Raw genomic sequence first — 67,510 nt, forward strand, 5'->3', positions numbered from 1 at the left:
CTTCTTTTATATTTGTAAACGGTATTGATGAATTATATATATATATATATGGCAATTGGGTAGGCCTGGGGAGCATATATAAAGTGGGTTTCATGAGTTCTAGACTCTTGGGTCGGACCCAACATTTTTTTTAATATTGTAGCCCAAAGTTGATTTACGAAACATCTGGATCCCATTTGATTGCCTAAATCTTGGATTGTTGTTTACAAGTCCTTTAATTTGTAAAAAAAAAAATTAGGTCTAGAAAATTGTGCATTTATTGCCTGTTTTTTAAGACCTGTGTTAGGATTGTTATATATAATCCTATATCATGTATGATAGTAAAAGGAGATGTGAAATTCATATATGCAAATGATTGTTATTTTGTAAAAATGTAAATAAAATTGTGATATACACACCTTGATTTTCGCTGGTTTATTGTTTTAGATTGATACATTATCGACTTATAACCCTTGAGTTATTACTCTGAATTGGTATAATATGTTTGTCTCTGATATTCTATATTGTCGAATATAAATTTTAGTTATTTTTTTTTTTGTGTAGTTTATTTCGACGTGAGACTGATATATAGTATCATATTAACATTTCTTATGAGAAAGTACTAAAATTGTAAAAAAAAATTGAATGACGTGTCTCAGAATAAAATTTGATAAAATAAATATCTAAAAATTATAAATAAACAAATGTATATGACTAAATTTGCTGTTTTCTTTTAGTTAAGTTATAAAACTTCATTCGACCATGGTTTTTGTTGAGTGTTGATCAAGATTCAAGATCGTGACAATTGTGAATGACAACATGTTTATGTATATTGAATTAAACAACTTAAATTATCATGAATTGAATTAATAATTACAACTGACGATTTCATAAAAAATATTAAAAACAGAAGAAGAATAAATCTACCAAGCTTTATTATTACAATTAATAATTAGTCAATGTGACAATATTGACTTTTAAGTTAACTTAAAATAACCAAAAATTTATGACAAAAAATGAATACAATTGGATCCCATGGAAGTCCTAGTCATCACACTCTTCCAACAACTCCGCATCTACGAGTCTACATACATACATACATATATATATATATATATGTGTGTGTGTGTGTGTATGTATATATAAATATCTTATGTTCGCATGCACTTTATATGTATATAGAAACATATCTGAGTTATAGATGTAATACGCTTATCACAAATACACATGGCACTGGAATCCGCAAGAATTTATAGTAGACACGCTTTTAATGGTACAATCAAACTCCTTCAATTCTCTTTTCATTTTCTTTGATTTCCTATTTCTTCGAGTCGTCGTGGGTTATTAATACGAACTAGAATTGAAGACCAAGATTTTACCTGCCAAGAGTGGCAGAGATTTGAAAGTAATGGGAAAAACAGTAAAGTTCGCGGGTGTGGATGAAGAGTTGCAGAAGATATTGGATGCTGACATGGACATGGTGGGACCCAGGCGCCGGGCTCGCGAGGCATTCAAGCACATTCAGCTCTCCATAGATCATATCTTATTCAAGGTATTCGATGATTTGCTGCTCGTGTTTTCATGGGATGGAATAGAATAATCTTGGTTGAATTGAAGTTTGCGTTTTTTCCTCCTTTTTTGTTCTTGAAAATTGAATGATAATGGTTGGTATTTGATATGTTATCGATTTGGATTGATTTGGGGTAGAGTCAGTTAAAGTTAAAGATGAAATTTTGACCATATGGGATTTATCACCACACTCAGATAAAAAATTAAATGAAATAATATGTAATTTGTCTAAAAATTCAAGTTTCAGCCTCTAATGCCGCCGAGTAGCCGAAGTTAGCCCCACCCTGGAAATCTTGGATCCACTCTGTCCTCAGGGGAAAGGCATAAGGGATTTATCTTTCCTCTTTAATATTAATGCCTCCTGCAAATGATTTCCTAGTTTAGCACGTTTTGAATGTGGTCATGCTAAGATTTAGCTGATGAATATTTTTGCACATGATAAAATTAGTGAGTTTAAGATTCTGATATGTTACTTTTAGGCCACTTTCTGTTGGTCAATTATGGCTAGGAGATTTATTTTACTGCCATAGTTAAACATACTTGAAGGTTATATTAGCCACCTGTGCTACTTGCGTATGTGTGGAGTGACTACACGGACTGATCTCATGGTTGTGTACGAGTCCAAACGGATATTTGTTACATTTAATATTTAATCTGTCATTTCTTTTGTATGGTATTTTTTCAGTTGTTTTAGAATGAATCCACACCATGTGTACAGTCGTGGTTTTCGTAAGAAGTGAAAATCTGGCAGAAAAGAGCGATAAAACGGGGGTAAGATTTTGTTATCACGAGTGAGTAAAAACGGCTGATACTGTAGTCTGGTTGTGAACACGGGAGGATAATTTTTGGTAAATTACTTGAAATTTGGTCTTATTTTGATGATTATATCACTAGAGGAACATAATCAGCTCCAAGTCGGTCCTCACTTGCTTTTTTTTGAATGTTTTTGAAAGAGAACTATGGCTAGTCCAATCTTTCTTGAATAATAGATTTTTATGGACGTGAAATTTAGATTTTGTGTGACGCTTGAGTTTACTTGTCTTGCAGATGCCACATGAAAGATTGAAGATGACTGAGGTAATCATTTTTCAATTTGTTTGTTCTCATTTCAAATATATTAAAGGAAATTCTAAGGTTTCAATTGTTTTATCGTCCAAACTCTCCACTTTTCCATGGAAAATATATCTGTAGATTTCCAACTTGGTGGGTTTCCATTTGCCTGATCTTGTACCTTCGGGAACATGCCTTTTTTCCCGTTGGCTAACTCTTAATCGGTATCATTGATTTATCCTGCATTGTCCATCATAATGGAGTTCAACTTTTGCCAACTTTTGCCTCCATTTGTCGAATATCTTGTTGACTTTTTGTACATCGTACTAAATAATTATTATTTTTTTCCAGTCATTTGAAGTGAACTCTAGGGGATTGGAGATATTTTCAAAATGTTGGCTTCCGGAAAATGGTTCCCCAAAAGCTGTGGTTTGTTTTTGTCATGGTTATGGAGATACTTGCACATTTTTCTTCGAAGGCACGAATCTTATATAACTGCTAAATTTCATACTTCTGAGAAAAGTTGAATTTATTGCTTTACACAATGTTCACAGGAATTGCTAGAAAGCTTGCATCTTCTGGTTATGGGGTATTCGCGCTGGACTACCCCGGATTTGGTCTTTCAGAAGGTCTACATGGCTACATTCCAAGCTTTGACAGGCTCGTGGATGATGTCATTGAGCATTTTGCAAAAGTGAAAGGTCTGTCATTCGGTGAACTAACTTATTTTGCTTGAGGATTTTAACAATCTCTACCGCTGTGTTATGCTTTAGCATGGAAAAGTGTGTGCGCAACCTAATGTGTATCTCATGACAAACAAAGAAAGGAAGGATGATTGGCTGGGGACCCAATGGCAGCAAGGATGTGTAAATGTTTTACTGAAAATATAAGTTTTGTCCAGGGGGAATCCATTAAACCTGTAATAACTTCCAACTCCCTTCCATCATTGTATATTAAAAATAATTCCAAAGTAACTATACTTTGTAAATGCACATAAATTCTGTAGCTGCATTTTGATCAAACATGTGATTTACTGGTTATGATACCATGTTAGTTACTACTTTTTCTAAAATCTAGAGTTGTTGAAACATAAAGCTATTGATTATGCCACCTCCTGTTATTTCGAGCTATTTTAAAAATTGGTAACTCACATATACCAAGTGCCATGAATGAGTTTTTAGGTGTACAGTATACTTTTCCATTGTATTAAGGTGATTGTGGGTGCAGAGAATCCAGACTTCCGTTCATTACCAAGTTTTCTTTTTGGACAATCTATGGGGGGAGCAGTTGCGCTTAAAGTGCACCTAAAACAGCACGATTTGTGGAGCGGCGCAGTTCTTGTTGCACCTATGTGTAAGGTACTCTATGCATTTTATTTCTTATAAAGCGTACCAACTGAACTTTATCTGTGCCTTATTGAAACGTATCTCTAGATTGCAGATGACATGGTTCCTCCGTGGCTAGTAACTCAAATTCTAATTGGAGTCTCAAAATTACTTCCAAAACAGAAGCTTGTTCCGCAGAAGGATTTGGCTGAGATGGCATTCCAAGATGTGAGGAAGCGAGAACAAGTAGGCCATAATCCTTAAACTAAGACACATGTTTATGATAAGTCAGGGAAATTGAAATTTGAATTGCCATATGAATTTGAACGAAAAATATAACCCCAATAGAATGGTAATTGATGAGATTAAATGAGTCGTGATTCTTTTTCGCTTTGGCTTAACTTTTTTTTACTTGAAGAGAATGTGATGACATGTTAAGTTCACAAGTTTAGATATTAGAATCAATTTTATCTTAGATATGAATATAAAGAATCTGTTAGGATTATCAAAATGGTGATTGTTTTATCAAGTTTGTTCTCTTTTCAATCTCTTGTCAGTTGCCTTCCAAAAATAATAAAATGAGTAAAATAAGTGACCTGAGTATACTCAAGAAAAAGAAATAAAAAATTTTATCCCGTACAAAGTGGAATTGAAGAGCCAACAATTTACGAACACGATGAGGTTCTTGTGTTTTGTCTTGAGTCAGGCAACATATAATGTCATCGCTTACAAGCATAAACCTCGGCTAGGAACAGCCGTGGAATTGCTGAGGACGACACAGGAGATAGAACACCAACTGGAGAAGGTACTTCATTACGTCAAAATCTTGTCTGATTCTATCAGTTAACTACCTGTAAGGCACAAGAAAGAGGGATGAACTTTAATGTTGAAGGATGTAAGAAAATGTGAAATATGAATTTTGTGGCTGACATTTTGCAGGTGTCGCTGCCACTATTGATTTTACATGGAAAAAACGACGTAGTAACTGATCCATCTGTGAGCGAAGCATTGTACAAAAAGGCAAGCAGTTCAGACAAGAAACTGAACCTATATGATGATGCCTTTCACTCTCTTCTTGAAGGCGAGCCAGATGAGATGGTACTTCGAGTTCTTGGCGATATCATATCTTGGCTCGACGAGCATTGCTAGAACATTCCTAACCTTTCCATACACTGTTTCCTGCACCTGTTTTTGAAGTTTTTTAGTTAAATCGTTGGGATGATATTAATACTTTTACTTACATGAAATAGGAAAAACTGTATCATTATGTCAGAAAAGCATGAAAAAAAAAAGATGTAATTTTATGGCATTATGTACGTGATATCAGTGCATGAAGGAAACAAATTTGCCTTGGTATAAAATTCTTACACTGTTTCTTGTAATTTATTTAGTTATGTATATCTATATTTTAGAACAAATTTGCCTTGGTATAGCATTCTTACACTGTTTCTTGTAATTTATTTAGTTGTCGTATATATCAGTATTTTAGAGCTGGACTCCTTGGTCGAGGTCACAGGGTGATAACAAATTTTCCTTGTCTTTATACTTTATGTGATATTTGATGTATTTATTGTCATCTTAATTTTTATCTTAAATATATATAAAATTCGCAGAAAAATTGTAAAGATTATAAAACTTGACAATTGAAAGCCATTTTAACACATTCATTTCTACTCAATGATACAAAGAATTAGCAATGTAACAGCATTAGTGGCTGATTTAACTCGAAAGTTACAAGTAAATACCACGAAACAAAACCACCTATTTTTCGTGTGACATACCAATTAAATTTTAAACAAGTAGTTAGACATGTTATAATAATCTAGATAGGTGGATTGGCAATCCTCATTTTCCGAACTTTTTCTCTTTTTTATTTTTATTTTTTTATTCTTAGAACACGCAACCGCTATTTTTGGTGTGCTACTGTGTATATCCTGCAACTCATGCTGATCAGGTAAATATAGGGGTGTAAACGAAACGAATCAAGCCGAATACTAGCAAAAAGTTCATGTTCAAATTCGACACAAATTAAATATATTCGAACTCGAGCTCGATTCGAAGTTCAAAAAATTTAAACTTTATTGCTCGAATTCGACTCGAAATGAAGTTCGAGTTCACGTTCGGCTTGAAATGTTCTAATATATTCACGAGCTATTTGAATTATTGTTCGGATATAAAGATTTAAAAATGAATGTTTGAAAGCTCGAAACGTCCAAAATGCTCAAAATATATATTTTAATATATAATTAAAAAATCTTAATAAAATATTAAGACTCGCGAGCGACTCGCAAACTATCGAATAAAATAATTTTGATTCTAGTTCGGCTTGAAAGAAAATTCAAACATGTTCAAATTTGACTCGAACTCGATAAATACGAATACAAACCAAATATTTACTCAAAAAACTCTCAAAACTACTCGATTTATTTACAACTCTGAGTAAATCAGATTAGATAAATCATGTTTGCCGTACTCGTAGCCATATACAAATATAATATAGAGCAGGACGTTTGATCCCTACTGTCTCAGTCTCCCTACACTCGCACTTGTAACACTTCATCTTTCCAATTTCTATCAACCAATGAGAATCCCAGAAACGCAATCCCTGCATGTGCGCCGCCACGTCTGTATATACACCTGGCCTGCTCAGATAGGCTAGAACAAAGTGAGGTTAACCATCTGAGTCAGATAACCTGAAAGCCCAAAGAGTGAAACTTTTACTGTTCCACTGCCATTCAGTCTACGGGTTTTGTTCTGTGAAAGTAAAATTTTTTTGGTGCACGTCATTGTGAGTGCCAATCACACAGACTTCCATTTCTTTCTTTCTCCAAATCGAGTCTCCGAGTGTTTTTCATGGGGGATTCAAGATTTTTCTTTTACTCGACCATTACTGTTTTCTGTTCTTGTATCGGTTGATTCATCTTGCATAAGCCGATGAACGCAAAAATTGTCCCTTTTTTGTCAAGTTGAAATCGATTAAAGTTTTTTTTTCCCGACGGATTCATTATGGTCACGTCTTTTTGTTTTCTCAGCTCTCAAGTCTCATTTAAGGTGTGGCTAATGAAATTCTCTTAGGATAGTTGCCTGTGCTAATCGTTCTATTATTAGTATAGCTTCTTTATTCTTCTAGGGATTGATTCTTGAGTTCAGCTGTAACTCCTTTTATGGTTGTGTATATTCCTGGGATCTTTACTATATTAATGGTCTGTTTGAAATTTATGAAGTAGATGTTTAATTTCCTGCACTGAGCAATAGTGGGCGTACCTGATTTTTAAATGTAATTACCTCCTGAGAATTTTTATACGTTTTGATAATTAATCCTAGTTTTTTGGACTGCCGTTTACTTTTCGGGACTATTTCTCCACGCGCAGTGTCATTTGTCCAGGATTTTGGTGTATTTAAGTTGGTTTGTTGTAGAATCTATAAGGGTTATTTATATACCTTTAGTCATTTGGTATTAAATTACCGAGATTACTTGTTGGTGTGCGCTGATAAGATTCAAATGGTGAATCAGAAGTCTACCGTGCTATGAAGGAGATTTTTTTATTTCCAGTGCTCGAATCTTCATAAAAGTTGGTCTTTTTTATTTGTTCGTTCTATCGTATTGAGTTTCAGGCAGATTGGATAAAGAAATAAATAAAGCATTGAATTGTTCGTGGTTTTGTAGTTTCATCTGTGAAATGTGCTGTATGATATAATCAGATGTGTGACAGGTTTGGAGTTGGTTTTTATAGATTGGCTGTTCAAGATTTTCAGCTAACTCCTTGCTTAGAAATCAAAGAAGCACAAAGAATGAAATACCATTTGATCAACTAGCAGTGGGGAAAAAAGCGAGTCCATATGTTGTCTGGAGTTTTATTGGAGGATCAAGAATCATCACTATACCTAATCTTGGAAGAATTATTATGTTCAGAAGGTCTTCTGTGTATGCTTCATGTAATTTTTTCATGTTTCTTCGCTCTGTTTTATAGTTTTCCTACATTGTTGAATTTATTTGTTTAGTTTTTCCCATTGTGTCTGATTAAAACGAAGTTCGTTCTTTGCACAACAAAAAGTGCTCCAAGCCAGTTTTGAACGTTTTTAGATTTTTTGAGTGTGAAAACATAAAATTAGAGAGAAAACAATGTTGGGTTTTGTTGATCACTTAGTGTTATTGAGCACTTGATAGTTAAACTTTACCGCATGCAAATGTATAAGGTTTAAAATGTTATATGTATGTTGCTTTCATTTCGTGTCTGAATAGGATCCAAGGTGTCTGGAGGTGTCTTTGAGCTTGCTTTCATCTGCCCTGTTGCTTAGTTAAGATTTCCCTTTTCCGCTTTCCACGGAAGTGAATAAAAAATCTTCCACGTGTAATGAAACTACATCTGAATCTAATCTCTATTTTTCTGCTCATTTGCAGGGCTCCCAAGTTCTCAGATTGCAAGTAGTGCTTTTACATTGGGAACGGCAGCAGTACTTCCATTTTATACATTTATGGTTGCAGCCCCTGAAGCGAAGCTTGTAAGTGTTGATAACATGATACCTTGTTAGGGATACCCATGCTTGGTAGAATTGAGATTTTGGGTCATTTAGTGAACTTATCTCTTATGAATACCTATTAATGTGTGCAAAGATCATGCGTATATGCTAATTAAATGTAGCCATAACACATCGCTGATACTTGTCTCAAATGAGGCAGGTGTAAGGTGGTATATCTTTTTTCAAGCCACTCACCAACGAGGAACATAAATTTAGAGTCTGGAGTCTCAAAGAATGTATTTCATGATCTTCATCTAATGTATAAACACATATCTTTTCTCAAGCCACTCATCAACGACGAACATAAATTTAGAATCTGAGTGCATGTGCACTTGTATCTTTTCTCAAGCCACATTCAAGGATTATCATCTAATGTACATAAACGTTGGCTTATTAGGCACCTAATCTAACATTCTATAAATCTGAAACTTGTCAGTCCTTTCAAATATAATCCATCAACATGATCATTGTGGTGAACTATAAATTGTTTGAGTTTGAAATAACAATGAACTTCTACAACTTCCCTTAACACAAGACGCAATGCTCAAGTTTGAAATGCGGAATTCTATATGTGTTTGTGTCTTAATTGCTTTGTTATCTGTTATGCAGACCAAAAAAATAATAGCAAGCAGCATACCTTATATAGTTCTCGGTCTATTATACGCTTATTTACTGTATCTGTCCTGGACACCTGATACAATTCGGCTGATGTTTGCAAGTAAATACTGGTTGCCAGAGGTGTGTTGTAAATTGGTTGAAAGTTTTACTCTCATTTCTAAAGAAAAATTTGAAGTTTGGACTGAAAAGTGCCTCTTTTTTCCTCAATATGATGATCGTCCAGTTAAATGGTATAGCTAAGATGTTTTCCAACGAGATGACGCTGGCTTCTGCTTGGATTCATTTATTGGCTGTCGATCTTTTTGCTGCAAGGTCATTCTCTCTACCTTTTCCGTGAACTGACACGCCAAATGGTTACACTGAAGTGTCAGATACTCTTTCAATAGACATACTATTCGAACAATGCCATGAGACATATCCAAACCAATAATTCTCATATCTTAATAAAAAAATTCAGGGTTCAAGTATTTTTTCTATGTTTTGAACGATGATTTTTATTTTGAGATTTGAGAAGATTTATGCTAAATTTGTTGATGTACTTATTATTTGTTGGATTATAATTTCGGTTTTAAAACATTATTAACTGGTTGATTACATTATGTAAAATTATGCATTTTTTCTTGAATTTTACCTTGTCTACTTGATGTTTTTTATTTCCAATGTTAGCAACTTATATAAACACGCTCACACATACACAGAATACAGAATGCATTCTGACTCCTGCTACTTGATTCAAACAGGCAAGTTTACTATGACGGATTGAAGAACAACATAGAGATGAGGCATTCAGTGTCCCTTTGCCTGCTGTTTTGTCCGCTCGGAATTCTTGTTCATTTCATCACAAGAGCTTTCACTGCAAGCAGAAAAAGAAGAGAACATGGAGACACTTCTCATCGATTTCAGTAAAAAACGGACTATTGCTCTAGGCTTCATAGTTTGCAGAAGTTCGTTTATCGGCATGCTTTGAAGCCAACAAACAGGAGCATGCTACTAGTAGTTCCAACTGTGGTATTTGTTCGGAAAATAGTAATTTCTTGTGATAACTTGTTTAGAAATGCAACTATAGTCTTTAATTTTTTAGATCACTTGTTAAGAAAATGATGCTAATGTAAGAATATGTGAGTTATTTTTTCATGTTCAAGTTTTCTACTCTTGTGATTCGATTCTCGCATGATATAGAAGTTTCAAACCCAAGAAAAACTAATAGCATAAACCCAGTATAAAAGGTCACATGACATTACGACAAAATAATAGAACAAAGTAAATAGCCAGACTAGGAAAATCTGCCACAAAGTAAAAATAAAAAAAATGGTTCTGTGGAGTTTCTTTACAAACTTGCAAACAGGACTGCAATTCAAAACATCAAGAACTGTGGCAGGCATGTTCCCATGATTCATAGTACAATCCTATTATCCACAGCAGTTTTTTTTGTGGTTACAACAACCAAGAATCATATTGCACAATCAAGAACCACTTGAATATATTTTTACAGCATTGCATCAGTAATGTCTTGCAGCCATTCGTAATCACACATCCACAATTGAAAACATGTTGCCGCTCCATCGAATATAAGATAACAGATGCCCGTCATGCTGTTAAAAAAGGGAAATAAATAATTTTTTCCCTTCACATCAATTTTTGCCTGTCGATTTCTCAGCAATACTCTTGCAAGAGCTTGCAGAACAGTCGCCTCCCAATTAAAGTGTCCAGTAACTCTAATTTCGTAAAGTTTCACAGTTTACATTCTAAGGATAAATTCTAGCATGAAGGTTTTTTCTGAGGACAATTGAATAGGTAGCAATTGAAATAAGAATTCAATGATGTAATGGTCATATGTGCAATAAATAACCCCTAATTTTATCGGCAAGGCCAAAGATAATAAGAGGGAACAGCCGCAAGTTGTTGATCATTCTGGCAACATGAACAAGATTCTATGATCCATCAGTACCTTAAGTTGGAAGTGATGCCATCTGAATTTGGTCCTCAAAACCCCCATTCAATGGATCTAAATTTTGTGAAGAATCTTTCTTCGTGCGATCCAAAGAAGTTGCTTCATGTATTCCTGCAAAATAGACATGCATCTTGTTAAATCACAAACACCATTTATGGTTTAGTAAATATGATTGAAAAGTATATTATAGTCTTACTATGATTTTGGTCCACGAAGAAAAGTGAACATTGAAGATAAATTTAATATCAGAAATAAGTAGAACATGTAAGCCAATACAAAGCTTTCGAGGTTTCACTCTTTTTACCACATGACGAGGTTTTACTCTGTTTACCCCATGAAAATCATGGCATCACCACCAGAGCTGTAAATGATGCCAAAATGCATTATGTCAATCTTAAGTTGCACTTGGAGGGCCCAAGCTGCTATCCAACTACCTTTTTTTAAAAAACTAGATGACTTTCGTAATCACCCAACTATAAAATTCTTGTTCATATGATCAATCAGACACAAAGGAAGGGAGTCCAAAAATACAACACTTGATTAGTCAAAAGAGCACGTTTAGATAGACAATTTGTGCTAAATTTTAGAAACTGAAGGATTCTATTAGTTCATACCGAAGCTCAAAATGGCAACGCAAAGTAAAAAACCAAGCAGGGAAAAGTCCCTTTTGTATACAATTTCCATAATAATGATGCATCCTCCTGCTACCATTAAATGCTTTGGGGATGAGAACACCATGAACAATCTGCAAATGCACAATTGCTATCAATGTAATGCCCTGATACATATTGGAAAACTTGCAAAATTTAATAAAATAAAACAATACAAAATAGAAGAATAGTACAAAAGCAACATGATGCTTCCTTTGTCTTTAGTGGAATAAGGCAATATAAGATGAAAAAAATTACTAATGCGAGTAGGTGATCTTTCCACGGGAAAAGGAGGGGGAGAGTGGGGGTTGGAGACAAGAACCATACCACAGTTCCATACTCTGCCCATAATCAACATAGGGCATAGATATATATGTGCACTCACATAACTGCACTAAAAGTTCCCAAACAATGATTAATGTATAGCCCAATAATACCAAAACAAAAGGACCATAAATTTGGATAAGAAATTATTAACGATAGGAGGCTTGGGATGAAAACGTCCACAGGATTCTTTAAGCCGATATTTGATACGTCAGATAGCAATGACAAAATCAACGGCATTTCCATTTTATAGTAAAAATTGCAGTAAGTATTAGAAGATATGAGGAACACCTCTCCTCCGCGATACTGTCCACGTAAAATATCAAGACAATTCCAAAAAGAATAGTGCTAGAAAAGGCCCAGGCAGAGAAAGGCAACTCTATGCTGGATGATCCCTGAAACATTTTCAACATGCACACACTTATAAGATGAAGTGTGAAGTATATAAGAATTAAGAAATAAAAGTAAAATAATGGTCGAGGGAAATGGATCAAAGAAAAGTACAATAGTGAAACTCACAAGTATCATATCCCACATGGCAATAGGGAACATAAAACAGGTGGCAGAAGTAATAGTTATGGCATGAAGCCGCCTTTTAAGTTGATTCTGAAATCAGAGAAAGGAAAATTCCAACATTAGCTCTTGTTCTTCTTCTTTCTTCGAATTGTATGAAGATTCGAAAGGGTCGTCTCCAAATATGTGGGAGGTTATATCAGGCGACAGAGAAACATCAGTACCTTAAGTGACACTCGTCTTGCAATCACCCTTCTCAATGTTGATAAAATTCCAGCAAAAATCGGAATTAGCATGTCCTTAAATCCTACAGCTACTTCTGATTCAACCTCTGCCTCTGAATTATTAAAGACTGGTATTTCTGGTTAAGTTCATTACTTATTTAACTGAGTTCAGAAGCATAAAAAGAAGTCAAAAAATTACTCAGCATTATTAAAAAATATGACACATTCACAATTAGTCATAGCTCAATGCTGAAAGGATATTCAAATGTGTATATGAGGCCGAGGTCCATCCTTGAGATATAAGATAGAATGACGCCAACATCATAAAGAGGCCGCCAATCTAACAAAGTAGAAGAAATTTCTATTGATTAGAATAAAATGCAAAGAAGTAACAGATTAATTCTTTTTGAAACATTGAAATCTTATAACATTTATTCCTCTATTTCTAAACGAATGCTGTTGAGCAATAAACGTCAGACGCTGACTATAATAATAGTGACATTTAGCCATGATCGTGTGGTAAATCAGACATGTATATTAATGATTGTTTCAAAATGCATCCACGAGGATATCTCCGTAATAGATTCCTTCATCCATATCAACTATTGGAATGTAGACTTGACACAAATCCCAAAGTCCGAAGCCAAATAAAAAACACCGAAGCTTCGATTACCAATGAGTTCATGAGCGGAGGAGACCAAGATATAATAGCCCATCAAGGCAGTACCTTTTTCCAGAGATGGCCTCTCCTCCCATACAACACCGCGGATAATACTCCAAGAACAGCACCAGCATACTCAGCCAATATGGCCCTGAATAATAAGCATATATTGATGTGATTGTGAAGCTAAATGAAAAGGGGAAGTAATTTCTTGAATCAAAAAATAAGGTGGAAGCTGGATCATATCCATTCAATCTTAAATCTTAAAACAAGAAAGTAGTGAGTGGTCCTCTTGCTAAGTCAAAGGGCATCTTCTAGGTCAAGCTTAGATTGCAAGCTTACATTGGGAAAGGGAAATCAAAAATTTTTTGTTTTTGAACCACTTCTACTTCGGAACCAATCACATGCCCCATACTCCCACACCAGTGAGGCTAACGGATTACAAGGTGAAATTTATGACAACCCAAAGTCACATAAAGAACAGCTTCTGTTTTCGGTGGTTTTGGCTCTCCCCGTGTTAATAATTGCAATAACGCAAATTAAAGAGCGTTATCCTATAAAAAGTTAATCATAGCGCAATTGTCAACATATGTCGTCAAAATTTTCAACTCACGTTGAGATACAAAACAAATGAGATAGCAATAAAATCTGTATTTGGAATGTTCACATATCTAAATCCATATCTAAACCATGTCATGTGTGTTGACACAAAATATTTGTCTTGTACTAGGATTTCTCACAACATGCACAATCCGTATCAAGTTTGACTCGGCTAGTTAATGTCAGAAGTTTTTTCCCCTAAATTGTGGCAGAAGTAAAGCATGTTTCACTCACACAGCAACAGAGTATGGTCTCTAATTTTTTTTATAAAAAAATAATAATAACAAATCAAAAGAAAATAAAATATATCTAAAATTTTCAAGTTCACTATTGCAAATCAACAAACAAAAAAGAAAAATAAAAATAAAGGCCAAAATAAAATCATACCCTTTATACACAAATCAAATTGTATAATATTCTTCGAAAACAAAACCAAACGCTAAAATGATTTGTTGAGAATCACAACAGCTCAGTCTAATTCCCTCTTGTTCACAAGCTACAGCTGGTCAGTTCTTCATTTCTAGCAGATCATGTTTCATTTAATATTTAAGAAAATAATAGAAGATGTAGAAAATCTTGATTTGTAAGTTACACCTGAGAGGACCACAAGATTTCAGACCCTTTCCCCATAAGATGAAGTATAGGGCTGTAACACCACCATTTATTACAGAAGGCACAACCTAGAAAAAAAATATTAATATGCAAAACCATGTTAGCCAAGAAATTTATACCAAATTTATTTCTTGTTCCAATTAACAGCAACGAGAAAAAAAAAGCACAAAAAAGAGAGCAGAATGCATGGCAAAGACCTGAGTATTAGAAAGTGGTCTGCCCTTCCAAGGTTTTTGCAACAGTAAAAACAGAAGGGACGATGGAACAAGACAGCTGAAGACAAACAACAAGACCGAAGCACCTGTTTGTGATAAATAGAGGTACAGAGTGTAGATTGACCATATTCTCATGAAGTTACCAAGAACATGTATGACCTGTAAGGGAGTTTGCCTGCATACAAACATCTTCAGATCAATAAAATGAGAGATTGAGACGTGTAAAAAAATTGATTCAGAATATCTATTTACAAATCGTGTTAATCATCTTTAATTTTTTATTATATCTTCCACAAGTCGAGATAACTTCGTCACCGGATTAGTTTCTCGGTCGATATCTTGGCAACAGAAACTCCAGTTTAACATAGTCAACTATGCGCAAACATCCATTTTGCAACCCATTCTCCCCATCAAACATCTAATTCAACTACTACTTCTACAAAATTAAGGAATCAAAATATCAAATACCCTAAATCAACATCCAGCAATTCTTTCCTGCAAATTGCAAAGATTAGCGTATAATTTCAGAGTTTAGATAGTCTGAAGCATATTTTTCTCAAATATGAGGACGGGACTAAAGCATGCCCGTTGAACCGCGCCAGTAAAGGCAATAGCAAAACAGCTAGGGTGCTAATCATTGAAGATGAAAAAACACTGGTTAGTGCATGAATAAAGCTTAACCTTTTCAGACCTCCAGGTCTATAGTATTTCCCAAACAAGTGAAACAAAAAAAGGGAAAAACCACGTGATTCGAATCCATATCATTCTGTAATTTCAAACAGCTGCTGAACTTAATTTCGTTGTAAAGAACTACCCATAATCAAAAAAAAGAAGAAAGAATGAAAATGCAGCATTGAAAATGAAAACACGATCAAAATTATCCAAACAATTAATCGCCAAATACTGGATACAGGATCGGTGGAACGAATATTGACTCACCTGAAAGTGGCGGCATTCGCAGGGCTCCTATTTTCTAGAATTTTATTTGGAGACATCATTTTTTCTGTTACTTTGAACTAGCATACAAAGATTTTATCAATATAAAGATTGAAACAAACAAACACCGATTTTACTGCTAGAGTTCAGTAGAAAAGTGATTTGAATCGAGGTCGGGGGAGAGAGGGCTGAGAGTAAATGGGCCTCTATATTGGGCTTTTTATGTGGGCTTCATATTTTTAAATAGGTCTGATTGGGTTTATGAGGTCCTGACTAATTTTTTCAAGAGGTAAACCCAACACGTCCACAATTAGGTTTCCGCCACCTTAAAGCGCTTCTTTACGCACAGCTTCGTCTTCTCTTGTGAAATTTCCGGCGCCGAGTCTTGGATTCTACATTTAGCCCGTCATTCCGGTCGGTAGAGGTACATTTGCTCCCTGAATTTCGTCTTAATTCATTTATTTACCGAAATATATGGAAACTAGTTAATTTGCGCTTATCTTGCATTGTAACCTGAACAACGATACAGTTTCACTGGTTCAGCATTTAATATGCTGTTTGGAATTTCTTACTTATTTGTATTTAATTACTCTGTCATACGTTGTGCAGCGTGTTGTTTGGGTCTATGTATCGTGTTCATGTGCGCTGATGCGTTACATTTGGTTATGTTGTTGAATGTACTTAGCAGATTGCTTCGTCGGTTGTTTTTTCGAATTTTTGAAACCATTGACTTGTTAATTTTGTATGAAGGAATGCTGGATCTTGTACCGTTATTGTGTTACTGCGCTTACAATCCAGTGAAAAGTTATTGTTATTTTCTGTCCGACAGCTCTGTGCAAGGATATAAGTGGGCCAAAATTCTCTTTTAAAACTCTGAGTTGGTTCCATGCCCTGTAGAGAAAATGAAACTAGTGTTGGTTTTAAATACAAAGTGTTTAAAATTCACATTGACTGCATATTTTGTTGAGCAGAGGTTCTGTCAAGATGTTCACTGCAGCACAAAAGATTCACAAAGACAGGGGCGCTGAGCCCACTGAATTTGAGGAGAATGTTGCTCAGGTCATTACCTGAAACATGCTTTTATGTCGTACTTTTGTTCCATTATGGCTTATTCGGCATTAAAGATATATTTCATCATGTTTGAGTTTTGTTATTGGGTAACCAGGCTTTGTTTGATTTGGAAAATACAAACCAAGATATTAAGAGTGACTTGAAAGACCTCTACATCAACTCTGCCTTGTAGGTGCTTCTAGGCCACCTTTTTACCTTTTTCCCTAGATGAGGTATACTTATATAGTTGAATTCATGTTCTGCAGGCAAATTGATGTTTCTGGAGGCAAGAAGGCTGTTGTGATCCATGTCCCTTATCGATTGCGGAAAGCTTTCCGCAAGATTCATCCCAGACTAGTGAGAGAACTTGAGAAGAAGTTCAGTGGAAAGGTAACTTGGTGCAGATGAATGATATGCTGTGTACACCAATAAGTATTCATAGAGTTCCATACGGTTTTTGTTCAATAAGACACATAAACAGAGCACATATTGATGGATGGTAGAGAAATAGTTTGTTCCTTACAAAGTTTTTTTGCTTGAAATTTAATATCTTGACATGCCAAAAACATCTGTGTCATTTTACTTGGCAAATGCTTGCACTTACTTCCTTTTTTTTAATGCATTTGCAGGAGGTTGTTCTCATTGCCACAAGGAGGATAGTGCGCCCACCTAAGAAGGGTTCTGCCGTTCAAAGGCCTCGTACCCGAACACTTACGAGTGTTCATGAGGCCATCCTTGAGGACATAGTTTATCCCGCTGAGATTGTTGGAAAGCGTGTCAGATACAGACTCGATGGATCTAAGATAATGAAGGTGACTACAGTTCTTTTTATTTTTCTATACATATGTACATATATATTTTATTATTTTCTGTTGGCATGTTACTGGTGTTACTCTGTTTCTGCTCATTGTAGGTTTTCTTGGATCCGAAAGCAAAGAATGACACAGAGAATAAGCTCGAAACATTTTCTGGGGTCTACAGGAAACTCTCAGGGAAAGATGTGGTCTTTGAATTTCCAATAACAGAGGCTTGACAAACCTTACCGTTTCCAGAAGCAATAATTTATCTTTGATTTCTACATGTTTGAAGTTTTGAGAGCAAGTCATTTCGATTTTATCTGAAATCTGAATCATACCCCTTTTTAATGTAACACATTCGTAACAATTCAGTCTTACGCAATTGGAGGAGGTCCATTAAGTAGAGACTTTAATACTTGTTGAATTACGGTTCAGTATTATTTTTCTGCATACTTGCTGTGATTATATGACAATTGGAATTGATGATGGTCTAAGACAATTTTGAAATGAAACTATTGATATATATGAAGATTGGGAATTTCAAATTTTAGCATGTTGATGACATGGATGGTGGATCTCAAGATTTGCTTAACTCGATATATTAGTTTCAAAAGCATTCTTCAGAAGGAAGCGCATGCTTCTTTACGTATAAATTATAATACATCAAATATATGTGTGTGTGTGCGCATAAGGCGTCATGAAAAATTTGGGAGAGTCAAATTTTAGATTTTTAAAACAAAGTCTGACCCATGTTCTAGACTCTAAATTTCGCAAGGATGGTTTACGAGAAATTTGATTCAACAGATTTTCTAAAGCGGACTCTAAAACAAGTGTAATCTTTTTCTGAACGCAACTTGCATCAAGCATCACAACAGATTAATTATTTCAGTCATCATGGCGCAGCTAGTGTTGCATCACATCAAGTCCAAAGCTAACTTGAACATTTACTGTTGTTAAAAAAATTTAACAAACGTGTCTCATGTCATTCAATGATGAGGCCATGAATGGTGCATAATGGCACGCCTGCAGGCCAAAAAATGAATCTGATCTATATTTTACATGAAACAATCACCTAAACAAATGGCACAAATAATAAGAGAAAACAAAATCCTCCGGCTCTGAGAATGTACCCTGAGAACATATGCAAAGTATTGTCAATGAAAGCAGCAAGAAGAATACAGCCTCGACAATCAATGAAAAGTCCATCATAACCTAACTTTGTATATAATGTGCATACGTGTGTGAGCTTCGCTACAAGGGAAAATGAAAAATCCAAGTTATGAATAGATGTTCATGTTTAGTTATGTTAAAATGGCATTTATGGAAGGTTTTGCTCAATGAAAGGGAAAATACACTCTACAAGTCCTTGTGGCCATTAAGTTAACTCGGTAGAAAATATGCTATAAAAGGAAAACACCGAAAGAAATATTATAATACCTCAAGACAAGATGACGAGTCCGAGATATATTGATCCACACAGAAATATAAAGGATATCATTCCCCTGCAATAGCATTCCGTTCGAGTATGAGATGTTTTTATTTTGTAGCATCATGTGAGAATATTTCAACATCAAAAGTCCCGATTTTTTTTCCTATTAGAATACATACCAAATCACCCCCCACGCAGCTCCATTACAAGGGCAGGGGCAAAGTTCTGCAAACTTCTCAGCATCACTTGAGTGAACCCTTCGAGATATCAAGTCATCATATATATCTGCATCATAAAATATGATCATTTTGCTTTCAGCTCAGTGTGTTTATCTTATTAACTTCCAATGAGAGTGGAGTTAGTACCATAAACTGAAAACAAACTATTCATAACACCTGCCATTCAGACAAAAAATGAATAACCAATGTGAGAATATAACTAAATTAAGTTGAATTGAACATTGGAAGTATAACAAGGACAAGCCTATACCAATGAAGAGTATAACGTAGCGTAGGATACGAGCTTTAGTTGTTTCTTGAAGAACCCAAATAATAGCAATAAATATAATAAATCCTGGCGAGGACATTATGCAGATGTTAGTTTTATTTTAATTATGTGTCAAATGCTATGAGATGGTGAAGAAACTCACCAACACAGAGTCCTCGGAGTGTCCACTGTTCACAATAAACTTGAAGTGAGAGAGTGAACATATAAAAGCTGAAGAATATATACACTAGACTCTATTTTTAAAAAAGAAAATCCATGTTTCAAAAATGCCTCCTGTAAAAAAAGGAACACTAAATATAAAATACTTCTAATTAAAGAATTCTTACATTTTTAGCAATGAAGAGCACAATAAGAAGAGAAAGAACAAGACAACCCGCAGCAATCCTTGCTGTGAGAAGATTTGTCGAAGCAAGTATAAGAAGCATACCCCAAAATGATGAACCAAGATCTACAACGTAGAAAAAAGAAACTTCACAAACAGAGAGAAGAAAATGAAAAACTAAAATCTCAAAGAAAAATGTCTTACATCCAGCAGGCAAGATCAACCAATATACACCACCACGTGTTTGAGTCACGCCACCTTCATTTGCATGAACTTGGATACCTTCGACCTGGGTGGAAGAGGAGATCGGAAAGAGAATATCAGAAATCTCATTTCATATCAATATCAATATGCACGAGAAAACTTGATAACGTTTTGGCCAAGATAAAGTCATATTGATATAAGTATATTAAAACATAAATGAACTTTGAGATATAGATACTCAGATTCTCAATATAAGAATACAAGATAAGCGAATCAAGTTATCATCCATCTGCATCAAAAATCAAATCTCCAGATTGGATATCCTTTAAAAAATTGAATCTGAAGATGGAGATGGAGTCCAAGTCAATCTAAACTCCCCTCAACACCTAAAAATAAACCCCCAAGTCATTACAAAATTACACCACTTCTTTCCCTCAATATTTTCAAAAATAAGCTAGAAGACTATAGGCAAAACGCTGCAAAATTCTCTCAAGAAAAAGGAAAAAAACAAGCAGAAGGAATGGAGAATTTTCGAGAAGAATCCTTGCACTTTTTACGTTTCTTTGAAGAATAATCAATAAGCGGTCTTTTCGTTTTAAATATATTTATATTTTTTAAATCGATCCACCAATGTTTTTAGTCCTATGATTTGTTTAAAAATAATATGTTTCAAGGAATGGTATGATGGGACTAGATAAGGGAAAGGATTTCCGAACTATCAACTATATAACATTTATACGGTGAGATTGTAAATGTTATATCTATATGGAATTGTGAACATTGTATGACCTCACCCCTTAGAGGACTAAGTATTAGGAACTGATATAAGTAAACAGAGGAAAGAAAATGAATCTTGGTGCTTCGAGTTTTTGATATGTTATGATATGCTTTGTTGTCTGGTAAGATATACCCATGTTTCGAAAGTATACATATATGAATTTGTTATATGTGCTCGATTGTTCCTCACTTGCTGAGTGTTCTTCAAACTCAAACTACTTACTCTATTTCCCCATATAAGAACGAGCAGTTACATGAAGATGAGCAAAATATTTTTTGGGATTGGTGAAGAAGATGCTTTTGAATTTAAGAACTTGATTTTAGTTATGATTATTTCCAGTTTTGATAAAGCTGTAAAACGCTTCCATAATTCTATTTTATTTTTGGAAATTTTCATGGTAAAGACGGGTTATTTATGAAATAGACTATTTTGGTTTATATCGTGCTTCGAGCCACGAGGCTTGCTGTTTTACGATTGTGTGATTGTTAAAAAATATCGGTGTCGACATACCTCGGGCTCGGGCGTGACATTTAAGTGGTACCAAAGCCACCAAATTCATAATCCGTTATGGAAAAAAATCGTGTAGAATTTACGCAAGACAGGGGCCTAGAATTCGGAGTCTCTGCGCCCATCTATCTGAGCATCAAGCATCTAAGCGCCGACGTCGGGCGTCTTAGCGCCTATTTTGTATTAAATAACATAGGAAAGGCGCCTTAGCGCCTCTTTTAGGCACCTCAAAGCCCTATGAGAAATTTGGGTTGCGCAGCAAGGTGCTTAAGCGCCGCCAAAAAGTGCCTCGGCGCCAGAAATTCGAGCGCCAGGCACCTCAGCTCATGCCATCCAAAAAAATTGTTTTTGGAAATTCTTCGCATAGGAAACTCGGAATTCGATTCCGTAAACTGTTCTATAAACCTCTTGGCGTAGGTTTTCCATCTATATCAAAATCTCCAAACATTCTATTTTCAGAGAATTTCTTGAAAAACCCATTCAACACGTTTATCGTTCTACTTGTCGAATTTTTATGAAATTGTATTACAGAAACAATTAGTATTGACTTATGTTATTGAGAATATATACCTATCAGAGATAAGTTCACCATAGTTGTCAAAAATGTGAGGCGCAAAAAGGCGCTGAAGTGTCTTGGGGCTTAAAGCGCAATGCGAATCGCGTGCTTTATGGAAAAAACACAATAAACAAAATATTATCAAAAAAATTAAAATAAAATAAAAAGTATTTGAAAATGTGATTGATGAAATATCAAATGTCATAATAATCGTCATCTACATCTTCCAAATCTACGTCATCAGCCTCATCGCTTGATTTGTATCCATCGGTATCATCTTCTTCAGTTTTATCATCAATGTGGATCTCTTCTTCATCCACAAGACTAGTTCGAGCTGAAGATTGCTTTCTTTTTGCTGAAATGGATGATGATACTCCTTTTGAAGTAGATGCATTTCGAGATCGAAAGTCATTTGCACTTTCATCATCCTCAGCCACTTGTGCTACACCACTCAAACGCGAATCATCATCTTCACAGACAAAATCGTTATCGTCGTTGTATTATCACTGTCATCCATCTTTCACGACAACCATTCATTACTATCATTTATTTGTGACAAAGAAATATGATCAATCTTATCTTACATGGCATATATTCGCCTCAATGCTCTGTTGTATTTAATATATACCAAATCATTCAATCATTGTTTAGGCAACCTATTTCTTTTTTTAGAATGTATTTGGTAAAAAATTAGAACCTAAGAAGTTAGGTTCATATAGTCATAATATAAAATTTAATATGTATAAAAAACCTCCAACTTACATGTACAAATACTCTCCAATAACGTTCACAACTTTAAGAAGAGCGTATGAGATACAAAATCTTCATTGCAAATGATTTAAATTCAGGTGTTGATGCACCATAAGAAGACCACCAATCAACTTGAAAGTTGAAACACGAAAAAATATAAGATTAAATTTCTTATCATCCAAAGTTTGTATCTATTTTGTAATTAATGCTTGAGAAATAAATTGATATTTCACTAAATATTATTTACCTTGTGATTTTGAAGCTCTTTATCTGATAATCACGAGTAAACCAAAAAGTCTTGATTTTTGTATTTCTCCAATTGATTTGTGATCTTATCTTGTAAATATTTACCTCACAACAATCTAGCTATGAACTTGTAAGAACACTTCATCATTTTCTATATCACTATTTGAGTAAAAAACTCAGGACTTAAGAAATATCCAGCCGCATGCAAAGGATGATGGAGTTGGAAGTTCCATTTTTTGCCGATGATTTCTAAAATACCACGATATTTCTCTTCATTATTATTAAATGATAGCTTCTTGAGTTGTACCACTACCACAAGCTATAAATTTCGGTAAAGCGGCGATCTTACAAGTGGTATCGGAGTTAAAGTCATGTTCAATTGATCAATTCACATTGATTGCAAAGAGTGTAATTATTGAGAGAATGATTTTTGCGTGCAATAAATGTCTACGTTGGGTGGAGAAATCGAAACGTGGTACTTGAAATCTTGTACGGTTTAAAATGTTTGATATTGATTATTGCCACAAGTTATAATTTTTGGTAAAGCGACAAACGCTCGGTCCTACAGAAATGATATGATTCAAGTCACGTAAACACACAACTACCTCATGAAGGGTGATTATATGTTACTCCTAGAGTTTTATTTCCTATTTGTTTTCGCACCAAATGTTCGCGCTACCATATGAATTCAAAACAAAAAAATATGAGACCCACTAGATGATAACGCGCACATCTCACGTAAAAATACATAAAGAGTAACACTTTAATGCTCTAATGCAATATAGACAAGCAAAGACATATCTATGTAGGGATTTGTCCACTAGAAAATTGCTAGCCCATCTTAATATATTTACAAATATAAATGTATTATGCAACATATAAGACATAAAAACCCGCTTATGATAAGGTCTTTTTCCATCCAATAACCATAAAAACAAATTTTATGATCAAGTCATTTTCATTCAATTATTTGACGGCTGAATTTAACTCCAGCAACAATTTCAAATTTGCAAAATAAGATTTGAAGCATTAAGAGAAGCACCATTAGACCTCTATGATTCAATATTCCGGCATGGGCGTAGGAGTTGCTGGCCCGTAGCTGTCTGTGGAGAAGGTGTACTTGTGCTTTTTTAAAGAAAATATGTGTTGGTCACTAAGTAGAGGTTTTATAATATTTATAGTAAAATTTCCAAGTCACTCAAAGGTTCACAATAATTGTAAGATGATGAACATGATTTAGTGGGTCTAAAGTACATTAATAGGACGTGGGATTGTGGCATTAGGAAATTAGAAGGACCTTGATGATGATGATGACGACGATGACGATGATGATAGATTGGAATAAGCCAACCAATTTATATATTTTCTAACGAGATATAAGGTATGAACCGACATTTAGCCAACAGTAAGCTAATAGAAAAATTAAAATTCATAAACATATTTATGTACTGTATCTAAAATTCGGTCACGGGTATCACAGAAAAGGTTATCATCAAGAGCATTATTAAAGAGTGGCTACTGGTATAGAGCAAAGAGATTTCTACCTCACCACATGTAAGCTTACAAGCAATTGCATGGCTGGCTTCATGTAGAAACACAGTGATGAGCTTAAATGGTGTCAAGACAAATGTCCTCCATAACTGTCAGGATATATTATCCAAAAAAAATAACTTTCAGGATACATAGAATAAATGAAACAAGAATAAAAAAAATAAAGGGATGAGTATTAAGATATAGATCACTTGAAATATGACAGTGTGAAAGTTTCGCATTTCCAAACAGGAGCTGCTAAACACAACCTACATCGGTGAAACTATTGACAAGCCAATCGAAGAAAAAAAACCCAAGAGATTAAACAGAAGTCAAGATTGAGATGTGAACTTTTGGTACATATATTCATCAATTTTTGTGAAATCTAGAAAAGCGTAAGTGTGGAACCTAATTAATAAGTTCAGCAGTTTGAAACCATGTTCGAGTTTATTATTTAACCAGGATATTTTTTTTATTAAAGAATCTCTCTCCTTTATGTCAATCCGTCCAATATTTCGTTACTTCAATTGACATCATTTGAAATTCATATTTATGATAATGGGGAAGTAGGAAGATCAAGAGTTTGCAGAGCTATGTTGCTATTTATTATCGCTATATTCTACTTAAATCAGTTTCTAAGTATTTACAAACTCCACTAAGATAGAAACCCAATTAAAGAACAGAAGAAAGAGTTGCACACAAAATAAGAAATCAACTTTGCCACAAGTCTTGATACATAAGCCACACAGAAATCGAGTTTAAAGAAAAAATGAATATACACATTGCACAAAGCTTTCTAATCTGAGTCAACATTCCAAAAGCAACAAGAATATAAAAAAATAAGTACTAAAAAGGGTCGTCAATCAACAAAAACAAGCAGAATAAAAGGGGCCAAAAAGCTTACAGCCAGAATAGCAAAGGTGAAAACGCCAATGGTGATAAGGAAAACTTTTTGATCATGCTGACAGCAATTCTTCAATTCCCAGTTCGGGTTCATCCCTTCTCTCCGTAAATCTCAACAAAAGATGCAAAATTTTTGAAGAGAGGACTAAATAGAAAATCAAGAATCTTGAATAAAGTGAAGAATTTTTTGAGGAGGAATCCAAGAGGGAGAAGACCAAGCTAAGTTAACAGAGAGAAAAGTCGTTATCTTGTATTTTTGGGAACTTTTATGTTTGAAAATTTCCTTATAATGAGGAGCGGAGTTGGTGTCCTAACTGGCACAACGAGTGCTGATTGGTATGGCATTGATTGCTTCTCATCGCTATTGGCCAAACAGTCCTTTGTCGGTTATTGTGGAATTGGTCTCTGTTTGGAAAAGAAAAGGAAACAAAACGTTGGGCTTTTGGTGTATTTTTAAATTTGGGCTTTAATCATTCTATGGGCTTTACATTAGAACCATATTTGGGCTTTTACTTCATATCAAGCTTTTTTTTTACTCACGTAAATAAATTATTGATGGGAAAATGTATTTATACTATTGACATGAAATTTCACCAACCTCTGGAAAACATTATTTATTTTTATTAGCTTTATATCCTTTTATACACAAAACTTCAGGCTAACTTTATTGGTTCACACAAGAAAAAGCATCTTTTTGTCTTCTTTATGGCTGGCGATTATTTCAAAGCAGTAAGTTAAAAATTTGTGTGACACTGTCTCACTGGTCATATTTTGTGAGACGGATATCTTATTTGGGTCATCTATGAAAAAATATTACTTTTTATTGTGAATATCGGTATGGTTGACTCGTCTCATAGATAAAGATTCTTGAGATTGTCTCACAAGATACCTACTCCAGTGTTTATCACGAGAGATCAATTCACAAAGTGTGGGTAGATCAATCACTATTATTTATATTTCATTTTATACTAATTAAATCCATTTGTTTTTTTAAACTTATTATTAATTAATATTAATTGACTAATGAAAAGCATTAAATTAGTACATGTAAATTAAAGTTTCACGGACCAACAAAGCGATGATAAAAGGAGGAGAATATCAATCCACCAAGTGAGACAGCGACGGGAGAAATCAAAAGGCGAGTTCGGTTATGTTTGGATATTGTATTCAATAATTTCACACATTCTTTTTGAAAAGTGTGTTCTCGAAATAGTATAATTATTTGCTTGGAAGTTTTAAACGTGGAGTTAGATTTTGAATGAATCGCGTAAACGATAATGTGAAAATCATTCGGAAATATGTATTTGTAAAAGAATTAGGAATCGGATGACTCCTGAGAATATAAATATTTTTCAAAAATTAAGATAGACGAATATGATCTCGACTTTTGTATATATATAAAAAATAAGATATATTATCTACCAGAAAATGTAAACTTCTCGAGTTCTCAAACGAAAAACATCGATACAACTAATATTCAACGCGGCAATAATACATGTGTGGTTGAGTAAAAAAAAGTTAATTGACCACACATATATTGATAGATATTCACTGTTAGATGCACTTTTAAAGTCTCATTTTCTCATGTTTGGTTAAGCTAAGTCAATCAGTAGACCGGTGACTCAGATAAAATCTTAGCAGACAATCTTCTATTTCTAGATACGGTTTCACAAGGTTCTTGATATAATGACGAACAAATTAAATTTAGAATATATTTTTATCCTGGTCTTAATTACTATTTGGCCGAGTAATTAAGCATCCAGAATAGCAGTAAAGAATCAATTTCAGAAGTGGGCTTCTTGACAGATAAGAAGCGAATGGTGACAGAATTATTTTGGTTTGTATTACAGCATATGTGTCTCTATTATGTCACGTATTTCTGTCCTAATCCTAAACATATAATTTGTCCAAAACCCATGTCTCCTTCCCTTTCATTTCATCAAATATCAGTACATCCATCAAACATATAAAATATAAAGATGTCGATTTTTATTATTATTATTATTATTATTATTATTATTATTATTATTTTACCAAACAAATTAAATATTTTATGGACACAACCATCCAGACAAAGGGAATGTATAGATGGATTAACAGCGCCATTAAAGTTTAAGTATGTGTAACTGTTACAGGGGAACAAGGTATTAAATATCAGTATGGATAAGGATTTCGAAACTATAAATTGTGTAAATATGTTAGCAGAAAAAATTATGAAAATACAGTTAATATAAATAAAATTTGAGCATTTTTAATTTCATATAATTTGGATTGACTATAGATAGTTACATTGAATGGGGATAAAATTGTAATCAGGATTAGCAAGTTCATCTTATTCGTGTAAAAATTATGCAATAAATTTCAATATCAATAATTTGCATTGATCCTTGGTATCGATTTGATTACGAAAATTTGTATTTAGATCATCTATATTGTTAAATTTTATTTTTACTCGTAAATCTTTTATCTATGTCTTTTTTGTTTATCATGAATGTTGAAGAGTCAGTATATTGACGTCAAGTCAGCATCACGTCGACGTTACATATAGCGATACATCGAAAAATGACTAAAGTTACAAATAAAGTAAATCAAGATTGAAATTTGATAAAATAAAAATCGAAAAAGCAAACAATTTGGGTAAAGTAAATTAATTAGGCATTAAACAAATGCTTAATATAGTATGACTCAAACCAATAATTTAAAAAGAGAAACTTTGTGTGGCCTCAAGCTTCCATTACTTCGAGAAAAGCAGGCCCCAAATACTCCTTTAATCTACTACTTGTATTCCTTTCCCAATCCCTCGAGTACTCCCATTTCATCTCCCCACGTCGCTCAAATCTTCTTCTACACACTGAATTTTTTCAACATTTTTCTAGAAGTTGCCCATTTTTACTCCCAAACGTCTCGTCTTCTTTCTTATTTCCGAGAATTCTTCAAACTCCCATGCAAACAGTAGTGTGACTAGTTGTGTCTCTTTTGGTCCTGAATCTTTGATGCTTTGAGATTTCTGTTTATGAGAAGAAATATAAACCAATCAAGAAAAGAATTGAGCTGTCTTCAGGCCCGATAATGGCGATTGAAGTTTTGCCCGACAGCCCCAGCATGGGCATGAGTCCTCGGATCTCCTTCTCGAATGATCTTCCCCAGACAGACATCGTACCCATCGAACAATACATTCGATCGGGTTCCTCTTCCAGCATCGACTTTGATTTCTGCGTTTTTCGCGAAAGCTTCGATCAAGAATCGTCCTCCGCCGACGAGCTTTTCTTCGATGGAAAGATCCTCCCGATCGAGATCAAGAAAAGACTAGCCCCACCAAGAACATCCGGCGATCCACCACCTCACCCGCCGGCACCAGCATTTCCTCCTCCGCAACCATCGCCGCCTCCTCACAAATTCACCAGAAACACAGCTACTCACGAAGCAAGACAGTGCCCAAATCCAGAACCAGACGAGAAGAAATCATCATTCTGGAGTTTCAAGCGCAGCACCAGCTTAAACTGCGGCAGTGGCTACGCGCGGACACTCTGCCCGCTGCCGCTTTTATCCCGCAGCAATTCCACAGGCTCAACTGCGAGCTCGAAACGCGCGTCACTTTCAAATAACCACAAGCAAAATTTATTCAAGAACTCCACAAACAGTCCTCTAAAACAATCCCAGCTTCCATTTGCCGCTGCTTCAAATACCCACCAGAGGCCGCCATTGAAGAGGACAAATCATCCTTACAACAACGGGATCAAGATCAACCCAGTTTTGAACGTCCCTCACGCAAATCTTTTCGGTTTGGCTTCCATCTTTTCCGGCGGAAAAGACAAGATCAAGAAGAAGCATTAATTAATTAGTAACAACTGCTTAATTTTTACAAAACTGGTGTTAGAGTACTTTAATAAGGAAGTGATAATGGGAATTTGAAGAAAATGTGTTTGATGGGGTCGACTGGTTTGCCATGATTCAATCTCTCCCACATGCTTAAAGAAATGGTGGGAAAGAGCAGTGAAATTTGCTTTCAAGATTGTGCTGTGTTGCTTTAATTTTTATTTTCTTCTTGTCATGTTCGTTTGAATATTCGCCTCTTTTCCTTTCAGCTTGATTTTTGTGTCAGAGATATATTTAAGAATTGGTCTATTTTGACGGGATGAGGCGTCAAATTAAGTTTATAAGTCGTCGTTGTCAATGGGCTCTCCCACATGACACCAACCGGCTGCAAAACCAAGTTGATTTTGATTGAAACTCCAATCGAATAATGCACTGCCCTTTTTCGAAAAATTATTTAAGATAACTAAACATGATTTCGTAAAAAATTTCAAGTACTTGTTGGATCCATACGATGATGCAAAATAAGTTAAAATAGTTTTAGAATTAGATACGTTGATTGTGATAATTGTTTATACGGGTATTGCTTAGAAATCAAGCAGACTTCAAATTCTAATCAAGCTAAATTTGAATTCAAAAAACACTGTTTTTGAATTATAAACTCATATGTTGATTAGTAAAAAACTATTAGATTTGATTACGTATGCAATGATGTATAATTTTTTGTGTTTTCCTAAATTTCACCTATAAATACACATTCATTTTTCATTTCAAAATGACATAAAAACACAAAATCCCCTCATGTATAATCACAAATGTGGATGATAGAAAAAATGTGAGATTTTTTAAGAAGTGTTTATACTTGGAATGAATATAATTAGTGGATAGAAAGTGATTGTTAAAATCACATTGTTCCATATGAGATACTTTATATTCTAAATTCTCTAAAAATAAGTGATCACATTGAGATGTTTAGAGTGAACGTAGCTAAATTTAGGGATGAATCACTCTAAATATTGGTATCCGTCTATTCATTGTTGATATTACTTATGATGTTCTACTGTGATGTTCTTTCGTTTATTTTTCTGGTATCCCAACATGTAGAATTATCAAAACGTGGTGCTTGAATTGATGTACAGTTTAAAATATTTGAGTTGTATCACTACTACAAACTATAAATTTCGGTAAAGCGGCAGATGTTCGATCTTACAAGTGGTATCAGAGTTAAAACCGTGTTCAATTGATCAATTCAAATTGATTGCAAAGAGTGCAATTATTGAGAGAAAGATTTTCGCGTGCAATAATTGTCTATGTTAGGTAGAGAAATCGAAACGTGTTACTTGAGCTCTTGTACGTTTTAAAATATTTGTTATTCATTATTGCCACAAGTTATAACTTTTGATAAAGTGACAAATGTTCGATTCTACAGAATTGATACGATTCAAGTCGCGTAAACACACAACTATCTCATGAAGGGTAATGATATACTACTCCTAGATTTTATTTCTTATTTGTTTTCGCACTAAATGTTCGCGCTATCATATAAATTCAAAAGAAAAAAATATGAGACCCACTAGACGATAACGCGCACATCTCATATGAAAATACATAAAGAGTAACACTCTAATGCTCTAATGCAATATAGAGAAGCAAAGACAGATCTATGTAGGGACAATAATGATTTTGTCCACTAGAAAATTGCTAAGCCCATCTTAATATATTTACAAATACGAATGTATTATGCAACATATAAGACATAAAAACCCGCTTATGATAAGGTCTTTTTTCCATCCAATAACCATAAAAACAAATTTTATAATCAAGTCATTTTCATTCAATTATTTGACGGCTGAATTTAACTCCAGCAACAATTTCAAATTTGCAAAATAAGATTTGAAGCATTAAGAGAAGCACCATTAGACCTCTATAATGCAATATTCCTGCACGGGCATTTTTCATTCCTATCCTATAACTTATTGAAGATTGTCGATCTTGGTCAAAAAAAAAAAAAATTTTTTTGGATAAAAAAATTTACTTTCTTTGTATGTATATATGTTCTGGGTTTTGCAATTATATAATAATTATTATAAAATTGTTTATATATATATGTGTGTGTGTGTGTGAAGTGGGTTGGGCCTATATATTGATAGCCTGGAAAGGTGTTCGGGAATAGTCAGAAAAGTTGGTTTTCTTTTGCTTTAATCTTTGTTGGATTTGGTTGATCAGATTTAGATGCCACGCTATTGTCTACTTCCGGTAACTTAAGCGAGTTTTAAATAGTGAACACGAGCTGCTTTAAGCCTTTCATTATGTCAGCAATTTTGATTTCTTTTTTTTTTCCTCAAAATTCTTTTTTGTTATTGGCAATAAAGCTCGAGTTTTCACATTATCTGAAAAAAAAAAATCAAACTTCATATATAATTTTTTTTATTTTTTTTATAAAAGGGTAGACGAAATTTTGTAATTCAAAATACAATCTTTTATTTCTCGACGTAACCACAAGCACAACATATTGAAAGTTTCAGTACATTACAATCAGAGAGCCAAAAATAAAACTCTCGCCATTCTGAAAATGTAATCCATGAAAGATGAACTGAAATGTAGGAAATAATTCAAAGAGTACAATCAACAATTCCCCTCAAATCTCGAAGCATTCTGTAGCCTGAAACACTTCTTCCAGTTTCTTTTCTAATCCTCCCTTCTCCCCTGTTTCCTCCATTAGTGTTCGCATTGATTGATGCAGCAGCTGATCCCTTGAATTCATCAAGCTCGCACAGCACTTTATACCCATTAATCCACCTCCCTGTTGGGAAAACCCATAAACCGCAGAATCCATCATGATAAATCATCAAGAATTTGACTGAAATCTTAAGCGGAAGAGTACCTGAAGCCATAATCCTGAATTGCTTAGAACGTGTCTTGATCTTCCAGATCTACGCGCTCTTTCTTTGAGAGAATCCTTTAGTTTCTCTTCAGAACTATTTTCTTAATGGGGGAGAGAATAGTGAAAGTGACAACGCGAGATCTGGGGATCATGACCCATATTTATAGATAATGTTTACCAATATCTTCTGATATTTCTGTTTTAGCCCATCATAAAAACAGAAATTACACTTATGTCTCTACACATTAAAGGCCCACAACCCATTAGATATATTAAAGCCCAATAACCCGAACCATTAATTGATCACTTTATTTTGGGCTTAACTTAATAGACAACCCACAACACATAATTATTCACATATAAGCCCATATAAATAATTGATCCAACAATCTCCCACTTGGGCTATATGTGCAACTTTATAATTATGTTTGTGAAAATAACCTTATGAGCTCAAAATTGTTGTCATTCCGAAATGTATCTATAACCAATCCGGTCCATCAATCACATCAACATAGGATCAAAGCAGTCTTCGCTACACTCAAGGTAACTAGACCCATCAATGGTCACATATGCCAACACAACTGAATGACATGGATCGTGGATGTGTAGCATGGAAATTTCATGCAATGTGACCGTAACATGCCTATTTCCAACTGGTCCTCCCTTTAACCTTATTGAGATCAAACTTTAAATAATAATCAGAGTGTGACTTAACTTGAAATTTATTTCTGCAGAAAATAAATTTACATAGTAACTGAAAATGTCTACAACTGAAAAGCATTTAAGACAACAAACTCCCACTAAAACTGGATTTCCTCAATTGACATAACACCCATACTAGCAGTATGCTCATGAAACTGTTTGGGTGGTAGTCCCTTAGTAAGCGGATCCGCAACCATGGAGTTTGTACCGATATGCTCAATAGACAACTTTCCACTCTGAATTCTTTCTTTAACAACCAGAAACTTGATGTCAATGTATTTTGACTTCGTCGAGCTCCTGTTGTTATTGGAATACATAACTGCTGATTTATTGTCACAATGTAATCTTAGTGGCCTTTCAATGCCATCAACAATGCGCAGTCCCGTGACAAAATTTTGCAGCCATATTCCATGATTGGATGCCTCATAACACGCTACAAACTCAGCTGCCATGGTGGAAGAGGCTATAAGTGACTGTTTAGCACTCTTCCAGGAAATGGCACCTCCAGCAAGGAAATAGATGTAGCCCGATGTAGATTTCATACTATCTTGGCATCCAGCAAAATCGGAGTCAGTATACCCAATGATCTCAAGCTGATCCAACCTCCGATATATGAGCATGTAATCTTTTGTTCTCTGTAGGTACCGTAAAACTCTTTTGACTGCTTTCCAATGTTCCACTCCTGGATTAGTTAAATATCGTCCCAACATTCTTGTCACGTATGCAATATCTGGACGTGTAAAAACCTGAGCATACATCAGACTCCCCACTGCAGATGCATAGGGAACCTTCTGCATTTCTTTTTCCTCAAAATCATTCTTTGGGCATTGTTTGAGACTAAATTTGTCTCCCTTAGCCACAGGGGTATCTGTTGGTTTACAATCTTGCATCCCGTATCGCTTGAGAACTTTCTAGATATAGCCTTTTTGAGATAATCCAAGAATACCCCGAGAACAGTCCCGATGTATCTGAATACCTAGTACAAAAGATGCATCACCAAGATCCTTCATCTCAAAATTCTTAGCTAGAAATCTCTTGGTTTCATGCAACAACTTTATATCGTTGCTAGCGAGCAGAATGTCATCAACATATAAAACCAGAAAAATATGCTTACTCCCACTGAACTTATGGTACACACAATCATCAACCAAATTCATCTCAAAACCAAACGAGATGATCACTTGATGAAATTTGAAATACCATTGTCGAGATGCTTGCTTGAGCCCATAGATGGATTTCTTTAATTTGCAAACCATATTATTTGTGTCTTTGGACACAAAATTTTCTGGCTGCACCATATAAATCGTTTCATCAATGTCACCATTTAGAAACGCAGTCTTTACATCCATCTGATGAAGCTCGAGATCGAAATGCGCCACCAAAGCCATTATAATCCTTAAAGAGTCTTTCGAAGAAACCGGAGAGAAAGTCTCTTTATAATCAATGCCTTCTTTCTGTGTAAAGCCTTTAGCGACAAGACGAGCCTTATATCTTTCCACATTACCTTTCGAATCCCTCTTGGTTTTAAATATCCATTTGCAACCAATGGGCTTCGTACCTTTAGGCAATGGGACAAGATCTCATACGTCATTATCCTTCATGGACTTTATCTCCTCATTCATGGCATCATTCCACTTTTGAGAGTTAGAACTTTCCATGGCTTGACGAAAGTTAATAGGATCATCCTCCATCAATCCAATGTCTGCCTCATGTTCTTGAAAAAATACAATGTAATCATCTGGCACTGCATTTCTCCGCTCTCTAGTGGATCTCCTTAATGGCATAGGTTCTGGAGGTGCTTGAGTTTGTTCATCTGGAATGAGAGGATCTCTAATATTGTCTTCCTGTATTGTGTCTTGGTCAAAGTGTGGAATATGATCCTGACCAATGTCCAAGACACCTGTGGGAATATTTACATATTCCTCTTCAAAGACAATATCCCTTACTTTATATCCCCCCGCAAACTCAACATCCTCAAAGAACCTGGCATTTCCTGACTCAATAATCGACTTACTCGTGGGATCATAAAACTTGTACCCCATGGATCTTTCAGAGTATCCAATAAAATAACAACTAACCGTCCTTGAGTCCAGTTTCTTTTCATTAGGCTTGTAAAGCCTTGCCTCAACTGGACATCCCCAAACGTGCAGATGCTTAAGACTGGACTTTTTACCCGTCCAAAGTTCATAAGGGGTTTTGGTCGCTGCCTTAGTTGGAACCCTGTTAAGGATATATGCTGCGGTCTTTAGTGCTTCTCCCCAGAGTGATTCTGGTAAGGTAGAATAACTGATCATACTCCTCACCATGTCCTTAAGCGTTCTGTTTCGTCTTTCAGCAACACCATTCATAGTGGGCGAACCCGGCATAGTGTACTGTGGGACGATACCGCATTCCTCCAGGAATCTAGCAAAAGGTCCTGGACGTTGTTCACCTGAACCGTAATATCTACCATAATATTCACCAGCACAATCAGATCTAACGCTTTTAATCTTTAAGCCAAGTTGATTTTCAACTTCAACTTTATAGTTTTTGAACACATCCAATGACTGTGCCTTTTCATGAATGAGATAAATGAAGCCATATCTTTAAAAATCGTCTGTAAACGTTATAAAATACTGTTGACCATTCCAAGAAGCCGAAGAGAATGGCCCACAAATATCAGTATGTATAAGTTCTAAGACGTCTGAACACCTGTTGGCTTCAAATCTCCTTTTGTTGGTTTGTTTTCCCTTTATACAATTAACACAATTATTAAAATCTGTGTAATCTAAAGGTTCGAGAATTTCGTCTGACACGAGTCTCCTTATTCTCTTTTCAGAGATATGACCCAATCTTTTGTGCCATAACACAGCTGAATTCTCACTGGTTAATTTTCTTTTAGTGTCTCTACTTGTTTGCAGTGGTTCATTAAATGAAGCAATAACATCCAAAGAATAGAGATTATCATATCCTGATAAAGAACCAGAACCAACCAATTTTGAATCGAGAAACAAACTGAATATTCCATTTCCAAAAGAACAAGAATAACCAAATTTGTCCAATGCAGAAATGGAAATCAAATTCCGTCTAAAAGACGGCACAACAAATGTTTCATAAAGATCCAAATATATTCCAGTCTTTAACAATAATCTAAATTTTCTTATTGCCTCAACTTCAACTTTGTTGCCGTCACCAACATAGATGAATCTTTCAGCATCACTTGGTTTTCGACAATCCAGGCAACCCTGCATAGACACACTGATGTGAGTTGTTGCACTAGAATATATCCACCACGTGTGTCTAGGCACTGAAGTTAAATTAACCTCAGAACAAACCATATTCAGAAGCATACCTTTCTTAGCACGCCAAGCGTGATAATTACTGCACTGCTTCTTCATATGCCCATCACTGCCACAGAAAAAACAACCAGAACTTTGAGAATCACTAGGATTCTTCTGTTGTTTCTTCGGAGGCTGTGTATCCGCAGCTTCCTTATACTGTCGTTTCTTTCTTTTATCCTTCGAGGTAGATGTATAATGAGCACTTTCTGTCTTGTCTTGCTTCAACCTTTCCTCTTCCTGGACACAGTGCGAGATGAGCTCATTCAGAGACCAAGTCTCTTTCTGACAGTTATAGCTCACCTTGAACTGGTTAAACTGAGGAGGAAGAGATATCAAAACCAAATGCATCAGCAAGTCCTCAGAGAGGTCAAGCTTCAGTGCTTTCAACCTTGAAGCAAGATGAGACATTTCCATAATGTACTCCCTGATATTGCCCTTACCTCTGTACCTCATTGAAACGAGGCTTGCCAAAAGTGTACCAATTTCAGACTTTTCACTTTTAGCAAACCTCTTTTCGAGGTCTTGAAGGAAAGCCTTAGCCGTAGCAATGTCGCTAGACATTGTGCCCCTGAATGTTTCTGGAATGGCCCTCTTCATGATCATCATACACATGCGATTCAATCTCTCCCACCTTTCAAACTCCTTCTTTCCATCAGAGGTACTCTTATCCGTAACGGCAGAAGGAGAGTCAACCCTTATCGCAAGGTCCAAATCCATGACTCCGAGAACTATCAATAAATTCTCTTGCCATGATTTAAAATTAGAGCCATTTAACATAGGAATAAAATTTATGTTGGAGTGAATATTTGCAGGAGTCAAATCTGAACAGAGAATAAAAACCAAATATACATGTTCAACTAAATATCCAAATAAAATAATCAATAAATTCAAATAATGTAAACCCCCATAAACAGAATATCGAGCACTCCATTAATGTTTCATCTTTGGACAAAAGATTAACTTGTAAGTGATATCCTGGCGCAGCAGTCAAACACTGATAGTAACTATCATGTCAAAATAACAACCTTCCTTTGGGCCGATTTATTATTCACATGAAACCGAACAACTATCACATGTTTACCACCACAAGTGCATATGTAATTATATTAAATATTAACCTTCCTTTGGGCCGATCAGTATTCATATAAATCACATATACCCAAAATCCTTTTGTATTTCAAAATAAAATTAATTTCCATAAAAGAGGTCACTTTAGCGACATTTTATTTCAATTAATCAATTTTTAAAATACATATAACCTTATCATTATTTGAATTAATGAAAATTTAACCTTAACCGAATAAATCTGAACTGAAATTTTTTTTTTCGGAAATTCCGTACGGGTCGGGTCGACCCGGATCCTACGACCCGACCCGAATCCGTACGGTTCGGGTCGACCCGGGTCCGTACGACCCGACCCGAATCCGTACTTTTTTTTTAAAAAAAAATTAATCCGAATTTTTCGATTTTCCTCTAAAATATTTTGTTGAACAAAAACCGAAAGGAAAATCTAAATCTTATACCAAATCTTTAAAATTTTACAACTAAATCTTTTTACCAAAACTGAAACTTTAAAAGATTTGGTTTTCAACCAAAATATTTTCCAGATCTGAAACCATATCAAAAATTTTCAGATCTAAACCAAAATAATTTTCAGATCTGAAACCGTATCAAAATATTTTCAGATCTGAAAACATATCAATATATTTTCCAGATCTGAAGTCATATCAAAAAAAATTTAAAACAAAATTTAATTTTTTTTTTCAGATCTGGATCCAAAAAGTATCCAAAAACTTTAAACAAATCTCAATGATTCAAACATGAATGGCTCTGATAACACTTGTTGGGGAAAACCCATAAACCGTAGAATCCATCATGATAAATCATCAAGAATTTGACTGAAATCTTAAGCGGAAGCGTACCTGAAGCCATAATCCTGAATTGTTTAGAACGTGTCTTGATCTTCCAGATCTACGCGCTCTTTCTTTGAGAGAATCCTTTAGTTTCTCTTCAGAACTATTTTCTTAATGGGGGAGAGAATAGTGAAAGTGACAACGCGAGATCTGAGGACCATGACCCATATTTATAGATAATGTTTACCAATATCTTCTGATATTTCTGTTTTAGCCCATCATAAAAACAGAAATTACACTTATGTCTCTACACATTAAAGGCCCACAACCCATTAGATACATTAAAGCTCAATAACCCGAACCATTAATTGATCACTTTATTTTGGGCTTAACTTAATAGACAACCCACAGCACATAATTATTCACATATAAGCCCATATAAATAATTGATCCAACACTCCCATCTTCTCCCCAGAATTCGTGGGCGGCTGTTGGCGGCGTCACCGATCGCTCCACCACAGGTGGCGGGCAGTGCCACGGCGGGTCTACGGTTCTCCTTCCTTAAAATGGAGGAGTAATCTGACACCGACTGGGTCAAGTCGTCAGGATGGAGGACCCATTCGGCCTTTTTGGTGGTGTTGTGAAGCTTGGATTTTCCTGGGAATTGAATTTCACCTGCTTCTGTGGGGTCAGCACCGTTCGATTTTGAAGCGTTTGATCCCTTTGTTTATATGAAGTTTGTTGGAATACCAACTGTTTCCAGGGCCGTAGTTTTTTAAAAAATTGACCTTGAGCTGACGATCCAATAAATCAAGAAAATTGGTCAAACCAACATTTTTGAAATCGTTTATCTTAATTTGGTCTGTGATTACTCCATAACATTTTTTTGATATGGTTTCTTTTAAGATATACAAAAATGTTTATCTTAATTTGATAATGTGATTACTCCATAATATACTGATATGGTTTTTTTTTTTAAAGATATAAGTTTGTGTGATCATATCTGAAATAAATATATTTTTGTTATTTAAAAAACATTTTATATAAATATCCCATTCATTATGCAATAATATTATATGAAATTCATTATGTTTTGTACTATTTGGCAAAAAATTCTGCAGTTTGCTGCCACATGCAGCACAGCAAGGCACTTATCCATCCATCTGCAACACACAAAATCTATTCCCCGATTCTCTCTCAACTCAGGCTCCCCGACGAGGCGTCCACCAAAGCGCAAGTCGCGACCAATTCGATTAAGGATCCAACCCTTGCTCGTATCATTTTTCTCCGACGTGTGCTGTCCAAAAAAATTATAAAATTTAATGATTACTAATTAAGAGTACCGGACAGTCTATTTTGAATGTGGGATAAGGATAAGTTTTATTTGAATTTCGAAAATAAATAGGAAAATGAAAGTTTGAAATCTCCACCGATTTCGTTACTATTAACGATTAAGCAAACAGTCACAGTTGTTTCCTTCTTCTCACTTGTCGTTTCTCCGCAGGCACGGAGCCCCCGAAGTTCATCCGCCAGGGCACGCTTCTTTGATCGTTCCAACACAACCGCCATCGATTCAAAACTGGTAAGAGTATGGTGCTAATTTGTTGGATTCTGATACGATTTTGTGTGTGTTCTGTGGAATCTGCATTCACCGGTTTTTGGTGGATGAGTTTATTTTCCTTTGATTTCGCTATTTAATTACGGCGTGACTGGGATTGAATTAGAGTTGCGTTTTCGGTGTACTTATTTTACTCTTTTTGTTGACTTTCTTAATTGTCCTAACTCCTAATCAAAGCGTTGACAGGTCAGTTCGTGGAAAATGCAAGCTTCCATTAAATCGGGCTATGGCCTTCAAAACCGCAGACTTTTTTTGGGAGTGAGTGATTATGGGAAAAAGGACTCGGCGTTCCCTGTAATTGAAACTCGACTTCCGATGAGTAAGCGGACTGGTTGCTTTGGATTTAGGATCGGTTGGGCGTCAATGGGAGCGAAAGGAAGTGTTGAATCCGTCTTCGGATCATCGACCAAGTTCAGATCAGTCAGGGCTCAAGCTTCTGGTTTGTATTTTCGTATTACACGTTAGAATTTCTTTTTACTTTTAATCGACTGTTGTTTTCATTCATTCGAAAAAATATAGTCAGCGAGGGAATTTGGCAGCCTTTTCTGGATGAATTGGAATATTTTCTTTAGTACATGTTCACTCTTCAAGACACCGTACGATTCACTTGGTGCGCTGAAATTTGTGATGCGGTGATGGAATGTATTTTGCACGTCTTAGTTGGTTTCACTATGCCTAGTGACGTCATTATTAATTCCCAACTGTTGACATTTTATTCTTGAATTTTATGGGGATGAAATTTCGGAGCACTTAAGCTTTGTTAGTCGTCAATTATCAAGTAATCACTATTGTTAAACTCCATTTTGATAATACATCACCAAATATGTGCTGAGTTTTGATACTACTAATCTATTTTTAATAAGTGTATGTTCTCATTATGTAATTTCAAATATTTCACATATATTTTTTTTTTACAATGTTGAGTAAAAGTTGAAGCTTATTTTTGTGGACATTTATTTATGTATTAGATGTATGATTAATTATTTTATATCCTGTCGAGCGACAGAAGGAGATGTTGAGGATGCTGCATCTGCCAAAATCCATGTGAAATCATCTGGATCAGTGCTTCCGTATGTCGGCGTTGCTTGCTTGGGAGCCATTCTTTTTGGATACCATTTAGGGTATGCTTTTTTTTTTTTTTTGCCTTTCCTTTTTGCAAATCTGATGTTTAGGAGTACCTGACCTTGAGCTAGAATTTTAAATCAGTAGAAATCCACTTCAGTTGTATTCTTATTCTCTTGGTCGTTGGTTGGATGTTGATTGATTGGATGTTTATTGACTTGCTTTTCTATTATATTTCTGAAAATTATGTTTTTATGTACTACCGACATACTCCACTCTTGTTCAGGGTTGTTAATGGAGCTTTAGAGTACCTCGCTAAGGACCTTGGGATTGCTGAGAATGCGGTGTTAAAAGGCAAGTTGTGTTTGATCTAACTCTTAATTTTTAGGTATATTTGCATTGTTTAGGAAATGGACAATTAATTCGAGATGGAATCAAACCGAATCTTGCCCATATATTTGAATTTCAGAAAATCACTTACTACGGGGATAACAGAGCGAAAACAGTGGAGCCTTTAGCCAGTCGTTTATCCAGTGTCCCGTGGCCAATCATCAAGTATTTTTTGGAAGAGTTTTGGATAGCAAACAAAACTATTAGTAAAAACTATTGTCTTTTTTGTTTCCCTCGGCCTTGGAAGTCTGCCGGCTTGCAATTTTTCTGTTCACGTAGCAAGAAGCAAGCACATTTCTTTGTTAAAGAAATGAAAGGATTTTCCCCTTCATGTTAATTGTATTCATTGTCCAGGTCTTCTTCCAAATGATCTTTAGGTGGATATAAACTCGCATAGTTTTGACCTGACTGTTGAGGAGACTCCTTTCCTTTCTATCCAATATTCAGGCAAAGTTTTTCTGGAAATGAATGATTTGTATTTATCTTTGGAAGCCATAATAATTTTGTCCAGTGGTTACTATTTTAGTACTTTCGGCATGCATATTGTTATACCAATGTTTTTTATGTAGGCTGGGTTGTTAGCACTCTTCTAGCCGGTGCCACTGTTGGTTCATTTACTGGGGGTTCGTTGGCTGATAAATTTGGTCGAACAAAGACCTTCCAGTTGGATGCAATCCCACTTACTATTGGAGCATTTCTTTGGTCTGTAGTTGGGATGGAGGATGTTTTGGATTTGATAAAGTTATTAGAATAACTGTGCCTAAACTGCCTCCTTATTTACAGTGCCACGGCTCAAAGTATAGAGGCTATGATAATTGGCCGTTTACTAGCTGGAATTGGGATTGGCATATCATCTGCTATTGTCCCACTTTATATATCTGAGGTACATTTGTTTCTCACCTTTTTCTATTTTCTGTCTTACTCAAATGCATTTTGTTCTTCATCTTACCTTGGTTTCTGCCACTAGATTTCACCTACCGAAGTTCGTGGCACACTCGGGTCTGTAAACCAATTGTTTATTTGTGTTGGGATTCTCGCGGCTTTGGTAGCTGGATTACCTTTGGCAGGGAATCCTTTGTGGTATTTTCTCATTTAAATCCTTCTGTATCGAAGCTGGATGATCACACATATTACTTTCCACAGTTCCACCAGATACATCAAGAATTCTTGAAATGCCTATGGTTGTCTCCATGGGAAATAGTCTTATATCTTTTTTCTTGAAATTGCCTTAAGAGTCAATAATGATTTGGCAAGTTTTTTGTGAATCAAGTCTGAAACCTACATTAGTTTCGTGTATAACTATCTTATGTTTTCATATTATATCGCTCGTGGGCCTTCAAGTTCAGCTGGTTTTATTTGGTTTTGAGTGAGTGAAAATTGTTTATTATTGGATTGTATAATGTAAGGTAGCTGAAGAAGGATTTGATTTCTTTTCATTGTTATATTATAATATAATGGAGTGTCGGCATAGAGGATGTGAATAATTTTGTCTATATTGAATACAAGCCTAAAGATTCTATACAATATCATGACGATTTTGGTCTTCTATCATTTGTTTTTCATGAATTTTTCATTTCATATTTTAGCCTGCACTTACATTGCCTGATTATTATCTTACCAAGCATCTGATCCATGTATCAGGTGGAGGACAATGTTTGGTGTGGCGCTTGTTCCATCTATGTTATTGGCCCTTGGAATGACATTTTCTCCTGAAAGTCCACGATGGTTGTACCAGGTTCGAAACTTCAGTATAGAAAAACTTCAGATCAACACATTTCTATATTTTTTTTTGTGTATCTGAATGGTTCTTCTTGTTAATTGATGCTTGATGAGGACCTTTTCTTTTTGTACAGCAAGGAAAAATTTCTCAAGCAGAAACGTCTATTAGGAAGCTATATGGAAAAGAAAGAGTTGTGGAGGTTATGAGTGACTTGGATGCTGCCAGTCAAGGTTCCTCTGAACCAGAAGCTGGATGGTTTGATCTTTTGAGCCGTCGTTACCGAAACGGTATATCTTTTGTTAACAAGTGGTTTCCTGACCCCACCAGCATTTAAAGATGCATATGTTGATGAACATGCATTTCCGGGGAAGAAGAAAGTGTAGAGAAAAACTATCCCCCTCTTTATGTTTGACTTTGTTGATTGTTTGTCATGTAAAAATGAAAAGTCAACGCCTCACAAAAAATCCACACATCCAAAATTTGTTAATCATAAATGGCCACTTGAACTCAACCATAGTAAGTTTAGATATGTTTGGACCATAGTTCTTCATAAGTGTGTTAACTTCTTTAGCACCATAAAACGAAGAACAATGGCTGGAAGTGTCAAGACTATTTGCTGGTGAACTAACTGCGTTTCAACTCTGGTTTCATTGACTCATCGATCTCCTCGTATTCTTCTTTCTCTTATGGGCTATGACTTACTCTCTTGGGATATATGTATTGTATGTCTGAGTTGGCTGATTGCGACAATTTGAGGGAACTGAGACATATAATTCAACTAATTTGGTGTGGATCCCTACCTTTTTCTGTCTAATATTCCTTCTTTCAACGATACATTAGTTTATGCCCCTTTCTTGTTGTAGGTGGTTTTTGTACTCATTATAGAATTATATATGCATCATAAATGAGGGCTTACAAATTTTGGTTGTATTCTATGTTGTTCGATGCGCTCGTAAATATAATTGAACAGTTAATGGGTGACCATAGTTTGGTTTCTTTTTGTCCAATTTCGTGTGAGCTTTTGTTGAAACATATAGTATCTCCTTGAAAGCAATACTTTTTCATGTTCCTCCGCAGTTGTCAGTGTCGGTGCAGCTCTCTTCTTGCTGCAGCAGCTTGCTGGGATAAATGCAGTTGTTTATTATTCGACGGCCGTGTTCCGTAGCGCTGGAGTTGCTTCTGATGTTGCTGCTAGTGCTCTAGTTGGAGCGGCAAATGTGTTTGGTTAGTTTTATTTTGGAGGTTTTGGGAGTTTTATGATTATATTTGCCTAGCTTCCCTCACATGATTCCAATCGTTTGTTAGGCACAACTATTGCATCTTCATTGATGGACAAACAAGGAAGAAAAAGTCTTCTGCTTATAAGCTTTTCTGGAATGGTAAGATTACATTTTGGATACTTGATAGTAAAAGGTATTATTTGTAAACGTTTTAACTAAATTTCATGTCTGAGGTCTCAAAGACAAAAAGGATGATGCTTCTTGTGATAGGTGAAGACATACTTTAATCAAGAGGAATATACTCCACGAAAACATCATTTAGAACAATACCTTATCTTGAAGTACTGGCTTGTTTTGCCACTGAAATTATTTATGTCTGTTGAATTATCAGCTCTTTAACTGTATTTTTTATTTCCAAGGTAGGACTCGTTTTGACGGAATTTAATCTTATAAAATCAGCAATTTGTAATGTTATGAAGCATCAATGGGACATTTCATTAAATGTCATCGGTCTACATTGCTCTTTATCTTCAGACGAATGCTTAAAGTTTTGGAAAAACTTTTTACCTCTTCAAGGGACTTCAAACCTCTGTCTGGCCCACTGTACCTGTTTACTATGGATTGAGTTTTTCATTTATGGTTATTATAATCACTACCGATAACCAATTTGTGTGTGTTCGAAGGCCGTTTCTATGCTGCTACTCTTCCTGACCTTCACTTGGAATGCTCTGACATCTTATTCTGGAACACTTGCTGTCCTTGGCACTGTTCTGTAAGTTGTTAAATGCCCATAGTTCAGGTTCAGTTTCCATCTTTGTAGGATTGTTTCGTCTTTAATAGTATCGTATTGTTTGTTCCTTTCTGCAGTTATGTACTGTCCTTTTCTCTTGGTGCTGGTCCCGTACCTGCTCTGCTACTTCCAGAGATCTTTGCCTCTAGGATCAGAGCCAAAGCAGTGGCATTGTCTTTGGGCATGCATTGGGTAAGAAAATCTATGCAATTTGTCCACCACCAACTTTCTGCACCTCTATGTTTTTCTCTTGTTACATTCAATATCAACTTATTTTCCTGAATAAATTTGTGCACCACTTGAGACGGATATTGAAGAATTTCAGATTTTACAAGTGAAGTAGGCATTATTTCTGTAACCTAATACCGAGCATTATCTTATAATTGCTTCCTCAAGAAAAAACATATTGAGACTTCAAATATATTTCTTAAGATTTAAAGCAAATTAATTGAATCTGTTTATGTGTTATCAACTCGGTTAATATGATGCTTCCTTTGTTTCTCTCTCGCGCAGATATCCAATTTTGTGATCGGCCTGTACTTCTTGAGCGTTGTAAATAAATTCGGAATCAGCACAGTGTACCTGGGATTTGCATGTGTTTGTCTTCTGGCAGTCATGTACATAGCCGGTAATGTTGTGGAAACGAAGGGCCGATCTTTGGAGGAAATCGAGCTTGCTCTGAGTCCGGCTATCTGAGTACGCTATTCATGTATCTTACAGCTTCGTCTGCAGTTATGGGACAGGTTTGATTGATCATAGTCTAATTTCCCCCATTTGGTATCCTTTTCTTGGATGAGGAAGACATATTTGACATCTTGACATGGCTTTTCGGACAGTTCAGTGTACATTAATTTGTTTTTAGTTTGAACTTGTAGTAATGTCTCTTAACCAATAATACCCTTATAACTTACCCTTATAACTTGAATAAAAGACACATTATTTAACAGAATTAAAGCTTATTTTGTCTAAAAATATGGATATAATTATATTTATTATATGTATCTTGTTTATATTTAAAATTTTGATAAATAGTTTTTATTATTATTTCAATATATATTTAAAATCTTTAGAATTTTAAATATATTATTTATACATGATATAAAAATTTTCGGTTCGATCATTGATTAAATCGGTTTGAACTATTTTTTAAGATAAATTGATTTGATTTAGAACCGGTGTAATTAACTGAATCATTTTTTTTTAAAGATCGATCTAGTATAAAATATTGGTATATAAAATCTAGACAGTAAAAAAAAAACATGTCCGCTATCTATAAAAGAACAGCACGTGCAAATCGAAATAAACCCCCAGTTGATCACCTTTTCCGTACACGTATATTGGAAATTCTGAGACGAAATTAATTTTGTCCTTTGGCATATTTCGTGTGAGGTTTTGTTTCTCACTTTGTATGCTTTGTAAATATACAAGGGGAAAAGATTGAAAATTCTGGCAACTATACATTTATGAAAATTTCCTACTTCCGTCGGACATCGCATCACATCCCGAATAAAGGTGGGAAAAAATACGGAAGTTTCGCTATATCGAGATTATAATATCGAAAAATACTGAACTAATGGTATATCGAAGATTTCGGTACGATACGGTAACAATATCGAATTTTTTGATACGATAACGGTCTGTAATTTGAAAATTTTGGTACACAAAACTTTTTAATTCTAAAGGCAAATGTTAATTATCTTTAATACAAACAAAAAATAGAGATTTGTTGGGGCATAATTCAGAATATAACATATGCATATTGAAATTTGCAAATAAAAAAATTCCTTTAGAAATCCTCAACCCAATTTGAAGAATTAAAATTATAATAAAATACTTAAATTTGACTACAAAATCAAATTGAATTCTCCATTTTACTCGTATGACAGCAAGAAACTTAAATCTTACCGAGGGTAAATAGGAGATTAGGCAAGATTATGCTCTGGCATAAGGTAATTTGCTCTGGCAAAGTAAAACCTGAGGATCTCACTAGTACAGTGTATTAATCTCTCCCTTCCACATAATTTTTCTCATTATCATTAGCAACAAAAAATCTCCGCCGGTGGTCGGGACACGAGACGCCGGCACCGGAACCGAGGTCTAATGAAGGAAGATTACTTGAAGTTGTTCGTGGAGGAAACCTCATGGTACAATGACATCGTATTGGGTTCAATGCTTCCGGAGAAGTGGTGCGCTGCATTACCTCACTTCTACAGAGGGTGGCTACGGAACTACGTTGGAGGCACTTTGCTTTATTTTATCTCTGGGATTTTGTGGTGTTTCTATATCTACTACTTGAAGCGCAATGTTTATATTCCCAAAGGTACTTTTCTTTTTTTATGTTTCAACTTTACACTGGTTATAATTTTTTCATGGACTTTTTTTTTTTCTTTTTTTCTTTTTTGGTTTTCTTAATTTTTTTATTCGATTTTGTTTATCTACCTTACCTGAAAATCAAAAGTTTCCATTTTGTAAAGGTTTTTTTTAATATATGTATATATTTTGGGGTATAAAGCTTGTGCCGATTTTGTGCAATAATGGTGATTAATGCGTGGTTTCTTGCTTTGTTTTGATTCTTTTTCTTGAAGAGGCGGATGGGTTGAGGGTGTTTCTTTGTTTAATCTGCTGCCTATGTAGTTCTGCTCAGTTTCACTTTTGCTGCTTAAACTTGGATCTGAATATATCGTCAACTGTCATTTGAAATTCAATTTCTGAATCTTTTCCGCTACACAGTAGTAAACACATGTTCTCGATTGTGATACCTGGCATATAATTATTTGGATTTTTTGTTGATTATTTGAAGTAATTTTTGTATCTACTGGATTTCGTTCTCTTACTGGCCTTATCTGCGTCATGAATCTTGTTAAACTTTTGAACCAATTATTGAGATGTTGATAAAACTAACCAGGATCATTCTCTGCATTCAAAAAATCTGCTGAGCAAGTTTATCAAGTGACATGAATGGTTTCTTTATTTTTGTTGAAACTGTCATTTCCCCAAAAAATATGTGTGGAGCATGTACTCTATTCTATGTTATTTTCTTTGATGAAATATGTCCCATGTTCCAGTTGGCTGTCCCAATTTTATCCATAGCTTAAAGTTATTATGGAACATATCAATGGTAAATGATGGAAAGTTAAGGCTCTTCTCTGCATGTTTTATTTTGGAGCACTGTAATGATGATTTGCAGGCGCTAGATAAGAGAGTCAGGTTCTTAAGGTTCTCCAAATTACTCTGGTGTTTATCACGTCAATTGCTTCCACTTTTTGTGTGCATAGAACTGAATTTAACTCTCATTCAAAGTTGTGTTGTGATTTATTGGCTGTGTAAGATTAGTTGTGAAAGTAGAAATCAAGGGGAAGATCTTATCCAGGTAAACGTGATACACCTTTCACATGTAATTTTTTTTGAGATTTTATTTGATGTTTTTCTAAGAATCCAGGTTTCACCCTGCAATTACATTAGATGGCTTTCCTCGTGCCTGTTATTTTGAAGTTATTTGGAGCCAGGTTCTTAAGGTTCTCTAAATTACTATAATGTCTATCATGTCAATTGGTTCTGCTTTCTTATGTGTATAGCTAAATTTAACTCTCATACAAAGTCACGTTCATTGGCTATGTGAGATCCCTTGTGAAAAATATAAATCAAGGGGAAGATCTTATCTGGGTCAGTGCGATACACGTTTTGCTTGTAAAATAATTCGAGATTTTGTTTGATGTTTTTCTAGGAATTCATATTTCACCCTGCAATTACATTAGATCGCCCCTCGGCTCCGCCAATTTTTGGGAACAAATCTTGAGACCAGTATATAAATTCTTAATTTAACTTGGTGTAAGGAATGATGTCCATGATAACCTGTTTTTTACAGATTCCATTCCCTCGAAAAAAGCCATGTTTTTGCAGATAGGAGTTGCCATGAAAGCCATGCCATGGTACTGTGCTCTTCCGACAATATCTGAATACATGATTGAACATGGATGGACAAAGTGTTATTTGAGGATATGTGATGTTGGGTGGATTCCTTATCTTTGCTATACGATTATCTATCTAGTAATAGTGGAGTTTGGGATTTATTGGATGCACCGGGAATTACATGACATAAAACCGCTTTATAAGTATCTTCATGCCACTCATCACATTTATAACAAGCAAAATACACTTTCTCCCTTTGCCGGTAAGTTCTTGTTTATTTTGTCTTTCATATCTCCTATTAAGTCTTTCAATGAAATAGCCACACTCGAGTTATGCAAAGATCGTGTGTAATTTATTTTTTGCATTTTTGGTCTTAGAGAAATTACACAAGGAATAGACTTTGAGTCTTTGACAACATAAAAACAATTTAGTAAAATATATTCAAAATTTTTATATATTTGTCACTTTACAATTTTCTCGCAGATCTCTGTTGAACATGAGTACACGAGTTATAATGAGGCAAACTTTAGGATTTGTGACCTTTGTTTTTGCCTGGTGTGTTTATAGATTGAAGTTCCTGTATTAAGTAAAGGATCTTAGACATAATTTAAAATGCATTCAGTTTGAGAACTTCGGAGTACATCATCATTATTGAAGACAGCTTTTGAAAAGAGAATTTGCAATTTACTAATGAGTTCAGATTACATTTTCTTGAATCGTTTGATCTAACACACCCTCATTGAATTATGCATAAGAAGCAGCCTCTGTATGTGTCTGCTGATTATATTTTCTTTATGTTTATCCTTGGAAATTAACACTTGTTCATCAATTGGATACTTATTCTTTATTTTATTTGGAATAGGTCTGGCTTTTCACCCGCTCGATGGGATATTACAGGCGGTACCTCATGTCATAGTTCTCTTTTTAGTACCAGTGCATTTTACCACACACATAGCACTTTTATTTATCGAGGCCATATGGACTGCAAATATTCACGACTGCATACACGGGAAACTATGGCCTGTGATGGGCGCAGGGTACCACACAATTCATCACACCACTTATCGCCACAACTATGGCCACTACACAATATGGATGGACTGGATGTTCGGAACTCTTCGTGATCCAATGGAAGATGAGGCCAAGAAAATGTAACATATGCAGTGTTAGTCCTCTATGTACTTGTGTATTTGGTTTGTGCTTCATTCGGTTGTATGACCATGATTATGCTATATATGTAAATTTTACACATGGTAGATGTTCAGAATGGAGGGGTTTTGATGTTCTTGTAATAAGTCGCGACACGATCATCTCTATATTCAATCTCTATCACCTGCAAGTCGAGCTTTTGATGCATTTTTCCTCATTGAGTTTTGAGTCCATTTTTTCACGACTCTGCGATTTATGGCCAGCTTGTTGATGTGAGCCTATGGTCGGTAGAGCAAAACGTACTAGAAAAAACCTTCCACTGAAAATTATCTGAATCAGCCGTTGTTGGATTCCATCTGTTTTTCAGGATTTTAAACCCAAATTGTAGAATTCATGACAATGTTTGGTTTTGTTTTCAGAGAAATATGCTTAGTTTTGTTTGGAAATTTTTTTTTTTTACTGCAGACATCAAATAACACGAGAAGATTGGATAAAATTACTTTTAAACTTAAAAAATATTTAGTCAACTCTCTTTAGTTGTGAGGATGAAAGGTATGATGTGGATCGGTTTCTCGCATATTTATAATTTGCCCAATCCATGAGGTACAACCACATGCAACCACATGATATGAAAGTTTTGAAAAAAATTTAAAAATATCTTATTCCCTTTGGTCGAATAAAAAATTCCCTCGAGTGTTACATTGTACAGCACAGATTGCCCACATGGATTTATGACATTCTATTGGATGCTCAGGCACATTACATCATTCCTGATCAAAGATTAATTTCTTGGATTCAAAATTTAAATAGAAGGAGGTTTTGCATATAATCTTACATATTTCAAAACAGGACCTCATTTTTTTCAAGTGTCCCATGTATTGGACTATGCCTTTGTTTATAATTTTTTAAAATTGTCCTATACGTTTGCTTATATAAAGAATATAGATAAAAAAAAGTTGACCAAAGTCATTTTTTAATACGGACGAAAGATTTATCATCTATATGAGATTAAATCATGAGTTATTGTGAGGTAAAAAAAACCGAATCTAAAATGTCCATAGCTGTTCCAAGTGAAATACCGGCAACTCCAATTTTTTTAGACAGAACATATTTAATACCAAATATAATTGCGAAAAATAAGACCGAAACTACAACATAAATAAAAACTACCGAACAATCAAAATATCAAGTAGTTTTAATAAAGTTTTGTTTCATACATTAGTACAAAATTTATCATAATCAAATCTCTTGGAGAATTTCTAAAAAAGGTCGGCATTATTTCTTTTACTTTAATATTTATCAAAAGAGCACAATACCCCCACTCCCTGTCTTCTTCCTTGCTTTGATGCTGGTCAAAAAGATATTCTTTGCCCTCTAAATTTTCACTTCTTTTTATTTAGATCCAATTTTAAGTTCAAATTAGTACGGAGTTCTTATAATAATTGAACTCAAGAACAATAATAATTAATAAAAAAAATTCGCCCCAAAGTTAAATTTATTCCATTGATATTAATAAATTTATTTAAATCAAATCAATTCATATTATTTTTTGTTAAAAAAATTTGTTTATCTACATATATAACAGAAATAATTCAATTTTAATAGCAACATTTCTAAGACTAAAAATGTAAAATACCATTAATAGAGTAGGTCTCTTGTAAGACGGTCTCACGTATCTTTATCTGTGAGACAGGTCAACTCTACCGATATTCACAATAAAAATAATAATCTTAGCATAAAAAATAATATTTTTTCATGGATAACTCAAATAAGAGATATACGACCCGTGAGATCGTCTCATACAGATTTTTATCCCATGAATAATAACATTTGAATTTCTCCACCAAGTAATTAATTTATGATTGAAATTATGGAGTAGAAGACAGAGACAAAATAGCACGTGTGTTAATACACCATAGAAGAACAGGACAACAAGTTTTAATGTTCGTACAAAATTTCACTTCACAATACTATTACATTTACTCAGGTATGGCGACAAGCAGCGGACGCCACGCTCTCCTCATCAACCGCTGTCGAATCGTCGCCGAAAGCGGACGCAGCGAGCGGTACGCAGCCTCCCTGACGCCGCCATCGGATACGCTGCTCGTTGTCAACAACCTTTCCCGGACATTCTCCGAGGCCATCTCTCCGAAAGCAGGCGGCGACGACACAAACAAATCCTTGAGCTTGTTCCTGGCAGACAACTTCTCACCTTTCTCCGGCGAGCTCCCTTCATTGCTGCTGTCCCTCCGATCAGGAGAGCTCTCATCCGGACACTCCGGGAGCCTTCTCCCACCAGCGCGGCCGAGCAGCATTCGAAGGGTTCTCTTCCTGCGGATGTGGATTACATTTACTGGGCTGGTGGCTGGGCTTCTAGTAGGGCTACCTGCAACCGCACACTGTGTCGCCAAGAGTTTGAATTTCTGAAAAGTGGCCATGATATATTCTTTCTTCAATCAAGAAAATGATCAGATTGGGAATTGGAGGGATTCAGAGTGTGGAAAAGCAAGATCTAGGCATCTTGTGTGGAAGGGTATATAGACAGAGTGCTGTGTGTAATTTTGTAGGTTGAAAGAGAAGAGTTGAGGGGGCTGTTTTAAGTAAGTACGGGAAACCAGCCACTTTTTCGTTTTATTCTCTGTTTCGGTGTTTCCATCCATTTCCTCTGATATTCTTACACGTGGCACCAGGAGAAAGGCCCTCCTTTCGCTCTTGATTTCATCATTCTTTATTGCTAATAGAGACATTTTCTCATTGGATTCTGATTCTTTAATTGTTCAGTCATCTAATATGAATCTATATTAAAGAATCTGAGGTGCAAAAAACTTGAAAACAGAGATTGACAAGTTTATTTTGAACTAAAGCATAGAATTTTCTAGCTCCACATGTTACTGGAAGAAACTACTCAGCAACAGAACCTAAGCCATGTACATTGCCTTGAAACTTATGGTCAAAACCATGTCACTTATGAAAAAAAATACATAACATTAACATACATGGAAATTGATGAAATCGTAGGATTACATCTTAAACATGTTTCATGAAGTCCATCTCTCTGTGACATAAACACCAAGCAGATAAATGGATAAGTTCAGCCACTATAATTAGATGTAGAGCTACCTCCCCATTTGTTGGCGACAACCGAATCCGGTGACGGAGGGTCAACGATGATGCTAAGCAGTCGAGCATCTTCATCCGCCAAAATGTCGAGTACTTCTGCCTTATTCGCATTCAGATCCTCATTCTGAATCCCTCTCAGAACCTCAAGAACATCTTCCATCGAGGGTCTCATATCCCTTTCATGTTGCAAGCATCGAAAAGCTAATTCCGCGACCAATGTGACCATCCTTCGCACTGTACTATTCGTGTCAAAACCAAGATTTGGATCCACCAACTCATGCAATGTCCGGTTCTGGATCTTGTTAATAGCCATGTTTGATAAGTTGATATCTTGCCGGTGTCTGCTTGTGTCCACGGCCTGTAATGATGATATAAGCTCGACTAACATCACTCCGAAGCTATACACGTCACTCTTTTCGGTGAGTTGGTAACACTGGTAGTACTCAGGATCGACATAACCAGGAGTTCCTTGTGGGGCCGTTGATACATGGGTGACATCCGTGGGGAACAATCTGGACAACCCAAAATCGGCAACTTTTACGTGAAAATCTTGGTCTAGAAGAACGTTGTTGGTTTTAACATCTCGATGGATGATGTCTGATTTGTGAAGATATGTAAGTGCTTCAGCTGTTTCAATGGCTATATGTAGCCGAACTGGCCAAGATAGCAAGCCTGATTTGGCTCGTTTTCCATGAAGATGATCAGCCACTGTTCCATTTCGGATGTACTCATAAACTAGTATTAGCTCTCGGCTGCGCCTGGACGTGCATCCGTAAAGCATCACAAGGTTTTCGTGCCTTAACCGGGTCAGAATCTCGACTTCATTCATGAATTGCTCCACTCGTCTGACGTTGTTTTCATATAAACGCTTGACTGCAACAGCGCGACCATCAGCTAGCACCCCTGTTTCGAGTAAAAGAAAACAGAAGATCTCATCTTCAATAACCGTGGGCTGAATTAACAAAGTCAAAAAGGAATAAAAAGGGCTTGAATATATACCATAATATACAGTGCCGAATCCACCATCTCCAAGTTCCCTAGAAGGATCGAAGTTATTAGTAGCTTCTTCTAGTTCAGCATAGTCGAAAACATGTGCCCCGAAGTATGTGCTTCCCCAACCCAGTTCGGATTTGGAAGATGGATATGAAGGGATGCTGTTAGTTAAATTCATCGAACTGGGAAACAAGGGACCCTTGCTCGAGGGAGGAGCGGCGATATCCTTGCTCATTTTGTCAACATAGTTGGTTACAATCTGCTTTTTACGCCTCTGTTTACTGTAGAAAATCAAGAATCCGAGCGCAACACTGGCAAGAACTGCGCCAGCTAGGGCCAGACCTGGATCCACACATAGAAAGAACTGAAAATCAAAATTTCAAGCATAATACATTTTGCGAAAGTGAATGAAATTTGTTCTATTGATGGAGATCGTACCAATAATCAATCCTATTTTCTTCGAAGAGCTATTTCCTGCAGTAGCAATCCCCAAAATCTTAGTTAAAACGATCGGATAATATAAATATATAATTCACCATTAAGAGAAAAGAATATCACCGATAACAATTTACAAAAAAAAAAAAAAGAAAAAAAGAAGAGAAAAAACGATAACATCTCACGAGAAACCAAAAGAGCAAGACATGTAAGTTGTCCAGACTACATTAGTGGCTCAAGAACTTGCATGACAAATCCGTATTACCTTCAGAAGCATTTGAACTAGCTTCTGGAGCAAGTGTTACAGCAAAAGGACAAGGCCTATCTCCACAAATACAAACGGGTTGAACCAAACTCGAATCGAACCCGCATCGCCCGCCTAACCTACTGCACTCGGAGCACCACTTCTCGTACGGGTCGACATAATTCACACCAAAACCTTCTGTTAATGCCTTCCCAAGTGTCAGCTGCAGATTCGAAAGTAGATTGCCTACATCCCGCAAAACAGGCACCGTAATACTAACGCTACAAGATAGGATCCTCAAAATCGGGTCGGTTGGCACCGGCCCGATAATATAATACGCATTGGTGAAACTGAAGCCACCGGAATTGCACTGGAAAAGATTGGTCGGTGTCACCGTCATCGCGGTAGTGTTGCAGCCATAGAACAAACTAAGATCTTCATTTTGAACACTTTCGTAAGAGAACAACGAGGAATTGAGGGTCGTGTTCCGGAATTCCGACGGGCAGGTGGTAGTGTACAGGTCGGAGCGAGACAGAACGAGAGTTTTCTGAGTTTGATCGAGTTGCAGGACTCTGTAAACGAGTGCACCATGCGTCATCTCGGTGATCGTGTCGTCTCTGCAGGTGAGTGCGTATTCAGGAACTCCGCAGTACGAGGGGCGGTCGCCGCCTGTGAAAGGGTAGGTTATGTTGGTGATGGCGCCGCATGAGAAGGTGCGGTCGCAGTCTGGGAATGTGGCTGCATCGTTCTGGGAACGCACCGCCGTGAAGAGGGTGGCGACGAGTGTGATGAAAAGAGGAAAGGGAGGCATTTGGTTGAAGTGGGAAGTGACGAGGCGTCGGCGGCATTTTGTTTACAGCAATGTGATAAAAGTAGGCGAACTTTGAACGTTGAATATTTTGTTGACACATCAATTGTTCAAATAATTCAATCAATTTAATTATTTTGATATTAAAAAATATTAATTTAATTTAAAAATAATTACATATCAATGCATATATATATATATATATATATATATATATAATAAAAATGACATGATTTGAAGATTTTATTACACAAAAAATTCAACAGAAAAACCGATAAATATGCAGCAAGAAATATTTACATATTTTTACATTTTTAGGTATAGTTTGGTATATATGATAGGATAAATATGTGATATATAATATAAGGATAAGTTAAGGATAAATAAAATGTAGGATATTATATTTAATGTTTGGTATGATTTTAATAAGAGTGATTAAATTTATATATTATATTGTAATAACAAAATTAACCTTACCATAATAAATTTTATAATTTCAAAGTTGTTGTTTGAGTTCAAATTTTTTATCTGTTCATGCGTCGATAATGCTTGCATGATTATTTATTTTTACCTAATTTTATATATTATATAATATGATAATTGAGTCCTTGATTTTGTGAGTCAAGTCAAATATTAATTTTTAAGGTTAATCGGGTGATACTAATAATTTTATTGAGATTTATAAAAATTATTTATATAATTATCTCGAATTCATTTATATAATTATCATATTATATAATATATAAAAATAAATAAAAATATTTTTTGATTTTAATTTCTACCTACTAGCATATATTTATAAAAATCATTTATAAACTGAGGGTAATTAAGTCATTTGTAGTGTATTTTATCATTAAATTAAAATTATCACACAAATAGAAGGGACATTTTATCATTCTAAAAAATTATTTATCAAGGGCCCATGATATTAAAAAGATATCAAACATGGAATACGGAGGATTATTTATCAATCTCTCCCTTATCCCATGTACCAAACTATGTTTAGAATATTACAATAATCTTAATTCCTCCCTAGCTAGCTAGGGTGGACTTAGGGATGTAAACGATCCAAACCAAACCAAACAGTATCATGCTTGAGCTTGGTTTGTTTAAAATTGTTTGAGGCTCGAGCTCGAGCTCGATTCGAGCTTCTATTATCAGGCTCAAGCTCGGTTTGTATTGAAATTACTGAGCTCGAGAAAAGCTCGAGCTCGGCTCGTTAAAAGCTCGTTTAGCATGTTAATCAAGCCAGGCTCGAGCTTGATTCATTAATAGCTCGTTTAGCATGTTTAACAAACCTGGCTTGAACTCGTCTCGTTTTCGAGCTCGATAAGCATAGAATTGAGCTCGAGTTTGAGTTTGAATCGAGCTTGTTAAAAATTAAATATATCTATAAGCTAATTTTAAATCAGACATAAAAATGTAAATTCATTCATAAATAATCAAAACGACACAAATAAGAGCTAAAAAAACATAAATCAGTATATTATTGTACATTCCAAAATCATGTTTGCGAGCCACCTAAACGAGCCGAGCTCGAGCTCGAGCTCGCGAGCTTATTATCGAACATGTTTGCGAGCTCACGAGCCGAATATCCTTAGGCTTGAGCTTGGTTTGATTAAATTTTCGAGCTCAAAATCGAGCTTGGGCTTGGTTTGATATGATTAACAAACAAACTCAAACGAGTTTTTTATCGAGCCGAGCTTCGAATAGCTCGCAAACGATTTGATTCATTTACATCCCTAGGTGGACTACTGATGCGTAGCCCATTTTTTAGTACAGGACAACAAAATTTGGTAATTTCCCATTGATCATAAATTCATATTGGTCAAAATTAGTCCCATTCTATATTGACATTGCAAATCAGGTTTCCAAAGCATTATCCGAAGCAAAATATTTTATTTATTTAACTGTTTTGTTAGGCTACGGGGAACAGTTACGACTAAAAGATGCCTGTATCTCGAAAATTGGAGGTTAGGAAAGATTCTATATAATTTTTTAAAAAAATAAAAAAATATTAAATAGAAATCAATAATCAAATACATATAATTATCATTAATATCCAATACGTTACATAAATTTATTAACTAAGGGATAGCAGAATACTTTTTCAAGGAATGCGCCTCAACTGCCGTCGAATGAGTCTAAATTTGGTGCGACTAAACCAACTCTGATGATCACGATGAGGTTGGTGGACTGACCTAACAATCATAATTTATTTTGGAAATATATTTTTTGGTTCATAAATTTTGTTTATTTTGTGTTTAAGTATACTAAATTTTCAAATTTTGGTTTAAGATGTTAATTTTGAGTCCAATTTCGTAGAAGTTCTGCGTAGGAAAATATTGATGTGAATTTTAATATCACGTCAACAGTTTGATCAAAACAGTAAAATTATAAGTCAGTGTATCAAAATCAAAATTTTAAAAGTTAGTAAAAAAAATAATGGATAATTTAATGGGAAAAATATCATTTTCCCTTTATTTTGTTTTCTTTATAAACGAGACGCCTAGACTAGACTACCACTTGCAACCTTTTACCAAGTTTTCCAAATCAAATGAACGCATACAGAACCAACAGGTTTTTGAAAAAAACATGCATCTTGATTGGAGTAGTTTCAAAATATTCGGTGACAGGGACGTAGTCAGAAAATATTTTGATCTTGGGCTGAATGAATCGATAAACAACATTAAATAATATAAATCAAATATGTATTTTGGGGGGACGGCTATGAAAGAAAACTCTCGAGAAATAGGCTAAAAATTAGGTTAAAAATTGAGCTAAAAATTAGGCTAAAAATGGGCTAAAAATTAAAAATAAAAGGTTAAAATTTTTTTAAAAAAACTCAATCCATATTCCTAATTGGACAAAAAATGTAGCATGGGCTGGAGCCCACCCCAGCCTTTGGGATGGCTCCGTCCCTTGGTGTTAACTGTAAAAAGCTGTCTAAAAATCTTATATAGCTCACAATTTTGTGCAATGAAATGAAGTGATTGCGTAAGATGCAGTAAAACATATGTAATTCCAAGCAAGAAGGAAGGCATTATGCGTACCCGGAGACGGAGACGGAGACGGAGACGATTCGGGAATAGGCGATGATCCATTAGCGAATATTGAGCAAGTGTCAGCCAAATATGGAGGACCAGGGCAAAAGCAGCCCGTCTGATTATTTTCTATATTGAATCCACATCTTCCCTTGGATTCAGTACACGCAAGACAAGCTTCGCCATCAAGTTTCCACTTAATCTCGAATCCCTCTCGGAGTATTTCAACCAAACCTGTTGAATTCCCATTTTCAACGTCCTCTTTTCCAGGCCCTAGAACTACGACACTAGTATTACACTTTCCAGGGCCCAGATTTCCTGGCCGCAGATACACGTTTACAAAATCACCGTCATTTGATCCGCCGCTCCGACAAGAAAGAGGGTTGTAATACGGATATTTCGAAGCCGGGCAACCGTACAAGAACGTGTAATTCTTATACGTGGATGCGTAACCAAAGACGGTGTAGTCTAAAGTGGTGTTAACCATCACTTGTGGGCAAGTTTCCATCATGATGTCGTCTCTCACGACTCGCATGATTTGAGCGGCTTGGTTTATTTCCAGAACCTGATACATTGTGTTCATGAGGTAGATTCTTGTTACATTGGTTGAATCACAGCTGAGGATGAAGCTCGGGTGGCCACAGTAGGGAGGATCGTGAATATCCCGGAAAGGATAGCCGATTCCGTTGATTGTATTGCCGCAGTTGAATGCATTGCTGCATGTGTTGTAGAGTTGTTGGGGGTTGCTGGATCCATTAATGGCTTGGGATATGACAAAGAATTTTGTTGCGAATACAAGATGAAGGAACCTAGTAAACCAGGAAGGGATTTGAGCCTTCATTTCAAGAAATTTTTTTGGGAAAAATTATATAGAAGATCAATTAATCATTTATGATTATAAGAAGATCGAGTTCAATCACATTGGAAAGGACTTGGAAATTGATGGAAGTTGGGATATTAATTCAAGAAAATGATTAAAAATGAAAAGTGGAGAATATTGGGCACTTACTTAAGCAACTACGTTGTATAAAACCATAGACTTGGTAAATGACATTAAAAATAAAATCGTTCACCTGCCACTTCGCAAGTCAATTATTATTGGAAGAAATGGTAAAAGTGTTACGGTTTCAACTGATAAAATTTGGCACACAGGAACTGGAAATTGAATCCGAATCCCTCTTGCTTAAAATTTTGAAGATAACTAATCTAAAACAACAGAGGCATCAGAATCCGAATCCCTCTTGCTTAAAATTCCAGGATCCTTAATAAACAGTATATTTGATCCCAAAAAAAATTTACCTCGACAAATTTAATTAATTGGTTTAGATTTAAAAAAAAATTGGTAGTTTGCTGATCTTTTTACACCTAATTATACAAATGAAAAGAGTGGATTAATTTAAGAAGCACGTCCGAGTCTTGTAGCTATGTAGGTAGGTAGGAAGTTGAATAAACGTACCTACTTGGAGTGGAAATATATAATATCTAAGAGGAAGATAGTTGAATGATAATTGATGGCATATTTCGAGTTGTGTGTTTTCGCTTGTGATCTGTGAAAACGACTTTTCAACAAATACATGTGTAACAACTAAGTCTTCATTGATTTATATATTTACTACTCTATTAATGATTTGTGTGTGTGTATATATATATATGCATTATCCATTTATTTATACCTCTGACTAAATTTTAACTCTTAAAAGTAAAAGTTTACGCTAAAAAGTAAAAATCTTAAACTCATAAAATATATTAAACTAGATATTTTTATAAAATTTTCTCCAAATTTTGTTTTTTAAACTGTTAAAAGTAAAAATTTATGCTAAAAAGTAAAAATATCAAATTTACAAAATATATTAAACTACACATTTTTTAAAAATTTTCTTCACTCAATTTTGTTTTTCTTCACAAATTGAGAGATCTATTTATAGAATTCTTTTGGAAATAATTCAAAAATAAATACATCATTACATACATCATCACACACTAATTTTCAATATTTACAATTCTTATTTTCAACAATCCACCTTGTGATGATTATCATGATTGTTTTCATTACGTCTTTTTATACTGTCTCGTTTAAAACTTTACTTGGGATAAAAACCATATTAAGGAAAAAAGAATGCAGTCGCATAAACTCTTCTTCATGTTAACACGAACAATTCTTCACAAATTTTGTATATTGCACATCCCAATATTATATATATGATTTCTGAATGTTGTCGTAGGAAGTACCTTTGTGATGATATCTAATGAGTTTTCACTTGACTGAATGTGACGAATATCAATATCTTTATTCTTCTCAACCTCTTGGGTGAATGCGAAGAACTTAGGAGGAATATGTTTATTTCTATCATTTTTTATGTATTCTTCTTTATTTGAGCAACACATGCAACATTATCTTCATATAGTGTCACATGCTTCTTGTCGAATGATAATCCACATGAGATTTGGAACTATTCGGTCATTGATTTTATCCACACACAATATTTACGGCTTGTTTCATGTAGTGCAATAATCTACGCGTTATTTGATGAAATTGTTACGAGTGTTTGTTTCTGTGAATGCCAAGAAATTAGATTGCCTCACGAGTAAATACATATCCGGTTTGAGAACGTGTCTTGTGTGGATCAGATAAGTACTCAGCATCAGCATAACCAATTATACTTTGATTGGTATTTTTTGAATACAAAAGGCCCAAGTCTGTACAATTTGCAAGATACATAAGGACACCAATAACACTTAGATATGAAACTTCTGGACTAAAAATAACTTCATCATTTTTTACATGGACGTGTTAAAAGCAAAAATTTACAGTAGAAAGAAAAAATCTCAAACTCAAAAATATATTAAATTACACACTTTTATAAAATTTTATCTACTCAATTGTATTTTTCTTTACAAATTGAGAGATCTATTTACAGAAGTTCTTTGGAAATAATTTAAATAAACCAAAAATAAATATATTATTACATACATCATCACACACTGATTTTCAATATTTACGAATTTTATTTTCAATACCAAATCTCTTATTTTCAACATTAACTACTTGCTTTTAATTATTAAGAGTTCCATATCATGAAAACAGAGATGCCTATTCCCCTTGCATTTTTTGGACTCTCCTCCGGCAGATGATTCCAGGGACAAGCAGCTGATGCCCTTACCTACAATATTTGTCCCAAATTCTCATTCCGATATACTTCTAACTCCAGTTTTATATATATCGGCAAATTCTATCCGAAAGTCGCACTTTTATGGCCAACCACATATATTCCCTAGCTAATTTATTTATTGAGGAAATATTTTCGAAAACATGAAAAAATATGCCGTAAATATTTTATTTCGTTTCATTTCTTAAATTTCTTCAATTGATTTTCTTATTTATTTCAAAAGAATATATTCAACTCATCTCAAATATATATTTACTTTTCACATAGATTTTAAAAAAATCATTGGAGAAGTTAAGTTTAAAACAAAATTCCTATCTTGGCTTTTTTTATTTTGTTCAAAAAATAATTGTACATTTTTCAAGATTTAGAGTCCGTTCGGATTGAAAATCTAGATTAAGAAAAATGTGTGTTTTTTAATTAAAAAAGTGTTTTTATAATTTTTTATGTGTTTGGATGAGCATTTTATAAGTGCTTTAAAAAGCATTTAACTAAGCTAAAATTAGTGTTTTTTGAAAGCTTCAAATTTGAAGCTTTTAAAGAGATTTTCAGTTAAAAAAACACTTAAAATATTTATGTAAGCAAACGTTTAAAAAAAACTCATTCCATCAAATTTTATAAATTTAAAAAATGATTTTTTAAATCTATATTTTAAAAATAAATTAAAAAAATAAATAATATTCATTCAATCATGCTCTTGTGCGGTTTCAACTGACACATTAATGAGAGCATTTTCAGCTATAAAGATTGTAAAGAATCAATTTCGGAGCATAATTAGTGAGAAATAGTTAAATGACTATTTGGTTCTATATAGAGAAAAGACATATTTAATAAGTTATTATCAGATGGTTATATTATGAAATACTATAAAAAAATAAAGGTAGTAGAGGTCAATTGTAAGTCACTTTTAAATTGATTTTATATTACTTTTTATGCTTGAATATCAGTAGGGTTGACTCATATCACATATAAAGATTCGTGAGATCGTCTCAGAACTACTCTTTTATTATTATCCACGTGTCATTTATGATATTCTATCAAATTTAATTGAATAAGGGAAAATAGTATAATTGGTTTTATAATTTGGGCCCAAAATGTTTCAATTCTTAGGTTTTGGTGTAATTAATTTGTTTTATTGTTTGTTTTTTAGTTATGTGACATCAGATTTTGCTTAGGAAATTTTTTTGTACGATCTGTCACTATTGGGATTTATTGATAAGACAGTGTTTTTAAATATGTTGAATTATAAAAAAAAAGTTATAATTTGATATATGTAGTAATTAATGATTGGTATAACTTATAATTTAATGAATTTTTCCAATATAATTAATAATAATATTTGGCAACTTATGAAATGGATCCAGCCTTGCAAATTAATGCCTCTCCGGACATTTGCTGCCGCCCACGCCTATAAATTCCACTCCATTTCTTCATCCCCCCATCACACAAGCTTTCTGAGGTACGTGGAAACCCTAGCAACGAACGGTACTATCCCCTCCATTTTAATTTCTTCCCTTCCCGCTCGAGAATGAACAAGTTTGCTGTTACTGTTGCCTTCTGGTGCCTAGCGGGGGTGCTGGTCTTCGGAATGCAAGAAAAGTCGGGGTTGAATTGCAACGTGACGGATCTCAACCCATGCCTCGCTGCGATAATTGGCGGCGTTCCTCCGTTTCTGGATTGCTGTAGAACCGTGAAGGATCATGTTCCATGCCTTTGCGAATACATCAAAAGTCCCACATTGGAGCCTTATATATCAAATGTAAAGAAAACTTTAGCCACCTGCGGTGTTCCATGCCCGACTTGTTAAATCCATATGTACCCTAAAAATTAGTGGTTAATGAAGAGATTTGAAACATATATAATCGATCGCCTTCTTTAGTTTTAAAGTTCGATTATTTATGTTCTTACAAATTATAATTATAAATTATGGATATAACAATGGATAAAACACAAATCAACTAAATTAAGAAAAGAATTAATGCATAATTAATTAGAAGGATAGGCAATAAGTATACCACTAATCCCCGAGTAGACAAGATTCCTTAATAGAATCACACTGTTAGAGCTGTATTGGGACGAGATTGATGGCAAGCAATGACTAAAAACATTTAAATCGAGAGATTTATGATGATGAATTAAAAAATATTTAACAATCTAGCACATGTGGAAAATCGGCCTTAGTTATGAAAAATGTGAGTAATTTTCGTAGAGAAAAATAATATTTTTGGTCTACTGACTCTGATTTTGGTACACTGACTTTGAAATTTTCATAGTTATTTACAGAAAAAAAACTTATTGGTAAATTATTTGAGACGGTCGAATGATTTAAACACATAGTAACACAATGTGTCAAAAGTTAAAAAAACACTATTTTTAAATATTTCTCCTCCAAGCATAAACCCGACGCATAACCCTATAAAAAAACATAATTTTTTTCTAGATCCCTCTATTCGATCACATTCATTCTCAATACGTTAATTTACTATCTTTATTTATAATTTAAATTATATATTCAAGTATATTTATATTTATAATAACCATGAAAATTAATAAAATTAATTTAATAATCATATATATTAATTTTTTTAATTAATTTAATAATTAAATAAATATTTATTAAAAAATATTAGAAAAGAACTTCAAATAAAAGAGTGCAAGAAAAAAAATACATTACAACAATCGTAAATAAAATATAAAGATAAGTAATTGGCGGCGTAGTATGCCCACATGTGTTCAATTAAGTCGGATCATAGTTGGTGATGTGTTTCTCTAGCACGTAGCTCACAATTCTCTTGATGTACTCATTAAATTTTTCGACCACACCCTGTAATAATCTGAAGGGTGATGTATCTCCCTCATCACTATCAACAATCGTGTTATACAAAATAATTCAAGTATATGATATCCTTCAAGTTATTCTTCTCCAAAATCGCTTTGGATCTCTAATTATTAGTACCCAACGAGATTATATCACTCGAATGGGTTGCTCGACGTCTTTTCTTGCCTCCTCCTGCATTTCCTTGAACTTCTTTCTCTTAGGGTATCGAGAGCGTGGAAAGCTCTTACAAAATTTGCCAGTACTCCGGATAAATTCCTTATGTTATGTAGTATTCCTTGGTATATTTTTTGCAATTTATCGTAAATTTTATCTTGAGTGCATTTCTTTTTCTTCTTTATTTCAAAAGAATATACTTAATACATTTCAAATATATAACCTTATTATTTTTTCACTCATATTTAGAAAATCATTGGAGAACGACGTTTACAAACAAACTTTCTATTTGTCCATATTTAATTCAATCAAAAATGGTTGTACGTTTTTCAAGACTTAGTTAATAGGGGTATTTTTATTAAAAAAAAATACTTTTTTTAATTAAATGTAGAAATTAGATTCTATATTCAAGAAAATTGAATAAAAAACGAAAGGGAACTTAAATAATTGAGAAGTATATTTGAAGAGAAGACATGATATGCCTTGGGCATTAAATAGACTTGAAAACAAACAAAATATATACATTAAATAGAAGTCATAATAGTGTAAAAAAAAAAAAAAAAAAAGAGGTGGGAATGAAAATTTGCACAATTTTTCCATTAAATAATATATCATTCAATAAGCGGATATCTATACTTTTCGGATGGGATAATATATATGGTTATCCGACCAAGAAATTTTTAGTTGTGTTCTTTAAATTTAAAAGAAATATATACTAAAATTATAAAGTTTTAAAACTAAATTTCTAGTGTTTAATCATCGGGTGCTCATATTTCTAATATCATCAAATAGTTTCAAAATTCTAGAGTTACATCATTGAATTGGGAAAAAAAATCTCATGTATAACATTTCTTGCAACATTTTCTATTACATTAACAAATGATTGTCGGCTTTTAAGAAAAATTGATTGTCATGTGTTGAATTTTTATTAGTGACAAAAATCAAAATAGCTACACACTCAGTGACAGAAATCAAAATATAATTAATATTATTCAACTAATATTTGGCAACAAGTTATATGGATCCAGTCTGGCAAATAAATGCCTCTACAAACATTTGCTGCTGCCCACGCCTATAAAATCCAGTCCATTTCTTCACTCCCATCACACAAACTTTCTGAGCTAGCTATATTGAAACCCTAGCAACTTACGGTAATATCCCCTCCATTTTAATTTCTGTGCGCCCGAGAATGAACAAGTTTGCTGTTACTGTTACTTTCTGGTGCCTAGTGGCGGCGGGGCTGGTCTTTGGAATACAAGAAACGTCGGCGGTGACTTGCAACGTGATGGAGCTCAGCTCATGCATGGGGGCGGTAATTGGTGGCACTCCTCCGAGTCTGGAATGCTGTGCAAAGCTGAAGGAGCAAGTTCCATGCCTCTGCGGCTACACGAAGAATCCCTTTGTGGCGCCTTATCTAGAAAATGGAAAGAAAACCTTAGCCACCTGCGGTGTTCCATACCCGACTTGTTAAATCCATGTACCCTAACATTGGTGGTTAATTAAATGATTTGAAATATCTGGATTGTTTATATAATCGATCGTCTTCGTTACTTTCATAAAAACTAAACACAACTGCGTTACGATAGAATGTAGGATAATAATTTTTTGAGTAATTCTCTTCCGAAAAAGTTTTACATATTTTTATTTCTGAGACGGGTCAATCACGTTCATATTTACAATAAAAAGTCACATGTGACATAAAAAGTAATATTTTTTCATGAGTGACCCAAATAAAAGATCTGTCTCGCAACATTGAACCATGAGACCGTCTTACAAGAGTTTTTATGTAATTTTTTTTGCCAACTAACTTTTTGGTTTTGGCTACTAAGATTTCAAAATTTGGTTTTTGTACATTAAATTAATTTTCGGCTATTTGGTATACCGGCATCAGAAATCGCTGACTTGTGAGATGTTTTTTAAGATAAATTATATTTATTTGACTGTGTATGTTAATTTTTTAAGATAAATTATTTTAAATTTAAGGCTAAAAAAGTGGTTTAACTTTCAAAATTTTGCTAAACTAATTATCCAAATATATAAAGGGCTCAAAATATTTTCAAACTTTCAAATCACAGCCTGCACAAAAAATAAAAAATAGGTTAACGAAGATGATACAATATGGAATGTGGAGGTACTGAGAAGCAGCAAGTTTCCAATTTCTTATCTTCATTTTCATTCAAAATAATTCGAATTCCATTTTTTGTACCCGTGAATTTTGATTTGAAACGTTTGAGGAAACCATTGAAATTATGTAAAAATGCTGCCTAAAAAATGTCGATTACCCTGACTTGAAAACAAACTATATGGATCCAGCCTGGAAAATTAATGCCTCTCCGGACATTTGCTGCTGCCCACGCCTATAAATTCAACTCCATTTCTTCATCCCCCCATCAGACAAACTTTCTGAGCTACATTGAAACCCTAGCAACTATACTATTCCATCCATTAATTAATTTCCTTCCGAAAATGAACAAGTCTGCCGTTACTGTTGCTTTCTGGTGCCTAGCGGCGGTCATGGTCTTCAAAATACAAGAAACGTCGGCGGTGAATTGCGACGTGACGGTGCTCAGCCCATGCATCGGGGCCATATTTACTGGCGCTCCTCCGATTCCGGATTGCTGTACAAAGCTGAAGGAGCAGGTGCCATGCCTTTGCCGCTACATCAAGAGTCGCATATTGGCGCCTTATCTTGCCTCGCCAAATGCAAAGAATACTTTTTCCGCCTGTGGTGTTCCATACCCGACTTGCTGAATCTATTCTATGTAACGTAAAAGCGGTTAATGAAATAATTTGAAATATCTATTTCTATTTATTAAGTTTGACAGTCGTATACTAACCGAATGATCTTTTGATATATATGTCATCTATTAAATTGCAAATAAACAAAATTACATGGTATTGGTAATTGGTAGAAAAGAAATTGGAACAGTTTCCTCCCTCCATCTCCACCCAA

At 34.8% G+C, this 67,510-nt stretch overlaps 11 protein-coding genes across 27 annotated transcripts; 6 read left to right on the top strand and 5 right to left on the bottom strand.

Moving 5' to 3' along the window:
- The first annotated feature begins 1,146 nt into the window (after positions 1–1,146).
- LOC142536931 (caffeoylshikimate esterase) lies at positions 1,147–5,305 on the top strand. 2 transcript variants are annotated; one of them, XM_075642378.1, is made up of 9 exons: positions 1,147–1,252; positions 1,338–1,531; positions 2,596–2,625; positions 2,950–3,076; positions 3,153–3,299; positions 3,826–3,956; positions 4,032–4,169; positions 4,630–4,728; positions 4,863–5,305. In XM_075642378.1, exons 1-9 carry the CDS (start codon positions 1,207–1,209, stop codon positions 5,070–5,072), a joined length of 1,122 nt encoding a protein of 373 aa, XP_075498493.1. In that variant the 5' UTR covers positions 1,147–1,206; the 3' UTR covers positions 5,073–5,305. The 2 variants fall into 2 exon arrangements, with proteins under 2 accessions (XP_075498493.1, XP_075498494.1); XM_075642379.1 differs by having other exon boundaries at positions 1,162–1,252; positions 1,346–1,531.
- Positions 5,306–6,461: 1,156 nt separating this feature from the next.
- LOC142536933 (protein MAO HUZI 4, chloroplastic-like) lies at positions 6,462–10,211 on the top strand. 5 transcript variants are annotated; one of them, XM_075642387.1, is made up of 7 exons: positions 6,462–6,974; positions 7,637–7,859; positions 8,167–8,221; positions 8,326–8,426; positions 9,054–9,182; positions 9,286–9,374; positions 9,803–10,211. In XM_075642387.1, exons 2-7 carry the CDS (start codon positions 7,764–7,766, stop codon positions 9,966–9,968), a joined length of 636 nt encoding a protein of 211 aa, XP_075498502.1. In that variant the 5' UTR covers positions 6,462–6,974; positions 7,637–7,763; the 3' UTR covers positions 9,969–10,211. The 5 variants fall into 5 exon arrangements, with proteins under 5 accessions (XP_075498502.1, XP_075498500.1, XP_075498501.1 ...); XM_075642386.1 differs by having other exon boundaries at positions 6,463–6,974; positions 7,658–7,859; XM_075642385.1 differs by having other exon boundaries at positions 6,462–7,859.
- Positions 9,696–15,951, bottom strand: LOC142536932 (uncharacterized). 3 transcript variants are annotated; one of them, XM_075642381.1, is made up of 11 exons: positions 15,752–15,951; positions 14,795–14,987; positions 14,580–14,665; positions 13,452–13,536; positions 12,986–13,064; positions 12,725–12,855; positions 12,507–12,593; positions 12,279–12,382; positions 11,628–11,758; positions 11,011–11,124; positions 9,696–9,915 (listed from the first exon to the last, which is right to left on the bottom strand). In XM_075642381.1, exons 1-10 carry the CDS (start codon positions 15,808–15,810, stop codon positions 11,012–11,014), a joined length of 1,068 nt encoding a protein of 355 aa, XP_075498496.1. In that variant the 5' UTR covers positions 15,811–15,951; the 3' UTR covers positions 9,696–9,915; position 11,011. The 3 variants fall into 3 exon arrangements, with proteins under 3 accessions (XP_075498496.1, XP_075498497.1, XP_075498495.1); XM_075642382.1 differs by lacking the exon at positions 9,696–9,915 and adding an exon at positions 10,337–10,654; XM_075642380.1 differs by lacking the exon at positions 9,696–9,915 and having other exon boundaries at positions 10,653–11,124; positions 15,752–15,947.
- Positions 15,952–16,019: 68 nt separating this feature from the next.
- LOC142536934 (small ribosomal subunit protein eS7-like) lies at positions 16,020–18,008 on the top strand. Its single transcript, XM_075642389.1, has 6 exons — positions 16,020–16,172; positions 16,720–16,807; positions 16,914–16,987; positions 17,065–17,188; positions 17,428–17,610; positions 17,712–18,008. Exons 2-6 carry the CDS (start codon positions 16,733–16,735, stop codon positions 17,829–17,831), a joined length of 576 nt encoding a protein of 191 aa, XP_075498504.1. The 5' UTR covers positions 16,020–16,172; positions 16,720–16,732; the 3' UTR covers positions 17,832–18,008.
- Positions 18,009–18,514: 506 nt separating this feature from the next.
- Positions 18,515–25,647, bottom strand: LOC142536935 (uncharacterized). 3 transcript variants are annotated; one of them, XM_075642392.1, is made up of 10 exons: positions 25,329–25,647; positions 24,439–24,534; positions 20,058–20,142; positions 19,858–19,979; positions 19,674–19,698; positions 19,514–19,597; positions 19,390–19,419; positions 19,204–19,309; positions 19,033–19,097; positions 18,515–18,618 (listed from the first exon to the last, which is right to left on the bottom strand). In XM_075642392.1, exons 1-9 carry the CDS (start codon positions 25,419–25,421, stop codon positions 19,034–19,036), a joined length of 705 nt encoding a protein of 234 aa, XP_075498507.1. In that variant the 5' UTR covers positions 25,422–25,647; the 3' UTR covers positions 18,515–18,618; position 19,033. The 3 variants fall into 3 exon arrangements, with proteins under 3 accessions (XP_075498507.1, XP_075498505.1, XP_075498506.1); XM_075642390.1 differs by having other exon boundaries at positions 18,515–18,726; positions 25,329–25,645; XM_075642391.1 differs by having other exon boundaries at positions 18,515–19,097; positions 25,329–25,646.
- A 2,316-nt stretch (positions 25,648–27,963) lies between these two features.
- Positions 27,964–29,458, top strand: LOC142536937 (uncharacterized). The gene has a single exon (XM_075642393.1). It carries the CDS (start codon positions 28,397–28,399, stop codon positions 29,159–29,161), a length of 765 nt encoding a protein of 254 aa, XP_075498508.1. The 5' UTR covers positions 27,964–28,396; the 3' UTR covers positions 29,162–29,458.
- Positions 29,459–35,680: 6,222 nt separating this feature from the next.
- On the bottom strand, positions 35,681–37,237 carry LOC142538073 (uncharacterized). Its single transcript, XM_075643517.1, has 2 exons — positions 36,058–37,237; positions 35,681–35,950 (listed from the first exon to the last, which is right to left on the bottom strand). The coding sequence occupies exons 1-2, from the start codon at positions 36,821–36,823 to the stop codon at positions 35,922–35,924; spliced, it is 795 nt and encodes a 264-aa protein (XP_075499632.1). The 5' UTR covers positions 36,824–37,237; the 3' UTR covers positions 35,681–35,921.
- A 1,155-nt stretch (positions 37,238–38,392) lies between these two features.
- On the top strand, positions 38,393–45,607 carry LOC142536938 (plastidic glucose transporter 4-like). 6 transcript variants are annotated; one of them, XM_075642394.1, is made up of 16 exons: positions 38,393–38,587; positions 39,021–39,191; positions 39,404–39,481; positions 39,704–39,956; positions 40,524–40,638; positions 40,866–40,933; positions 41,539–41,671; positions 41,753–41,852; positions 41,937–42,049; positions 42,611–42,704; positions 42,823–42,976; positions 43,767–43,913; positions 43,995–44,068; positions 44,593–44,681; positions 44,777–44,891; positions 45,213–45,607. In XM_075642394.1, the coding sequence occupies exons 1-16, from the start codon at positions 38,507–38,509 to the stop codon at positions 45,393–45,395; spliced, it is 1,968 nt and encodes a 655-aa protein (XP_075498509.1). In that variant the 5' UTR covers positions 38,393–38,506; the 3' UTR covers positions 45,396–45,607. The 6 variants fall into 6 exon arrangements, with proteins under 6 accessions (XP_075498509.1, XP_075498510.1, XP_075498511.1 ...); XM_075642395.1 differs by having other exon boundaries at positions 39,021–39,173; XM_075642396.1 differs by having other exon boundaries at positions 38,394–38,587; positions 39,021–39,152.
- Positions 45,608–46,680: 1,073 nt separating this feature from the next.
- LOC142536939 (delta(7)-sterol-C5(6)-desaturase-like) lies at positions 46,681–49,978 on the top strand. Of its 2 annotated transcripts, none has more exons than XM_075642401.1 (3): positions 46,681–47,019; positions 48,565–48,870; positions 49,471–49,978. In XM_075642401.1, exons 1-3 carry the CDS (start codon positions 46,800–46,802, stop codon positions 49,761–49,763), a joined length of 819 nt encoding a protein of 272 aa, XP_075498516.1. In that variant the 5' UTR covers positions 46,681–46,799; the 3' UTR covers positions 49,764–49,978. The 2 variants fall into 2 exon arrangements, with proteins under 2 accessions (XP_075498516.1, XP_075498517.1); XM_075642402.1 differs by lacking the exon at positions 46,681–47,019 and adding an exon at positions 47,063–48,214.
- Positions 49,979–51,736: 1,758 nt separating this feature from the next.
- LOC142537863 (uncharacterized) lies at positions 51,737–52,195 on the bottom strand. The gene has a single exon (XM_075643345.1). The coding sequence runs from the start codon at positions 52,193–52,195 to the stop codon at positions 51,737–51,739; it is 459 nt and encodes a 152-aa protein (XP_075499460.1).
- A 388-nt stretch (positions 52,196–52,583) lies between these two features.
- On the bottom strand, positions 52,584–59,413 carry LOC142536940 (LEAF RUST 10 DISEASE-RESISTANCE LOCUS RECEPTOR-LIKE PROTEIN KINASE-like 1.4). 2 transcript variants are annotated; one of them, XM_075642403.1, is made up of 4 exons: positions 58,411–59,413; positions 54,309–54,344; positions 53,877–54,212; positions 52,584–53,780 (listed from the first exon to the last, which is right to left on the bottom strand). In XM_075642403.1, the coding sequence occupies exons 1-4, from the start codon at positions 59,240–59,242 to the stop codon at positions 52,849–52,851; spliced, it is 2,136 nt and encodes a 711-aa protein (XP_075498518.1). In that variant the 5' UTR covers positions 59,243–59,413; the 3' UTR covers positions 52,584–52,848. The 2 variants fall into 2 exon arrangements, with proteins under 2 accessions (XP_075498518.1, XP_075498519.1); XM_075642404.1 differs by lacking the exon at positions 58,411–59,413 and adding an exon at positions 54,571–55,404.
- Positions 59,414–67,510: the final 8,097 nt, after the last annotated feature.

The sequence above is a fragment of the Primulina tabacum genome, chromosome 2 (genome assembly GCF_025594145.1).
Source record: "Primulina tabacum isolate GXHZ01 chromosome 2, ASM2559414v2, whole genome shotgun sequence".
In the NCBI taxonomy this organism is placed as follows: domain Eukaryota; kingdom Viridiplantae; phylum Streptophyta; class Magnoliopsida; order Lamiales; family Gesneriaceae; genus Primulina; species Primulina tabacum.

What these genes read in the sequence shown, in the direction of transcription:
- LOC142536940 (XM_075642403.1), bottom strand. Translation starts at nt 59,242, where the DNA reads ATGAAGGCTCAAATCCCTTCCTGGTTTACTAGGTTCCTTCATCTTGTA. An exon ending in GAAAATAGGATTGATTATTG is followed by an intron (nt 54,213 to 54,308) that starts GTACGATCTCCA and finishes GTGTGGATCCAG; the next exon opens with GTCTGGCCCTAGCTGGCGCA. An exon ending in ATTCGGCACTGTATATTATG is followed by an intron (nt 53,781 to 53,876) that starts GTATATATTCAA and finishes TACTCGAAACAG; the next exon opens with GGGTGCTAGCTGATGGTCGC.
- LOC142536935 (XM_075642392.1), bottom strand. Translation starts at nt 25,421, where the DNA reads ATGAACCCGAACTGGGAATTGAAGAATTGCTGTCAGCATGATCAAAAA. An exon ending in GTTGATCTTGCCTGCTGGAT is followed by an intron (nt 19,980 to 20,057) that starts GTAAGACATTTT and finishes TCTACGTTGTAG; the next exon opens with ATCTTGGTTCATCATTTTGG. An exon ending in TGCTCTTCATTGCTAAAAAT is followed by an intron (nt 19,699 to 19,857) that starts GTAAGAATTCTT and finishes TATTGTGAACAG; the next exon opens with TGGACACTCCGAGGACTCTG.
- LOC142536934 (XM_075642389.1), top strand. Translation starts at nt 16,733, where the DNA reads ATGTTCACTGCAGCACAAAAGATTCACAAAGACAGGGGCGCTGAGCCC. An exon ending in TTGAGGAGAATGTTGCTCAG is followed by an intron (nt 16,808 to 16,913) that starts GTCATTACCTGA and finishes TTGGGTAACCAG; the next exon opens with GCTTTGTTTGATTTGGAAAA. An exon ending in AGAAGAAGTTCAGTGGAAAG is followed by an intron (nt 17,189 to 17,427) that starts GTAACTTGGTGC and finishes ATGCATTTGCAG; the next exon opens with GAGGTTGTTCTCATTGCCAC.
- LOC142536937 (XM_075642393.1), top strand. Translation starts at nt 28,397, where the DNA reads ATGGCGATTGAAGTTTTGCCCGACAGCCCCAGCATGGGCATGAGTCCT.
- LOC142536939 (XM_075642401.1), top strand. Translation starts at nt 46,800, where the DNA reads ATGAAGGAAGATTACTTGAAGTTGTTCGTGGAGGAAACCTCATGGTAC. An exon ending in CAATGTTTATATTCCCAAAG is followed by an intron (nt 47,020 to 48,564) that starts GTACTTTTCTTT and finishes TGTTTTTTACAG; the next exon opens with ATTCCATTCCCTCGAAAAAA. An exon ending in TACACTTTCTCCCTTTGCCG is followed by an intron (nt 48,871 to 49,470) that starts GTAAGTTCTTGT and finishes TATTTGGAATAG; the next exon opens with GTCTGGCTTTTCACCCGCTC.
- LOC142536932 (XM_075642381.1), bottom strand. Translation starts at nt 15,810, where the DNA reads ATGATGTCTCCAAATAAAATTCTAGAAAATAGGAGCCCTGCGAATGCC. An exon ending in GACCACTTTCTAATACTCAG is followed by an intron (nt 14,666 to 14,794) that starts GTCTTTGCCATG and finishes TTTTTTTTCTAG; the next exon opens with GTTGTGCCTTCTGTAATAAA. An exon ending in CGTTGCCATTTTGAGCTTCG is followed by an intron (nt 11,125 to 11,627) that starts GTATGAACTAAT and finishes TCTATTTTGCAG; the next exon opens with GAATACATGAAGCAACTTCT.
- LOC142536938 (XM_075642394.1), top strand. Translation starts at nt 38,507, where the DNA reads ATGGAGGACCCATTCGGCCTTTTTGGTGGTGTTGTGAAGCTTGGATTT. An exon ending in TCGTATCATTTTTCTCCGAC is followed by an intron (nt 39,192 to 39,403) that starts GTGTGCTGTCCA and finishes GTTTCTCCGCAG; the next exon opens with GCACGGAGCCCCCGAAGTTC. An exon ending in CCGCCATCGATTCAAAACTG is followed by an intron (nt 39,482 to 39,703) that starts GTAAGAGTATGG and finishes AAGCGTTGACAG; the next exon opens with GTCAGTTCGTGGAAAATGCA.
- LOC142536933 (XM_075642384.1), top strand. Translation starts at nt 6,930, where the DNA reads ATGGTCACGTCTTTTTGTTTTCTCAGCTCTCAAGTCTCATTTAAG. An exon ending in GCTCTCAAGTCTCATTTAAG is followed by an intron (nt 6,975 to 7,657) that starts GTGTGGCTAATG and finishes TGGTTTTTATAG; the next exon opens with ATTGGCTGTTCAAGATTTTC. An exon ending in CAGCCCCTGAAGCGAAGCTT is followed by an intron (nt 8,427 to 9,053) that starts GTAAGTGTTGAT and finishes TCTGTTATGCAG; the next exon opens with ACCAAAAAAATAATAGCAAG.
- LOC142536931 (XM_075642378.1), top strand. Translation starts at nt 1,207, where the DNA reads ATGGCACTGGAATCCGCAAGAATTTATAGTAGACACGCTTTTAATG. An exon ending in TAGATCATATCTTATTCAAG is followed by an intron (nt 1,532 to 2,595) that starts GTATTCGATGAT and finishes CTTGTCTTGCAG; the next exon opens with ATGCCACATGAAAGATTGAA. An exon ending in TTGTTGCACCTATGTGTAAG is followed by an intron (nt 3,957 to 4,031) that starts GTACTCTATGCA and finishes ACGTATCTCTAG; the next exon opens with ATTGCAGATGACATGGTTCC.
- LOC142538073 (XM_075643517.1), bottom strand. Translation starts at nt 36,823, where the DNA reads ATGTTAAATGGCTCTAATTTTAAATCATGGCAAGAGAATTTATTGATA. An exon ending in CGCTTGGCGTGCTAAGAAAG is followed by an intron (nt 35,951 to 36,057) that starts GTATGCTTCTGA and finishes GTGTCTATGCAG; the next exon opens with GGTTGCCTGGATTGTCGAAA.
- LOC142537863 (XM_075643345.1), bottom strand. Translation starts at nt 52,195, where the DNA reads ATGGCCACTTTTCAGAAATTCAAACTCTTGGCGACACAGTGTGCGGTT.